Raw genomic sequence first — 61,866 nt, forward strand, 5'->3', positions numbered from 1 at the left:
GCTGAACTCTCTACAAGTTAACTTCTTCTAGCTGATCTCTCTACAGGGTGATTTGTTTGTAGCTGAACTATCTACAAGATAACTTCTTCTAGCTGATCTCTCTACATGGTGATTTGTTTGTAGCTGAATTCTGTATAGGTGATTTGTTTGCAGCTGAGCTCATTAAATAATGGTTTCTTTGTAGCTGAACTCTCTCAAGGTAACTTCTTCTAGCTAATGTCTTTACAGGGTCAGTAGTTTGTAGCTGAATTCTCTACATGATGGTTTCTTTGTAACTGAACTCTCTACAAGGTAACTTTTTCTAGCTCATCTTTCTACAGGGTGATTTATTTGTAGCTGAATTCTGTACAAGGAGATTTGTTTGTAGCTGAACTCTCTATGATGGTTTCTTTGTAGCTGAACTCTCTGCAAGGTAACTTCTTCTATTGATCTCTCCACAGGACGATTTGTTTGTAGCTGAACTCTCTACATGGTGGTTTCTTTGTAGCTGAACTCTACAAGGTGATTTCTTCTAGCTGAACTATCTCTTTCCATAGTTGCATGAACTCCCTAAAAGGTAACTTCTTCTAGCTGATCTCTCTACAGGGTGACTTGTGTGTAGCTGATCTCTATACAGGTTTCTTATTTCTAGCTGATCTCTTGAATTCTCTTCAGGATGACTGCTCTATTAGGATGACTGCTCTATTAGAGTATCTCGATCTCGCACTTGCTACACCAAGTTGGATTTCGTGTTATAATTCCGTGGCTTTAAGTCTGATTCTTCTACACCATTGATGAGCCTTTCTAAGATGATTACTCCATCTGTACAACGATTTTCAAAGCATTACTCCAAGCGGTTTATCTGATAGGCGTGGCAAGCAGTCGTTTTTTTATTAGCTAATCTCAATTGCGTAATTGTTACACACTGTTGGTTTTTTCGTTGTATCTTCCTGTTTTTTAGCTCGATTTCTTTCATACCACAAAAGGTTTGAGGTTCAATAGTTAACCTAATTACCCACCGATTTTTAGCTTCTTCCCATGCGCGGTTTACCCTGTAGGCGTGACAACATATTGGTGTTATTTTTCGTGAATAATCGCTCATAACTCTTTGCCTGTTTATCGTATTCCAGCCAACGTTGGTACCGAGATGCGCCCTTATATCCCCCTTTTGCGTGCCAAATTTTAAGGCTATCGGATATGGCGTTCGAGTTTTATAGCAGTTTTTGTAAGTGTGCAACAAGAAAAAGAAAAATAAGAAGAAAAAACGAAGAAACTGAGCCAATTTTTGAAGTCGCATATCTCGGGAACGCGCGAAGAGATTTCGCTCAAATTTGGAATGTAGAGTGCTGCAGTTGGAGGGCATGTCCACAGCAAAAATCGTCTTGTTTCATCAAGGAAGCACAGAGCTACGGAGGTGCGAAAATTGCGTTTTCTTTCTTCCTGTCAATATACTCACGGGTGTTACGCGCCGGCTTCTTGGGCCGCACGACACACTACCGTGTGTCTTGATTTAGTACATGCATTAAAGGTATAAATCTTTTACCTAGTATATGGCAGGATGTTTGGTACAATGATGAGGGTAGCAGTGCATAGGTCTAGAAGAATAGGTTTAATTTCAGCTTACACTCTGGTAACTTCTTGTAAATTATAATTCTAATGCTGGATGTTCTATTAGAGTGGTTGACTGTTCTATTAGAGTATTTCGATTTTAGCAACTTCTAAGGTAAGACTTACTCCAAAAGTATAATCTTGAACCCCTCTTAGTAATTCTCGGATAAGGTTAGTTATTCCCCTTGCTCTTTCCATCTTTTCATTACCATACATGTGTATAAAATGCATCTGCACCTGTACTACAGCTTCTGGAAGCTTCCTCATTGTAATATTTTGTAGGGGGGTGCTTCAGCCCCCCAAACACCCCCCTAAATCCGCCCTTGTAACATCCTTTAACATGTTATGTGATGAACAACAAGGTTTCCGTCACAAAAGGAGTTGTGAAACACAATTAATTTCCATGGTAAATAACTTTGCCAAGTGTTTGAATCAAAAGGGCCAATGTGATGTACTTTTACTTGACTTCAGTAAGGCCTTTGATAACGTTCCACATTCCCGACTCTACCTCAAGCTTCAACATTATGGGATTGATGGATGTATCCTATTGTGGATTAAGTCCTTTTTAACTTGCAGATCCCAGTATGTAGTGCTAGAAGGGAAAAATAGCTACTCTAAACAAGTTCTCTCTGGTGTAGCCCAAGGTACTGTACTCGTACCACTTCTGTTTTACTGTATATAAATGATCTCCCTGCTTGTGTCAATAATAAGATTAAATTGTATGCAGATGATGTCCTACTGTACTCCTACATACATTCCGAATCTGATTGTATAGCCCTACAACAGGATCTTGACAAACTTATTGAATGGACTCATACTTGGCTGATGGAATTTAACATTAAGAAATGTGAACACTTGAGAATTACCATTAAAAGAAATCCCATTATTCATAGCTATCATCTGGAGAATTCTACCATCTCTGAGGTTCCTCACACAAAATATCTTGGGGTCACCACTGACCAGAAACTATCATGGAATGAACACATTCATAGAGTCACTAGCAAAGCAAACCAGGTTAATGGATTCTTGCGTCGTAACCTTCACCAATTCCCTGTTTCTGTTAAGAACAATTGTTATAAGATGATGGTCCGCCCCATTCTGGAATATGCATCCTCTGTTTGGGCCCCCCACACCCACACAAACATAAACCAACTTGAGTCCATCCAAAGGAGAGCAGCCAGATTTTGCTACAACAACGTTTCTAGATTTAGTAGTGTAACAAGAATGATGTTATCATTAAATTTACCTACTCTTGAAGAAAGAAGAAACAAGTCTAAGATAGCTACAATGTATAAGATAATAAACGGCAATCTAAGTATACCCACAAATGATTTTATTCCTAATCATCGTCCATCAAAGGAAGGATATTATAAACAGCTTGACACTATGATTGATTCTTATAAATTTTCCTTTTTCCCTTCTACAATCAGACTCAGGAACACACTTCCCCCTTTTGTAATTCACTCCCCTACCTTAGATGAGTTTTGTACTACCCTGAACCTTCATTATGATTACACCTGTGCACAACAATCTTTTTGATTTCTGCACAGTAACAAATATAATAATAATAATAATAACAATGAACTAGATGAATGCTCTATTAGGGTGACTGTTCTATTAGAGTATCTCGATCTCGAATTTGCTACACGGAGTTGGCTTTGGAATCATAACTCAGTGGTTTGTAAATCGATTGTTCTGTACTACTGCAAGGTCTTTCTACGATGACTATTCCAGCTACATACCAATTGTCAGCTCACTGCTCTAAGCGGTGTGCCTGGTAGGCGTGAAAATTATTGGTATTTTTATTCACGAATCTCGATCGTGCAATTGTTACACACCTTCAGTTTCATGTCATGTCTCCATGATCTTAACTTCGATTGTTTTCAAACCACCAAAAGGCACTCGTACATGGTTGATCTATCCACAATCCGATTTTCAACTCATTCCATTAAGCGGTTTACCCTGTAGGCGTGACAACAAATCGATCTTATTTTACGCGAATAATCGATCATAACTCCTGAACCATTCATTGAATTAGCACCAAACGTTATGCTAGGATTCGTTGTTGGACTCCCTTTATGTGTGCCAAATTTCAAGGCGATTGGAATACGCGTTTGTGTTTTACAGCAATTTTTTAAAGTGTGCGAAAAGACGAAGAATAAGAAAAAATAACGAAGAAATGAAAACGAAATTTTGGGCATTCATATCTCGAAAATGGCTGAGGCGATTTTCTTCAAATTTGGTATGTGGGTGGCCTACCTGGCGGGCACCTCTGCAGCAAAAAAACTGGTTCCAATCGGATGAAGGATCACGGAGCTACAAAGGTGTGAAAATCGAGTTTTCTTTCTTCCTGCCAATATACTCACGGTGTGGCGCGCCGGCTTCTTGGGCCGCACGACACATTACCGTGTGTCTTGATGTAACAGTTAGTAACTAACTGGTATTGGGTGTTCCAAGGCTGTCCATAATTTGTATATGACAATTCTGCTGTTTCCGCCAATTCCACCATTCGACTAAATATACCATCCATGCATAAACAACCAGCGTAACAAATCAACCAATCCAATGCAGCAGAATACATGCAGGAACAATAAGAAACATCATGATTGATAGTCATGTGTACAGCTGACAATGTGCATTGCTGATTTAATTTATTTCACTTATTCATTAATTTCTATGTTGTCCTATAATCACCTTGAACAAAGCCTGGGAGGTAGAAACTGGACAAAACAACTACTTACATGCACAAGTATGGTGGCAACTTGATCAAGAAGGCTTCATTTGTAAACCCAAATGCTTTATCTTGGTTATGACTACTATGAATAGTAGTTATAGCACTTTATCAATGACTAAAAGATAAGCTGAAACAGCTTAGATTTCAAAATGCTATATACAGTACCTCATAGATAATAAAAGTATATTTTATTAAAATTTCAGTGCTACTAAATCACCATGATTATGTTTTTTCTTTAGTTTCTATACCATATTCATTGAGTCCAAATAGAGATCTCTGTGTTCAACATGCAAGCTTATATCACTCTTGTTTCTTTACCTTTTTCAATGATCTCTATTCCCATGTTTTAATTATTAAAATTATTTTCTACACTATTATTGTATAAAGTCAATCATACTCAGGTATATTTCCATGTCCATGTAGGAACTCACATCTCTCAAACTATTCACATTAGCTCCACTTGATAATAATAGTTCTGCTACTTGTGTGTGACCATTCTCTGCTGCTAGGTGTAATGGAGTGTCACCTGACCACTATACAATAATAATGACACAATCAGAATTAAGACAAAATTGCATACATGTACAATGAAGCATACATTCTTTTATGTACGGAAGGCCTACACTTTCTATACTGCACTTGTACAAATGTCCACCTGTCTATCCATCACTGCACCATAAGGTAACTGCATGTCCACAAAAGTCTTACTGTGACAAGTCTATACAGTTGAAGTACTTTAATAAGTATCTAAAGGTCTTAAAATGTAAAACATGTGGTACAACTACTATACATTCCTATGTACTATCTACCCATTAAAATACCATTAAAGACTGTGACTAATTATCTTACTAAATGTTCAACAGAGAAGGAAAGATTATGTGTCTGAAAATGTTCAGGTGAAATTACTGATATGCATTGATGCAATGTATCTATATAAGTATAAAGCTTCACGTTGCTCATACAGACTTCTTTCCTTCTGATTACAGGATTAGAATGGTTGTTAATACCCTTAATTTGGTGAATAGCCACTAGGGCTGAAACGATCATGGTTTTTTAGTATTCGAGTGCTCTCTAGAGTTAACAATCGAGTACTCACGAATATTAGTTACATATAGTAATACCTATTTGACATGTTTTGTACCAACCTTTAATAGTTTACAGCTTTTCAAGTAACAATAATGATACACACTGTATTAAAGTACTGATGTTAGTGTCCCTGACAAAGAAATTATGCCAATCAAACCTATAGCCTTCTTTGTGTCACAGCCTGATGACAAATACATCATGCGAGCTGGGTCACATGATCTTAATGAGTACTCGAGTACCAATTTTACTATTTGAGTACCAAATCCTTAACGAGTACTCGTCGAGTATTAGTATTTATTTCAGCCCCAATTCCCACTATCAAATTGTTGTAGTGGAGTTACATACACTACATCAAGGCTAATGAAAGCCTGGTAGGTAGAAACTGGACAAAACAACTACTTACATACACAAGTATGGTGGCAACTTGATCAAGAAGACTTCATTTTTAAACCCAAATGGTTAATCTTGGTTATGACTACTATGAATAGTAGTTATAGTATTTTGTCAATGACTAAAAGATAAGCTGAAACAGCTTAGATTTCCAAATGCTATATACTGGGGAAGTATATTTTATTAATAGTCAGTGCTACTAAATCACCATGATTATGTTTTTGTACTGTTGTATGTGTATATTGTTACACAAAAGTATACATATCTTTAGCATTTGAATGGTCTTACAGGCTTGATAATGGGTAAAGTGATACAATTACACAAACATAATTGTGTATTTCAACTAACAAATCTCATATTAACATCCACTCCATCGCTGAGACATTCCTTCACATCCTCCAGTCCACCATTAGAAACAGCAAACGAAAAATCCCAAATGCTATGCTACATTGAGTACATGAAATAACATCATAACCAGAATGTATAGCTGTGCAGATAAGTTGTAGGTAGCATTTATAATTATTACAACTAAAAGGAAAAATTAAGAATTTTTAAGTTGGATTAGGGATCAAAGGTAAAAAAGTAGTGAGGTTGTCTACACTTGTGGACAATACTAATGGACATTTAATCCCTATGACTGAATGAGGAATTAAATGTCCATTACATCTACAGGTAGAGTCAACCCAATCTTGTTTCACTATACTTTTTAGCTACTCCCTTGTTTCACTATTAATTGTGTTTTCCTTTGATCCCTAATCCAACAAAAAATTCCTTACGACTAATGAACCTGCTCAGAAGGGCAAACTGATCCTAAACAACAAATTAAACAGTAGGAATGCTCTATTTTAGTCTGCTTTATTATCACATGAGTTACAACTCTGTGAATTTAATTGTGGGATATAAAGTGACTTGAGGCTCCTCCAGTCATGCAGCAATTACAGGACTTGAAATCCTCTACATTGAAGAATGGCAGAACCACAGAAGGTAACGAATTACAAAGCTGGCAATTATATAATGTGAAAGTTTGGACTTTGCTATAGTCAAGAAGACTGATTGGCCACTGGTTTTGCAGAAAATGTGCGAGCTGCTCATTTACATTAGATACTCCACGACTTTATACTAAGGAAAAGCCCAGGCTTTAAAGAACAGTGAAACTACATGCTTGTGAAGTGATCCTGTGCTCTGATGTTTTAAAAGCCAACCAACAGCTGATACAAGTAGCTCCATACTAGCACAACAAAATATAAGTGTACTAAGACATGTACAATGAGATCATTATTGTCAGCATTACAGTGATTAAATACAAATATTACACAGAAGTTTTTCAAATTGCAAATATTTTTTGCCAGGACAATATTGAAATACATCTATACGCATAATGTCATTATTTTTGTCATTACTGTAACAACTGTTATTAAATTGTAAGGCAACATGCTAGCTGTATGCATGTACAGTGTATGTGTATTGAACACTACTGATTGCGACTAATAAATATCAGATCTTCTATCATTAGCCTGCATCTCTCAGATCTAAATATTTTCTGTGCAATGCTAAAAGTCTTTCGATGGATGCATACAAAGCCAGCACTCACAAAATTAGAGTGCCACTTTAGCCAATGGGAAATACGTAGTTTCCAGAACTAACCTCCTCTTGTGGTAAGAATGGTTACAATAGCTAAACGTGAGTTGAAAAGGATGCAATACAGTTCCTTGACCATGTTATCAATGCAGAAGGAGTTTCAGCAGATCCTCAAAAGATCACAACTATATCACAAAGGTGAAAACCCAATCATCAGTTTCAGAACTCAGACACGAACAACCAATTAGAAAAATACTCGCCCTATATTGCTGAAATGATCAAACTCCTCAGAGAACAAGAAATCTGGGGTGCAGACCATGAAAATGCTTTTCAACAGATCAAGCAAGAAATGGTTTCCAACAGAATCCCTATTTGGTATGACCCACAGCTGAGACCAAGATTTCAGCCAATGTTTCTGCATACGGCGCTGGAGCTGTCTTGTTCCACAAAAGTGATGATTATTGGAAACCAGTGATCTATGCTTCAAGGTCCTTAACTGGCACTGAGTCGAGGTAAGCACAAATAAAGAAGGACCTAGCTGCTACTTGGGAATGTGAACACTTTTCTGACTGCATACTTGGTAAGCACATAGAAATTGAAACAGATCACAACCATTTGTTCCTTTACTAGATACAAAAATCTGGACACCCTACTAAGAGTACATTTCAGACTGAGGCTAAGGAGAATTAACTTCACTATCCACCATGAAGCTGGAAAGCTGCTGATGCTTTTCACAGGCCTTTACACCTGACAACATAGCAGACTCTACAATGGTGGATCACAAACCATTGCTCAACTTTCAGCCAAAGAAACAGTGCAGCCAAGCCCAATCAGGTGACCAAATATGTGCACAGTTAATGTTGTATTGCCAACACGGCTGGCCAGAAAGACGTTAGAGGTGATTTATTTTATTACTGGTCTGTACGTAGTGATCTGTGATGGACTACTTTTGTATAGATCACGTATTGCTGTTCCCAAGTCACTTAAACATGAGGCCTTGAGTAAGATCCATCAAAGACAATAAGGAGTTGCCATCATTCAGTGTGGTGGCCAGGAGTAACCAACCAAATTCAAAAGTTTTCAAACCAATGTCCAGTTTGTATGAAGCAAAAGCCTCCACCAAAGGAGACACCGATATCATCACCACTACCTAAACACACCCATGCGTATAAATTGCATTGTGTTTGTACACACTATTATTCTGTTAATCGTATTGCTAGTTATAGTGTAACTGTATCATTGGCTTATATGAGACTTAATGCTTAGCTGTAGTCAGTAATTATTACAGCCGCTAGCCCAAGTGCGAATGTGTATTGCATATATTTCAGGCAAATGACAAGTGCCCATGTTACAACTAGTATATTCCACTTGGGTGACTCACCTGTAAGTGTGGGAAACTATACAGGAATGTTTTGTGAGTGCATATAATATATGGGACCATATGAATTTTGATTGTGGATAACATATGTAAGAACAACAACAAGGCATTGCTGAGGCCAAACATAGGTGTATCGACACGAGCATGCAGATAGCTTTGATTGTAGGTATGCAATTTTAAGCCAAACACAAGATCATGATGATGTTTTTAAGTACACTAAAGTAGTTACTTTACTAACTAAGGTAGTGAATATGTTTACAGCGCTAATGGCCAAATCAATCAAGTGCCACACCCAGTACTATATGTGAGTGATATTGTGCCTGGTGTCTACAAAACAACAATTGAAAGATGAAAATGCAACCTGTACTAAAGTACTTACTTTATTTATTAGCTGAAAGTAGTAAAACAACTCTAATGGCCAAATCAATTAATGCCACGCCCAGTACTATGTGTGACATCGCACCAGGTGTCTACAAAACACAAACCTGTGACCTTCATCAGTAAAGTAACGAACTATCTTCCTCTCCAAGTCTACAGGCTCAGCATTACAGAACTATAACCCACAATTGATCCTGTGTAGTGTCACTATATTATAGCAGAGGAGATACCAGTTTTATTAAGAATTCCTGGAATGCATTAATGAGAAATGCTATTAATATCAGATGTAATTATACTTGTTCCTATGAGGGATATATGTTTGATATACTACCTTCATTTCTCGCTAATGCATTCCTGAGCATTGATAGCAGGAAACACCTACTTTCCTTTAACGTGAGGTGGACAGTTATTCCTAGTTACAAGTTACTATAGTTACTAGAGAGGTAAGTAGTTATATTACTTTATAAGTAACTAGTATTATAAAAATTTGTTAACTTAAAAATGAAGTAGGGACCTATGCAATAAAAAGTAGTGAAACAAGGGATGAATGGTGGTATTACAGCATAGCTCAGTGGAAAGTCCCTACTTTGGCACTGAACAAAATAATTGTTAGAGCTAATACGCCACTAAAGTAGGGACTTCCCCACTGACTTATGCTGTAATACCATCATTTATCTCTTGTTTCACTACTTTTTATTGCATAGTTCATTTTAAATTGATTATTTTTTAAATACTAGTTTGTTTAGTTTTTCTTAGTATAGCACAGCTAGGTACAGTGTAACTTGTGACTGTTCTACTAGAATATCATACATGACTGTTGTATTAGAGTATCTTGAGTCAGTCAAGGAGTGTGCAGCTAGCTAGACCAATAAGGGGTGAGGTCATCTTGTTTACTGTTAAGTAAATAGCTAGACTGTTAAGAGGTGTGCATGGTCTCCATACTCTATCGCTATTAGTTCACCTAGATCTTTATTTGATGGGTGTGGTTGCGAGCCTATTGCGAACGAATTGCAATCGCAAAGTTGCAGCTAGTATACCACTTATAGTAGTGCCAGGACTGAAGTGCTTCTGAAATCCAGCTCTGAAATATTTCTGTGGTGTCTAGCTAAAATTTAATATGCAGCTGAAAGAAAGTGTTAATACGGAAATTGAACGCCTTGATGTGGTTTCGTTGGATGAAGAAGACAAGCAGGCTGAATGAAGATAAAAGCAAAGACAAGGCGGAGAGGGCCTACACTCATCGGAACCCCAAAAGGCACATCCCACTGGTGAGTTTATTATTGTGGCGTAAAATGGTGGCCGTGCACTGCTTCGTTTAGCCTCTAGCCTTGCAACTGCGATCAGTCAGGCAGTCAGTCTAAAATTAGAGTTTGGGTGATTTTTTAAAATTCTATACCCAGCCACCTGTAAGTGCTTTGTTACAATAAATCCTGTATTATATATTATATGGACTAGTACTATTCCGTAAAGGTGATTTTAGTCTTGTAAGGTGTCTCTAGGATGGTTTTCAAAGGCAGAATTTTGGGTGGCATGCAAAATTTTCAAGGGGATCCCTACTTAAATGGTACTACCATACCATCTGATATATTATGAAACACATGGGTAGGCCATTCCAAATAAATTCTCTGTCCACCACCCAAATCTGTTTACTATCAGCACTAAAATGTTCCACCCATATTCTTCCATTATTTATTTGCATATTATACAGGCTCAGTACATCAATGTCACCTCACATGTCAGTGTGCTATAAAGTCAGCACTATTTTTACTTTGTGTTATTCCTGCAACTAAAGGCACACAAGCTTGAGCAAGCTTTATATGCAGTTAGCTATGACTGTGACCAAGCACATAATGGCTTGCATACCAATATTATATGTAGCGTAAACAACCAATTACCAGGTGGACTTGGTTAGCAGAAATAAATGATTTAATTATTGGACACATGTTATACTACTAAATATAGTAAGATTCCAGGGAACAAAGTGTGTATTAAGCTTGATAACAATTATAACTCTATTGAATATTATGATAAAGAATTGAACAAAGGTTAATAGTAACTTCTTTACTGTATGATTGTGGTTGTGCTGAAGCAAGTTCTGCACGCCAGCATGGCATTGGTTCGCATCACTTCGAGGCATGACAGTCAAATTTCAATTGCTGCTTTAATGTGATATTTCACAAAATGAAGGAAACAAGCCAAGCCATAACTTAGGCCAACACTTGGAGAAATTATCACAGATAAATACTGTATGGCTACTGTGGAACTTGAAACTTGAAGTGTTGCAACCCAAGACAATATGGTGACTGTTTCAAGGAAAAGGTCGGCAAGAGTATAGTTGAAAATAGTGTACCAAATATAGTGTACAATACCTAGCTAATTGCTAAGAGGCATACTGTTTGAATTACACATACCGCTATGCAACATCCCAGAAAACATCAAGATATCAAGAACCAAGCAAAGAAAAGAACTTATACTTATGGTAGTTCCACTATTAATTACTGCAGGTCTGTTAAATAAATGGCCACTCAGTCTGCATGTTGAATTATCAAGCAATTTATGTGTACATTTTTACAAAAAAAATGTAACCATTGTGTGACACAATTTATACGTGTTGAAAATGTGTGTATGTTGGTTAGGCACCCACATCTACGTATATACATAGGAACATTATCAAATTTTGATTGCTGTAGTTGTAATACACTGGCCAGTTGTTTAATAGATAATCTTTTGATACTTGAAACATGCAAGCTAACGGAATTCCGGGTGATTGAATCATGGTTCTGATAAACAATTACTTCGACTCTACACGTTTTCAGTTATTACTGGTCAAGGGAGACACCTATTGACACCAAACTAGGTACACAGGAATACAAAGTCAGGTGGAGTACCTCTGCCAAAAACCATGCTGCAGGAATGTTTGGACGAGAAAGTATATGTGACAGAAATAATCGTTCCATCAATTGGCTGCTAATGCTGTGGGATTTGTCAAATCCATGCAGCATTTTCAGGTGGCCAAAATTAAAATTTCCAAACACTAGTAGTTATAACTTTACCCTTAAAAATAACATATGTGACCAGATTTTATAAAACCAATCCCAAATCGCACATCAGGCAAAATTAAACTAGCACCACTAGTGGATAGCTACAGGAATCATACAAAATGGCCAATTTGTATGGCAATTTTGTATGACATTCATATTTCCAAATTTACAGAGTACTGAAAGCTGGTTTTAACAGAAGTCTATTCTGGGTGGTGTGGAGAGCTTGAATGGCAGTTTCCGGCCTTGTGAAGCACCTGGCTTGGCAAGAATCAGTAGTTTACTGGTGGACAGGCTGATAATGTTGGTTGAATGTTTTCTCTGTTGGTTTAGCTACATATCAGTCACTAAGGAGCCAGCACAGCCCTGTTAATCTCATGTCTGGACTCCAATCGTGGAGGCTATCTCTTGTCCACACCACCACCCCCCACCCTTCACCCCTTTGTGAGCACTCATGGTACTACATCGCTCATCCAAGTCCTCAGATTATTTATCTTATTTGGTAGGAAACTCTACAAGCAGCTACAAGTACTGGAAGTGGTATGAAAGATCTTAGATTGATGCATCTTTTGTGTTAATTTCATACGCATGCTTGGCAAGTCATGCTGACTTGGATTCTTTAAAACCATTTATCTCGAAACCTCTAATGCGTGATTTGGATCGTTTTTCCAAAATCCAGTCACATATGATTTATATCTCATCATTCCTTGCCATTCCTTTTCCAATGCAAGATGCATGCTGGTAAAATTGTTACTTGGTACTTATCATTCTGTGCAGTGAAGGATACTCCAACTGTACTAATTGTATAACAGGTTAGTTTACAGAAAATCATGCTGAAAAATGTGTTTTTACATGCACTCTGAACATTACATTTTGCGATACAAAATTCCTTTCTGGCTCTCCCTTAATCGCTACACAAATTATACTTACACATCAATCAAATCGCCTTTTGAGGAATCTCATACCTCACGTCCGTTAACCAATGTATGCAGAAATTACAGTGCCTTGTTTGAAAACAGCAAGGAAGACCATGTTATTGATATGAAATGAGCAAAAATCAAGAATACTTTACAAACATTTTGATATGGAAAAACTGCCAATGTTACAATGGAATAGTAGAAATTGTCCACATGCAAAGAAAACAATAACACCACTATAAGGCCAGGCAAAGTTGATTTATAGTTTCTCATCACCCACCCACATCATCATCCACCCTGCCACCTCTAAATTCATTACTGCTATAATTGATCACATGTGCCAGCATTTCATTTAGACAAACTATCCATTATTTTTAGCTACAGAAAAAAGTTTTTCCTGCTTCAGCAGAAAGGTGTTAAAGTGTAAGCATATAAGCTTTAAGAAGGCTTTTGATCCTTGTAGTACCAGATACTTCCTGATGCTGTGATTTTAGGTGGAGTCCTTCACAACTAATAATGACCACCCACCCCATCAAAATTCAGGAAGTGGCTGATGAAAACTACCAATCTACTTTGCCTGGCCTAATATGCACTACAGAAAGCTCCATGCATATAAGGCCACTCAAAAGAAATTCTGCTTGCTATCTTTCCCCCTTGCAGTTTCTGATTTAGCTATTAGTAATGTTTCCATCTTATGTCATCAAGTGCACAGTACAAGGAGCTACAACCTTAATGAGTGTGTATAACCATAAAAAAACAAACGCAACATAAGCTATCAGGTGAGCTGGCATAGATATAGTCAAGTTTAGCCACTATTTCTTTGTGCGATGCTAGAAGAGAAAGATTGCTACGCAACTGAGACTGGCTTAGGCCAAGCAAACTTGATTAATTGTTGCTCACATTCCTTTTTACCCAACTGCCTCTAATTTCATTATTGTTGTTATCAATCACATACACACATATTTTGATACTAAGAAGGCTGGCTATCATTTTACAGTACAGCAAATGTCACTTGCACCTAGGAAATGGTGGTAAAATGTAAGCACTAGTTCTTAAGTCTTTAGCTAACCTTTATAGCAATAGACAGCTTTATTTGGAGTATTTTCTTTTTAATGAATAATGAAAAATGACCTCCCACCCACATGGAAATTCAAATTTGGAAATTCAAATTTTTGTGGATGAGAAACAAGTAATAAAGTTATTTTATTCGTTATGCTGTAAACTGAACATCTTATCGATTATTTATCACATGAATGTGTAGCAGTTGCACTGTAATGAAAATTTTGGTCCAAGGGAAGAATCGGTCCGGCCGGAACATTTTCAGTTGACCAAATTTAGTCCACACGGACCATTTTTAGCATCCAAAAATGGTCTGATCTGACCAAAATTGGTACGGCCCAATGTCGAACAGTGAAAAAATCAAGCTCGTATGTAGCCTTAGCCGTTATAGAGTTACGCTTGTCTGAAGGAATCAGTCAGTCAGTTACTCAGTCAGTAGAAAATTCCATTAAATAAACTATTTTTAAAATTCCGTAGCAACTTGTTGAAAGTGTTTTGGGTCAATCTGAAACTTTGCTCGGGCTTAATTTTACTTAACCAATACTGCTTCATCGTCGTCTGGGAAAATTGAGGCTGTTTTTTGGGTGATGTTATTTTTGTGGGCCACGTCTACCCCTTTGTGGTCCCTACATACACACTACTATCATAGTGTATGATAATTTCAGTAAACTCCAATGCATGGCTTCACCATGAAAGACTTGTTGATAGGCATTGATATATCAAAGCGAAGACCTGAAAGCACTTCAGGCCCTTATAGCTTTTGCAGCAAGTTAACGCCTTTGGTGATGGTGACTACTGCATAACATTACTACACAGTGCATTTTGAAGGGCAATACAGTGTTGGATACTCTCCTAAATATACTGTATGTATTATGAATTCTTGATACTAGTTCATATGATACATAAAATATAACAAAACACTAACAGGTGGCCGGATATAGATTTTTTTTTAAATTGCCAAAACTCGAATTTTAGACTCACTGCCTCACTGCCTGACCTCAGTCGCAAAGATAGAGGCTAAACAAAGCAGCAAACAGTTACCATTTTATGCCACAATAACAACCTTACCAGTGGGATGTGCCTTTCGGGGCTCCAAGGAGTGTAGGTCCTCTGTGCCTTGTCTTTTCTGTTATCTTCAATCAGGCTGCTTGTATTCTTCATCATATGAAACCATATCAAGGCATTAATTTCCGTATCAACACTTTCTTTCAGTAGCACATTTAAATGCCACAGAATTATTTCAGAGCTGGATTTTTGAAGTGCTTCAGTCCTGGCACTACTATAAGAGGTACACTAGCTAGATATCTGCAACTTTGCTATTGGGATATACGCCTACAAAAGAGGGGGCACTGCCAGACTAATTCATGATAGGTTTGTGACTACACCCATATAGGTTGACTAATCGCAATAGAGTATGGAGACCACACCTCTTCACAATCTAGCTATTTGCTAAGCAGAGAATAAGGCCTTATTGATGTAGCTAGCTGTACACCCCCTTGTCTGACTCGAGTTACTCTAATACAACAGTCACTCTAATACAGCAGTCATGCATTTATGATATTCTAATGGAACAGTCCCTGAGCTACAACAAAAGGCTGTAACAATTATTTCATTCAGTGCCAAAGTAGGGACTTTCCCACCAAGTTATGCTGTAGTACTATCATTCATCTCTTGTTTCATTACTTTATATTGCATAGATCCCTAGTTCATTTTTTAAAAATTGAATCATGTCACTATAGTTGTTTGTCAACACTACAGGCAAATGGTCTGGATGAAGATTCAACCAAACACCACAGAGCATGCTTGTGAAGTTTGTTGAGCATATAAAAATATATTTGGGAAGACTATTTTGATACCTGTGTTTTTGCATGCAACACTGCACACCATAAGTCAACTCAGTATTCACCATTTGAGTTGATGTTTGGAAGAAAACCTCTACTTACCACTTGGGTATTGACATACGTATGCAGGACTTGTAACATCCCACACTGCTTTAAATTAAAACAGTATTAATTTTGTGACTGTATTCACCTCTGCATATTTATAGCATTATAGCTATGACATGGAATTTAGTTTCTATAGCTACTAATATGCATTTTCCATAAACCAGCTCGGGAAACAAAACTATGCTACTCGTAATAATACAGTCAATTTCAGAATTCTTGAATAAAATATGCCATACCGTGAGTGCTTCATAAATTTTGTAGTCCTTGCCACAGATGATCAACAGTAATTGAACCACACTAATGTTTTCCTCATTGCAGTCCGGCTGGTCCAGCATCACTGCACTAATTTTCCAGCCACAGAATGTTTATAGTACAGGAAGAAATTTTCAACAATTCTGCAATCGACTGTAGTTTCCAGGCTAAGTCAGCTGCAGTGATCCGTCACAAACAACTTAGCTATGCACCATTGGCTGCATGCATGCATTACTTGGTGGTCCACCCGGACCGATGTTGGTTGACCAAAATTGGACCGAGTGGTCAGGATTGTAGGTTGCCAACCAAGTTTAGGCCGAACCAATTTTGGATGCTAAAAATGGTCCAGCCGGACTATACTTGGTCAACCAAAATCGGTCCGGCCAGACCAGTTTTGGCATCCAAAATCAGTCCGGCCGGATTGTTTTTCCGTGACAGTGCATAGGTACTAAATCTAGCAATAACCTTATTCAGAGTCATAACTCATGGAGCTTTTACTGTATTTGATCATAGATTTATAACCCCAGGTACAGGATGGCGCACAGAGTGGCTCACCCAATATGAAGAAACAGTCCTCGTCTGGTGAATCTTAAGAATTTGGCAAATTTGCCAGCCTTGCTCAAGCATTCTGGGTGTTCACTGGCAAATTTTATCGACCTCTACTGCCTCACTGGATTAGTCTAAAAGGAGTACATTTCGCTTAAACTGTACTTTAAAACCTGTAGTTTAGCATGAGGATGTAGTCAGTGCACTATCGTGAGTTCTTGTCTTATTCAAGGTGATAACGTACGCGATTTTAGTGAAATGATACTGCCTTGTGAAAGACAAAAACAGAGTAGAGACGCACTGACTAAATCCTCATGCAAAACTACAGGTCTTACACCACTGTTTAAGCAAAACCCGTACTCCTCGTAGACTAATTCAGTGAAGCAGTAGAAGGCAACAAAATTTGCCACTCACCTTAGTATATGGCCATTTCTTATTTTGGCCCATTTGAAAAGTCTCGCAATCCAGAGTACTACTGCGTAGTGACGGTGTATTCAAGATCAGCAAATAACAAGAACTGGGTTTATAATCTTCCTCAGAACACCCAGAACACTTGAGCACGATTTCTAAAGGCTGGCAAAGGTGCCAAATTCTTAAGATTCATCAGACAAGAAGTGTTTCTACAGAAGCATTGGGCACGCCACTCCGTGTGCCATCCCGTACTTGGGGGTTACAAATTGGCTATGATTTTATGCCCTTAGATAGGGTTGGCGATGAAAAAATCGACCCCCTTTTGATTAACTTGTTACTTACGGGATGGAGCCTACCAATGATCTAGTTTTAAATGGTGGGTGCAGTTGCGACCAAATACCTTCTGTTTGGGATATAGCCATGTCAGAAATTTTGATGGATTTTGGCTCATATTCATTAAAATGGGCAGGAATACCTAGAATGTTGTCCAGTACTTTTTGGGTTATTGGGTGACATGCTCTACAAAATACACTCACTCGAAAGGTGATTCGCTGTAGTTCAATTTTTGCTACAATGGTGCTTGACGGGTCTGCAATGAAGAATCAACCCACTGTGATGTATAGTGGTTTGATAGGGTAGAACGACCGATTCTGGCCCCAGATAGAGGAGACGAAACTACAAGCTACAACACGTGTTCGCGCCTAATACCAACCTAATATATTAGAGTCACACATGTGCAGTAATTACAATAGCTAATAATAGTAACAGTATTAAGTGTCAGTCAATCTAAGACATCCTCCGGGGGGACACAAAGAGCACCAGTCCATTGCTGCACCCTCTGGCGTCCCTTCACTGCTGCTCAATGAACTGGTCTTGACATCTCTTCCACAGTGGGCTGTTTGTTTTGAACATTATCCTGACGTGTTGATCGTGGCAACTCTGCTGCTGTGACCTCAAGAGGATAGAGCTTAGTTATTGGTCGATTTGTCTGACCAGTGGATGTCCTGACATTTGCAGAACGAGCAAATCCATCATTGCCCTTGTTAAGATATTCAACAACACCTAGTCTCCACTGAATCCGGGGAGCATCATCGTGGATGAGGACAACATCACCAACTCCTATCGTCTGTGTGTTATTGCCTGTTGAGCGATGGAATTCTCGAAGCGAGGTCAGATATTCCTTCTGCCATCTGGTCCAAAAATGCTTGAAGAGCAGTGCTTGAGCCTTAGTCCTCTTCCTAATGTCTACATCATCACCGTATGTTGGGTCATCTATCTCATCATCTTCTACTCTCTGATAAGACAGGGAGATAATGGGTCGGCCATATAGGAGGTGGGATGGTGTTATGGGGTCTATGTCATTGACATCAGCAGAAACATGGGTTAGCGGACGGTTGTTCAGCACAGCTTCTACCTCCACCACTATGGTCTGGAGACTGTCCAATGTGACATGACTGCGGCCCAATATCTTCTTCAGAACTGACTTCGTGACCCCAACGAGTCTTTCCCAAAATCCCCCAAACCAGGGGGCACGTTTGGGGATAAAACGCCAATCAACACCTCTCCTTGAAAGACTCTCAGCTAGTTCCTCAGATGATAATAGGCTCTTGAGCTCCTCGGCTGCCGCCAAGTATGTGGAAGCATTGTCAGAGAGCATTAATTTTGGCAGGGATCTTCTGCTGGCGAAGCGACGGAATGCCTGTAAGAAACACGCAACAGTTAGATCAACAACTATTTCCAGATGGATTGCTCTGGAAACAGCGCAGGTGAAGAGGCAAATGTAGGCCATGCATTCACCTTCACTCCTCCGGACGTACAGCGCACCAGTGAAATCCACTTCGGTGACTTCGAACGGATTAGACATATTGACTCGGCATTTCACAAGTGGTGGAAGGTCTGGCGCTGAATATGGTCTGCATGAAACCTTTCTGCAGATTACACACTTCCGGAACAGTGAGCGGATGCGCTGTCTTCCTGATGGTATGCAGTACTGCTGCCAGATAACCGTCAGGGTGGAGTTCACGCCACCGTGACGTTGTGTTATGTGTGGTTGCATGATCACAAGGTTTGTGTAATGGTGTTTAGATGGCAGCAAGTAGGGAAACCTTGTGAGCTCTGAAAGTGGGGCATTGTGGATGCGCCTACCACATCTAATCAGCTGGTTCTGATCCAAGAATAGCCTGAGCTGTCTTACCAGTGGGAGCCGTCGAGATTTTGAAGTCAAGTTAGAGATCTCTCTGGGAAATTCTGCATGTTGAACAGCTTCAAGGACCTTCAGGTTTGCCGTAGACATCTCTGCTGGGGTTAGATACCTTGTGCTGACAGTTAGGAGATGTCTTGTATTGTTGACAAAGCGCAACACATAGGCAGTTACTGCAAGCAATCTCTTTAAGCTACTGTACCTCTTGATGTCTATGATATTCAGGAGGGTAACTGATGGGTCGCTTTCATCTTGTTCGGTGTGCGAGCTTTGATCTGCTTCTTCTAAGTCAATTTCTGATTGTGATAGGAGCATTCCTGTAGAGTCCCAGACTGGCCAACGTTGTTGAGATGACAACCATGGTGGTCCCTGTAGCCACATGGTGGATGAGCTGAGCTGTTGAAAGGTTATCCCTCTGGTCAGGAGATCTGCTGGATTTTCTGCAGACGGACAGTACTTCCACCTATTGGAAACAGAGTGAATCTCAGCAACCCTATGACTTACATATGGCTTCAATGTTTTCTGGCTATTAATCCAATACAGAACTATCTGACTATTAATAGCTACCATTCCGAGTACCATTCTTAACATGCCAGTTAGTAACTCTAATAAATTCCTCCATGTGCCGTTACACCTGTGGTACTGCTTATACGTGGCAGCTAAATGAGAGGCTAGATGTCGGAGAAAATGTAGGGGGTACCTGGGTGGGAGGGTTGACACATAACTTCTTGACACTAGCTATGATCGCACTAGCTAAGGTAGGGGTGGCCGTTTCCGGACAAAGTTTGTACATGTATTAGAAAACTGTTTATTTCTCCTTGAGAGAAGAATGGATTCTAACATGCTTGGTGCCGAATTGTAGCCAATGAAATAGGCTATCAGTGGTATAAATTGTGAGTGGTAAAGTGTAGGGTGCTAAGAGAAAGAACGGTCTAAATTTGCAATTTGAGAATGCAAAAAAAATTTATGTGGCTGGGGTTTCCGGATACCAGTAAAAGTAGGCATACCTGTGAATTGCTGCACTCCACTGAGTACCATGGCCCAGCAGAGACTGATAGCATTCAGTTTGGCTGGTTAGTTTGTTTGTGGCAGTGATTTTTTAGCAACAGAAGTTATCAGCACTGCTCCGAACCTTGCAGTTGACTTGCAACGCTTTCAAAGATGCGGCGTTTGATCTACTGCCTGGAAATCTGTACCAGCCCTTACCTGAACACAGAAACAGCATACTTCAGCAATGTGGCCCGGTGGATCTTTGCTGCAGGCTTCTCCGGGCTGCTGGTTGTGTTGATTGTGCATTCAAGTTGACACGACGCAGGTAATGGGCTTGAAATCCAGTTGTACTATCTCTAAACCATATATCCGTTCACTGTATAGTGTGATTGACAATTTGTGGTGCATATGATCGCTTAGAATTACGAACAATGCCCTCAATCTACTGTTAACATGCGTATAGAAAGTTTTTTAAAACAAAAATATTCTACATGCGCAAGCAAATCGTGACAAATCTCAATCCTTGAAGCAATTGAGATAAAACTTTGGTATTTTATAGTGCACGAGTGGGGTACTTAGGTACTCAAACCATAGCCTGATTGGTTTCCATTCCATCCTTCAGTAGCGGATTATAAACGAAGTGTCCAGAATGCACAGCTGTCCGGAAACCCCCTTACTTACTGTAGAGACGTATAACTGAAACATTATACAGTGGAACCTGTCTATAATGGTCACCTTGGGACCAAATATATCTGGCCTTTATATACAGGTGGCTGTTATAGAGAAAACCTGTATAAGGTGGTCAGCAGCATTTGAGTGGCTATGGCCGTTATAAATGAGTGATTATTATTAAGAGGCTCGCGCCAACCGCAATGCAGTAATATTTTTAGTACAGAAAGGACAAAGTGAGCTTGTTATGAATGTTGGTTATAGCTATTGAATACGTTTAAGCAATGAAGCCTGATAGATTATATAGTATTCATTGAAAGGCGATAATTGTGCATTAATTGAAGCGGTGCCGTGGTGCCAGACAGTTGGCTTAACAAGCCACCATAAAAGGTAGCGACCGCTATATGAAGGAGAAAGTTATGTATACAGTGATTCATAGGCGAATTCTTGGTTGGCCGGTATACGCGTTAGACAGGTGACCGCTTAATGCAGACAACAATGCATACATTTGTATGGGAAAATATTTGGGACCTCCTGTCCATGGCCGTTATGCAGAGGTGACCGCTTAATCCAGGTGACCGTAACACAGGTTCCACTGTATAGGTATTGTATGTTAGGCACTAGATTGAATACATATGGTTGTAAGATCACGTGAGTATAGTATTGTTAGTACGCGTGACGTGAAGTTGTATCCTTCTCCCCTGCGCCAATCGCTTGTCGCAGCGGACGAGACTCATCAGTCAACTCCCCCCATCCGTATACTTACCTTAACATTATTACATATCCCTAGGAAAACTACGATAATTTCTTAACTACGATGATGACAGTTAATAGTGTGCACACTTACATGTTTCCGTGGTGCTGCCATACAGTTGAAATGGCTGCGCTAGAGACTGTCCTACTTCCAATGCACGTGACAGGAAACGCAACTAACCCACGCGATTATATTGTACAGTTTAGTCGATTCCAATTATGCACCTATCAATGTATTGCCCCACTACCGGCCCCCTCGGGCATATATGGGGCTATAGTGGGGATTTGACACAGCCGAATGTCAAATGCCCCATAGTAGGACAAACTTATCGTGTCAAATCCCCACCGCTGGCCCCAGTTGCAACGCGGGATTTGACATAGCGAAGGAAGTTACAACAAAAAAATATTTGGGTGCTTTATTTATTTATTTATTTGTACTGAGCAGTCAGCCCTGCTGGTATGCTCAGGAAAAAAAAAAAACAGTTCTAACTTAACATACAGTAAACCAATTGTTCGACTAATTACAAGCTAGTACTAGTGTGGTAATATGATTGTAAAAGTGATGTGAACGAATCTGGATCAGACGTTTCAATGATGTTAACAGGCAAGGTGTTCCATTCTTTGACAGTTCTTGAGAAGTAGCTGCTCTGATATGATCTGGTGGATGATGATGGAATTATGAGATGCAATGGATGGTATGATCTAGTTTCTCTCGTTGGTGGTAGGTAATATGATGGCATGCAGATGGCAAGCTGGTGATGGAGTGCCTTGTGCAGGACTTGTAATCTAGATATCTTGCGACGAGTCTCAAGAGATGGCAGGGATAATTCATTTAACATTGCTGAAACTGAGCTAAATCTACTATAGTCATTATAAATCCATCTGGCTGCACGACGTTGTACCTTCTCTAATTGCTGAATTTGTGAATTGTAGTATGGATCCCACACAGCTGATGCATATTCCATTTGTGGCCTCACCATTGTGATGTATGCAGATTTCTTAACTCTTTGTGAGCAACTACTAAGGTTACGTTTCAAAAAGTTAAGGGTCTTTGTCGCCTTTGCTGCTATGGTAGATATGTGTGAAGACCAGGATAATGACTTGTTAATTAAGATGCCCAGATAAGAGTGTTGCTCAGATGTTTCTAATATATGGCCGTTCAGTATGTAATTATGTGTGATGGGTGAAGTATTCCTTGTGCATTGCACTACAGCACATTTGATGACATTAAAGTTCAGTTGCCAGGTGTTAGCCCATTCAGATAACTTGATCAGATCTTGTTGGAGCTGGATGGTGTCTTCTCTGCTATTGATTATTCTGTAAAGTAGACAATCATCTGCGAACATCCGAAGAGGAGAATCAATATCATTTGCTATGTCGTTTATATACAGTAAAAACATCAGGGGACCCAGGACAGTTCCTTGAGCGACTCCTGACAAAACAGGTACAGGGTTTGAGGTTTCACCATCCAAAACTACACATTGTGAACGTCTAGTGAGCCAGGATTCAATCCATGCTTACTGAACGATCGTCAAATGCCCCATAGTGGGGCAGCAGTTTCGTGTCAATTCCCCTTGTAAAGCCCCACTTACGCCCGAGGGGGGGTGGTGGGGCAATACATTGATAGATGCATTAATTGTAAGGCGCTCCCCGTGACTGCCACCACCTGCTGCGCGTACCAACAATGACTTAATTGAATGGCTTAATATAACTTAAAATACAGTAATCTATTGAACATAGAGACTAAGTTCAGTTTGAAGCTGCCACTCTCACGAGTCTTCTCTAAGACCGCCCATGCATGCCCTTCACGTGATCCACACTTGCGGATATTCTTGGATACCGACGTCCGGACTCCACACTTCCCTCCTCCTTTTTTGGCTGATCCATTGAGAGAGGCCACTTCATTAAATTGTGCTGGTGGGTGTTGTGTATCTACTGAACTTATAGTTATAATTGTAATTGTGATTTCTACTTGATTTGTAATTATCAATATGGTATTTATATCTGATTGTAATCGATGATCATGAGTGTGTGTACGCATGCGTGTTGTTGTATCATGGAACTTGTACATGTATGGCGTGCTTTGTTTGTTGATTTAAGATCCTTCCTGATCGTGTCTAGAAACATAATACTGGCGACGAGGACGGGATATAACAAAGATTAATGGCTTCTTTTGGGAAAATTGACATATTCCAGCCGGAATCTGAGGAGTTCTCGGCGTATCTAGAACGAGTAGAACTTTATTTCGAAGCAAACGGGATCAAAGAAGATAAACAAGTACCAGTTTTTCTTAGTCTGTTGGGAGCGAAGACGTACAGTCTTTTAAGGACGCTTGTTGCACCGGAGTCTCCAAGGAGCAAATCGTTTAAGACGCTAGCAGACTTGTTAAAAGATCATTACGAACCCAAGCCCTTGGTGATCGCCGAGAGATTTACGTTTCACAGAAGAAACCAACGTCGCGAAGAATCTGTCATGCAATACTTAGCGGAGCTTAGAAGATTGGCCACTCATTGCAAATTTAAGGATCATCTTGACGAAGCGTTGCGTGACCGCTTCGTCTGTGGTTTGATCAGCGAGACCATTCAGAAACGACTATTGACGGAAGATAACCTTGATCTCAAACGTGCACTGGAGCTAGCACAAGGAATGGAAGCAGCTCACAGAAATGCACAAGTGCTTCAGGACAACAGCGAAACTACTGAATTAACAGTAGCACACAGTGGTAGCAGGGGACCCAATACAGTTGCTCAGATGCAAGGAGAGGAGGAAATTGATCGGGTCAGCAGGTACCCCAGGACACAAGGAGCCAGTAACACGGAGGAGTTGCTATAGATGTGGTAGAAGTGATCACCTGGCACACAATTGTGTCCACAAAGACTCAGTTTGTCATCACTGTAAGAAAGTTGGACATTTAGCAAGAGTATGTCGAAGCCAACCACAAAGTAAAGTGCCAGTAACCAAGAACCATTGGGTGGAACAAACTACAAGTAAACCGGAAGAAGATGTCACAGACCTTGAAGAAGATGTGATATTTAACCTAACCTCAAGGACGACACCACCCTACCAAGTAGTAGTGGAAATCAATGGGCAACTGATCCCCATGGAGATTGATACTGGAGCAGCGGTGTCAGTGATGTCTCAAGAAAGTTGGGAGGCCAGATTTGCAGAGTTAACCCTGGAGCAACCTTCACTGTGTCTCCGTACCTATACGGCAGAGAAAATGGCAGTTTTGGGAGAGACGTCGGTAGTGGTGAGGTATGGTAAATATAAGGGTACACATAAATTGTATGTTGTAGAGGGCACGGGTCCTACCTTACTAGGCCGAGACTGCTTGCGTTCCATACCTCTAGATTGGGCTAATATCAAGTCAGTATCGGGAATTGATTCCAATGTAGATAGGTTAATGGGAAAGTACCCTGAGGTTTTTCAAGAGGGGTTGGGCACATTGAAACACTTCAAGGCCACACTTCACTTGCTACCAGGTACCACTCCCCGCTTTTGTCGCCCTCGTCCCCTTCCTTTTGCAATTAGAGAGCAGGTAGAGGGGGAACTGGACCGTCTAGTTGAGCAAGGAATCCTGCAGAAGGTCGATTATAGTGATTGGGCAGCCCCAATTGTGCCAGTGCCAAAGAGTGATGGGGCAGTACGCATTTGTGGCGACTATAAAGTAACCATCAACCCCTCGCTGCAGGTGGACAAGTATCCCTTGCCCAGGCCTAATGACTTGTTTACATGCCTAACGGGGGGTAAGGTGTTTACCAAGCTTGACTTGACAGCCGCTTATCAACAAATGTTGTTGGATGAAACATCTAGTAAATTAGTAACCATCAATACCACTAAGGGTCTTTTTAGATACACGCGGCTTCCTTTTGGTGTAGCCTCGGCACCGGCAGTATTCCAAAAGACAATGGAAACCATCTTACAGGGTATGCCACAAGTTATTTGTTATTTAGATGACATTTTAGTTACTGGTCGTACAGAATCCGAGCACACTAAGAACTTAGAAGAGGTGTTGTGCCGATTGCAAGAGCATGGAGTCCGACTAAAGAGAGAGAAATGTTGTTTTTACAAAACTTCTGTGGAGTATTTAGGACATAGCATTGATGCTAAGGGGGTGCACACTACCAAGAGTAAGGTTAAGGCTATTCAAGAAGCACCTATACCTAGAAATGTACAAGAACTTCGCTCTTTTCTAGGGTTGTTGAATTACTATGCTAAATTTATTCCGAACCTGGCATCACTGTTGCGACCGCTGCATGTTCTTCTACAGGCAAAACAACCGTGGAGATGGACTAAGGATTGTACCACTACATTTAACAAGGCCAAGAACCGTCTGGTAGTGGCACCAGTGTTAGTGCATTACGACCCTGACCTGCCGCTGTGCCTAGCTGGGGATGCTTCTGCTTATGGTGTTGGAGCTGTATTGTCCCATGTCTTCCCAGATGGCTCAGAGCATCCCATTGCTTTTGCGTCACGCACCCTCACTTCCAGTGAGCGTAATTACGCTCAAGTAGAGAAGGAAGCCCTCTCCCTTATATTTGGGGTAAAGAAGTTCCATCAATATGTTTATGGCAGGGAGTTTACTCTGGTGACTGACCACAAGCCGCTTACCACCATACTGGGGCCCAAAGACTCTATTCCATCTCTGGCTGCTGCTCGGTTGCAACGCTGGGCATTATTACTAGCCGGGTACTCTTACAAACTCAAATTTAAGCCTACCAGTACACATGGCAATGCTGATGGCCTTTCAAGGCTACCGCTCAACGATTCTACTGCCGTGGGCTACTTACCAGATGCTGCAAACTTTAATATTGCACAAATTGATGCGTTGCCAGTGACATCCGCAGAGTTGGAAGTTGCTACACGAAAGGATGTTGTTCTCAGCAAAGTCTTGTATTACACTAGGACGAGGTGGCCAAATACCATTAAGGAGCCTTTCAAACCTTACTGGAATCGACGCTTGGAGTTGTCTATTGAAGGTAACACACTCTTGTGTGGGGTACGTGTAGTTGTACCACTAGCGCTTCGTCAGCGGATTATGGAGGATCTTCATCAAGGCCACCAAGGTGTAGTGCGCATGAAGGCACTGGCTCGAAGCCACTTTTGGTGGCCAGGAGTAGATAAGGACTTTGAGGAGCTAGTGAAGAGTTGCTCTGCTTGTCAGTCAGTGAAGCATGCGCCTGTTAAGGCACCATTGCATCCTTGGGCTTGGCCCACAGTTCCATGGGATAGGGTACATGTAGATTTTGCTGGCCCTTTTGCCGGTAAGATGTTTTTATTAGTAGTGGATGCGCATTCTAAGTGGCCAGAAGTGTGCATTATGTCCACTACTACCGCTACCAAAACTGTTAATGTCCTTCGAGAAATCTTTGCTAGATATGGCTTACCGCAACAACTTGTTTCAGACAATGGCCCCCAATTTGTAGCCGAAGAATTTTCCTTGTTTTTGAAGTTAAATGGTGTCAAACATATCCGGTGTGCTCCATACCACCCTGCCTCCAATGGTGCTGTTGAGAGAATGGTCCAAACCATGAAACAATCTCTCAAGGCAGGGTTGAGTCAGGGAGTTCCAGTTGAGCAAGGTTTGATGAAGTTTTTGTTACAGTATCGTATTACCCCACATGCTGTTACTGGTGCATCGCCTAGTTCCTTATTTTTGGGCCGTACTATACGCACGCGTCTTGATCTTCTCCACCCTAATATAGGCTCAAGGGTGCAAGCTAAGCAACTACACCGGAAAGCTACTGTAGATACTCACCGGCGGTTACGCCAGTTTGCTGCTGGGCAGCATATTATGACACGAGATTTCTACAATGGGGCAAGGTGGATACCGGGTACCGTAGTAGACCAGACAGGGCCAGTATCCTATAGAGTTCGGGTCCAAGGGGGGAGGGTATGGCGTAGGCATGTAGACCACTTGTTAGAAGCCAGTGGTGAAGGTGTTCACCGAAACCACTTACAACAGAATGCTGACAGTGAATTGGATGTCATGCCTGACAGTGAATTGGATGTCATGCCTGGGAATAACTCTGCCTTACGGCCTCCCACTACTGGACAATCTGACACTGCAGCTCAAGCTGATGAACAGTCTGAACCTGTTGCTGATGCAGACTCGCAAGGTCACGAGGTCACAGATGCTGGAACTGAGTCAACAGAGTCTCCCAGATATCCCACAAGACAGAGAAGACCTCCACCATGCTTCAAAGATTATGTTGACAGTCAAGGGGTGCATCAGATTTAGTGGGGGGGAGATGTTGTGTATCTACTGAACTTATAGTTATAATTGTAATTGTGATTTCTACTTGATTTGTAATTATCAATATGGTATTTATATCTGATTGTAATCGATGATCATGAGTGTGTGTACGCATGCGTGTTGTTGTATCATGGAACTTGTACATGTATGGCGTGCTTTGTTTGTTGATTTAAGATCCTTCCTGATCGTGTCTAGAAACATAATAGTGGGCGGATCACTCGTCCTCTTCTGGTGACTACGACATTTGTAGACTGTTGCTCTGTAAAGTTAGGTCTAGCTGTCTTCCTGATTTGTCTCCTCCTGGATCTACCATGACCCATCCATGGTACTTCTTCAGATAACTGTCTGTCACACTTGGACAACCTCTGTAAAGAGACATTCAGTTTCTCAGAATCAGGATCATTAACCTTTTGTATGATGGCATTAGTAGAGGTGACATCTAACACTCGATAAGGTCCTTTGTAAGTGCAGTCCAAACGGAACTTGGGTTCAACCTTCATCATTACTAGATCTGCACACACTATAGGAGATTCCTTACTAGTCTTGTCATAGTGATACTTTTGGTTCTGTTGAGTGAATTCCTCCCAAGAGAAGGCGTCATAAGATATAGCCAGAATGATTGGGAACACTAGCTACCAGTTCCACAAAAAAGGGCACGAGCATCAGTACAAATTCAACTGGGGCATAGAAGAAGCAATCAGCTCCGCCTGTACAGAATTGGCAGAAATGAAGTTGTCTGCACTGGAGGAAAGGGAATCGCTGAAGAAAAAGCCTAGAAGAAAGTTTGAAGCAATTGGCTACTAGGCAGAAGCATATAAGATCGCTGGTCGATCTAATTTTGGCTGGGGCACTGTGGCCCATTATCAGGAGGATCCATTAGCGTCTGGCCCTGAAGATGAAAGAAGATTGATCTGGCCAAATCTCGTGCTGAGAAGGATGCTAAGAAAGACACAGAAAAAGGAGCCAGCAAACGATCCAGAGGTGGAGGTGGGAATAATAACAAGAGAAGACGCCTCCAGTACCAGGATCCTTCCTGGTACGATTTCCCAGGGCCAAGTGGTGGCTACTGTGGTGACAGGCAAGACCAATAGGGGCCTCCCCCACCGGCTGTGATGCCTCAGAGGCCATAAAAGCCGAAGGTGTTTGGGCCTGTTTCCAGTGTGGTGGATATGGCCATATAGTGAAGTTTTGCTCTGTACCAAGAAAACCATTTCCTTTTTCCTAGCCTGTGGTAAGCAGTGCTGAGGTATGTCAGCTTGACCCATGGTCAGCCGAATTGTCAGTGTTGTGAAAACTGCTGAGTGTGCATCTGATAAGGTCATTTCATGTAGAGCATGTGTTAATGAGGTAGAAGCTGTTGAGCAGACTGTGTCAAAGGAATGTGTTAATTATAATGGTAAACTTCATGAGCATGCAAAGGCTGGTAAGAGCATGCCTGCATGACAATGTAGAAACAGCACAATTTTGGGAACTAGAGAGCCAAGGGCCAATGCAAATAATAGATGTACAGGGCCGCCTTAAAGAAAGTTTACCTTTTTGGAGGAATGTATTACATGCACCATACCATATACTTGAATGTATTAAAAGTGGCTATCGCTTGCCCTTAAAGTTTTTACCCCCTCCTCACACCCAGCATAATCATCACTCGGTGCAGTCCCACCAGAGTTTTGTGGATGAAGCAATAGGCAGTTTAAAAAAGAACCGTTGTGTAATCAGGGTAGATGAGCAGCTACATGTTTGTAGCCCTCTCTCTGTTGTATCCAATGCCACAGGAAAGTTGCGTCTGGTATTGAACTTGAGATATCTTTAAAAATCTGACCTTTAAATATGAAGATTTGCGGGTAGCCGCCCTTATGTTTGACAAGAATGAATGTTTGTTTAAATTTGACCTCAAATCCGGTTACCACCATGCAGACATCTGTAGGAACTATGTAATTAGAACATGAACAATGATAATCATAGATGCACACACAGTTGTACACATGTCCATATTGTATGTACTGTCACGTTTTTTAATGATATGCCTCGTGTCAATCTTACATGGCGCCGCGAGCAGCTACGACTCTATTGTAACCAGCTGATTGATTCCCTGGTGCCGGTTAGAGGCACCCGCTAAGGTGAACCCATTGTATTAGACTGTGTTTCGGGAATTTCCTCTCCGCAGCATTCCACTGAGATGCCATACACCTTCAGACTTAGCGATCTCCCGAAGCTCGACCTCCAAGTGGACAGAGGCGCCGACTTCGTTGCTTGGAAGACCCAATGGAGCTCATATGTTAGTCTATCCGGACTAGGTGAGGAGTCAGCTGAAACACAAGTGCACGCATTAATACTGTGCTTCTCACGTGAGACACTTAGTATCGTCGATAATCTCGGGCTAACTACAGACCAGCGTAAAGACACGCAAGCTATTATCGCCGCTATTAAACGATACGTTGACGCCCACATCAACGAATCAGTCGAGCGTCGCAACTTTCGGAAACGGATCCAACAGCGTGGTGAAACCTTCGATGACTACCTAGTGGCTCTTCGTGAATTAGTTAAGACTTGCAGCTTTTGCTCACCCGCATGCACAGCAAAGAATATCCGGGACCAGATCATCGGAGGTATCCTAGAGGGTGACACGGTTGAACACTTGCTCCAGCGACAAGATCTTACATTAGATACTGCCATCACGACATGTAGAGCAGAAGAAGCTGCAAAGAAGCAACGCTCTGCAATTTCTCAGCCACAATCAGACACCATCCTTACCTTACGAAAACAAGGACCATACCACAAGAGAGCTGGCCTTCAGCCCACCAGTCCCGATGGTCCAGGATGTGGAGGCAAGCCGCACCAAGGAGGCCGCAGTCGCTGCCCAGCTTACTCTTCCACGTGCCACAACTGTCAGAAGGTTGGCCACTATGCACGTCTCAGTGTTTGCCACTCTAAACAAGTTCAGCCACCATCTCACCCTAGCCTCCCGCCATCAACAAGGCAAATTCAGGTATGCACAAACACAGGCTTTGAGACGCAACCGTCTACGTTATCCACCATCAAACAGGTAGCCACCAATGACCCAGCTCCGACCATTCCTATTCACCTCACTTCACTGAATGGTTCTTGCTCGACAAACGTTCTGCCAGACTCAGGAGCAGATATCTCAGCTGCTGGCCCACCACTGTTAACTCTTCTTAACGATCATGTTCATAACCTCATCCCCTCGGATGTCGTCCCCCACACTGCAAATGGCCATAAGATGTATCCCCTTGGATACTTACCTGTCACTTTCACACTCGGCAAGAGACAATGCACTAGCAATGTGCACGTCTATCTAAATATCACTGGTACTATACTTTTATGGAGAGCTTCCAAGGACTTAGGGATACTACCAGACTGTTACCCACGCCCTAGTAATGTAGAGCTTCGCCCACAGCTGAATGTACATGCTACAACCTTCCTTCCACAGTCAAGTCAACCACAGTCGCAAACACTAATCACAGAATTCCCATCCATCTTTGATGACCAGATAAGAACCATGGATGGTGAGCAATTTCACATTAGCCTCATGCAAGATGCAAAACCCTTTTGCATTAAGACACCACGTTCAATCCCATTCGCTTACCGCGACAAATTGAAAGATGAGTTGGACTTACTGTTGTCACAAAAGGTCATTGCTCCAGTCACTACGGTCACAGAGTGGTGTGCACCAATCGTGGTCACCCCTAAGAAGAACAGCGATCGCATCAGGATGTGTGTAGACTTATCTCACCTCAACAAGTTCGTGCGTAGAGAACGCTATCAATCGTCCACACCTGCTCAAGCTGTGGCCGATATAGCAGCAACAGATGCAAAAATATTCACTGTACTAGATGCACTGAAAGGATACCACCAGTGTCCACTAGATGAGTCCAGTCAACTCTTAACCACGTTCATAACCCCTCAAGGTCGTTTCAAATATCTCAGGGCCCCGTATGGCTTATCATCGATTTCTGAACATTATGACCGCAGAATGGCAGAAGCTTTTGCTGGTTTACAAGGCTTTCGTCGCATAGTTGATGACATTGTTATTTATGACAATAATACTTCAGACCATGCTGCTCATGTGCGACAGTTTTTACAGCGGTGCGTAGAGAAGAATATTGCCCTTAACCTGGATAAATGTCAGTTCTTTCAACCAGCAGTCACTTTTGCTGGCTTTCGGTTATCTTCTGATGGATATCAAGTGGACACAACGATTACTACGGCTATTTTGCAATATCCAAAGCCAAACACCAGAACTGACCTTCGCTCCTTTTTTGGCTTAGTAAACCAATTGTCCTCAAGCACTGACGCCATAGCCGCACTCCTGACACCACTAAGACCACTTTTGAGTACTAAAAACGATTTTCTCTGGTCTAGCGATCATGATGAAGCCTTCACAAAAGCCAAGGCGTCACTCACCAAGCCACCGGTCTTGTCATTCTTCAATCTCAATCATCCCACCCGTCTCAGCACTGATGCCAGTAGACAGGGTCTTGGATTCATCCTCCAACAGCAATCCAATAACAAGTGGACCCTCATACAGGCTGGGTCCCGATTCCTCACCGACACAGAATCTAGATATGCTGTTATTGAACTGGAGATGCTAGCTGTCGCATGGGCCATCCAAAAGTGCAAACTATTCCTTTCCGGCCTCCAGCATTTTTGCCTCTTGACTGATCACAACCCTCTTGTCCCTATTCTGAACAGCCGCCGCTTAGATGAAATTGAGAACCCACGCCTTCAACGATTGAAGTCTCGCCTGATGTCTTATAACTTTACGGCAAAGTGGATTAAGGGAAGTGTTAATGATGGCCCTGATGCTCTATCCCGCAATCCTGTATCTAATCCTCACAATAGTGATGCCCTTGCAGAGCATGACTCGCCTAATGAACCAGCCTTATCTATTACAGAGTTGAGAGCTATCACCACTGACGCCCACGAAAGCTTGAAATTGTAAGACGTCCGCTACCATGCTTCTCAGGATCCAGAATACCAACAGCTGTACAATATAATACTCAACGGCTTCCCAGATCACTGCGGCCAGCTTCCACAGTCATGTAGACCCTACTGGAATGCACGTGAGCACCTTTCCATTGATGACAATTTGATAGTTTACGGATGCCGTCTACTGATACCACCTTCTATGCGTCACACCACACTGTCGCATCTTCATGAATCGCACCAGGGCACTGTACGCACTAAACAACGGGCGCGCCTTACGGTTTATTGGCCAGGAATGGACAATGACATCGACAACATGCTCACTTCATGTAAAAAGTGTCAAGATCTCCTTCCCTCCAATCCTCGAGAACCTCTTGTGTGCAAAGACAAGCCAAGTAGACCATTCCAAGAGATCTGTGCAGACTTTTGTTGCTATGGTGGTCAGGACTACCTCATCGTTGCTGATTGCTTTACAGATTGGCCTGACATAATCCCAATGGGCCACAACACTACCAGCTCCCACCTTGTTAGAGTACTGAGACAATGCTTTTGTTGCACTGCTGTGCCAGATATACTGTGGTCAGATGGCGGGCCACAATTCACTTCAAAATGCTTTCACGACTTCTCCAGACAGTGGGGCTTTATCCATAAAGTGTCGTCACCATATTACCCACAAAGCAACGGCAAAGTCGAAGCCATGGTAAAATCTATGAAAAAACTCATTGCCACTTCCTGGAATAAACGTTCTCTCAATGAAGATGCGCTTTGCCGTGCACTCTTACAGTACCGAAACACCCCATCTCACAAGGATGGATTATCACCTGCTCAAAAACTATTTGGTACACCAGTGCAAGACTCACTCCCAGCTCATCACCGCTCTTTTCTACCATGTTGGCAAAAAGCAGTCATGGAAGCAGAAACACAGGCTACAAATTCATTGGAGCAAACACAAGCATATTACAATCTCCATGCCCACACACTACCAGACATTGGAATAGGCTCACGCGTTGCACTGCAACATCCACAAACGAAAATGTGGGACATTTACGGAACTGTTGTTGACATTGGTCCTCACCGCCGCTATTTTATCAAGACTCAAATGGCAGAATCCTGACAAGAAACCGCCGGTTCCTACGATGCAGAACTGCAACATCCTTGCTCCCATCAACAACACCAGCACCCCCTGAACAACCACAGCAAACCTTTCCACAGCAAAGTACCTCAGCAGAAGTCTGTTCAAGTCCACGACATTCAACTCGCACCCACCAGGCACCCAAAAGACTTATAGAAGATCCAAACTGGCCTTAATTATCGTCAGCATTGTGCCCCTCACAAATGCTTGGGGGGAGGTGTAGGAACTATGTAATTAGAACATGAACAATGATAATCATAGATGCACACACAGTTGTACACATGTCCATATTGTATGTACTGTCACGTTTTTTAATGATATGCCTCGTGTCAATCTAAAATCCTAAGTGTTACAATTTCCTAGGCTTTCAGTGGAGGGGAAGCTTCTGCATGTTTACAGTACTGCTTTTTGGGCTTTCCAGTGCTTGCTACTTATTTACTAAGTTACTGAGGCCACTTATTAGTTTATGGAGAGGTAGAGGACTGAAGGTCATTATTTACCTTGATGATGGTATTGTGGCTGTATGTGGTAAAGATAGAGCTATAAGTGAAAGTGTCTTAGTTAAAAGCGATTTGGAGAATGCTGGCTTTGTTATCAATGTAGAAAAAAGTCAATTGGACCCCTCCCACAGTATTGAATGGCTTGGATTTGTTATTGACTTGTCTAAGGGTGAGTTCTCAGTTCCAGATAGCAAATTAAGTAAACTAAAGTATAAACTACAAGAGATAAAAAATTCCAAGTTGGTCAGTGAAAGGCAAATAGCCAGTGTTGCAGGCACAATAATATCTATGCCACTATCCCTGGGCTCGGTTTCCAGAATAATGACCCGCGGCTTATATGCTGTGCTCAATAATAGAACCTCATGGTACCAAATGCTTAGTCTGACTAAGGAGGCCCTGAAAGAGATAGATTTTTGGGTTGAAAGAATTCCTCAGTTTAATGGTCAAAATATATGGCCCAAACCATCAGCACTCCGGTTGGTTTATTCAGATGCTAGTTTTACAGGCTTTGGAGGATATGCAGTGGAGCATTGTAGTCTAGTTGCCAATGGGCAGTGGTCTGCTGAAGAAGCAGCCCAGAGTTCCACATGGCGAGAGCTGTGTGCAGTAAATCTAGTTTTAAAGTCATTCCAAAAGAAACTTGCAAATGAGCGAGTCCGGTGGTTTACAGAAAACCAGAACGTAGTTCGAATTGTCCAACATGGCAGTCCCAAACATGCTTTGCAAGCTGAAGCTTTGGACATATTTTCTCTGTGTGTCAGTAATAAAATCACACTGGAGCCTGAATGGATTCTCAGAAGGCAGAATGAATTGGCTGATTATTTCAGCCGTATTGTAGACTTATGATGATTACATGCTTAACCCATCCATGTTTGCATGGCTATATGAGATTTGGTGTCCACACAGTGTCGATAGATTTGCTAGCCCAAAAAATGCTCAACTGCATGGAGAGATTTAACATGAACTTTTTGGCCCCAGGTTCTGAAGCTGTAGATGCATTTACTTGCAACTGGAGTACGCACAACAACTGGTTGTTTCCACCTGTCAATTTGATCCCTATGGTAATTGGACATACTCAAGCATCAGGAGCTAAAGGCATCCTCATTGTCCCCCAGTGGCTCTCTTCCCCGCTCTGGCCCATATTGTTTCCCAATGGCACCGAGCCAGCAGATTTTATTTTAGAATGCCTTGAATTACCCTGTGGTGATGGGCTAATTTTACCTGGAAGTTCGGGTGCAAGCCTATTCCATGGTTTGTCCAACACACCAGTCCTAGCTATCCAGTTCCAATGTGACATTGAGTAGATAAAATCTTTAGTAAAAGTTTTAAAAAAGAAATAGTGAATTAAAAAGTTTTTTAAAAAAAACAAAAAAAAAGTAATAATAAGCAGAAAGTCGTAAAATAAAAAATAAAATAAAAAAGTGGGCGATGACAATTTTGATTGTAAATCAGAGTTACAATGCCATGTTGGTCATAATCAATGTGTAGCTTGTGTTTCATGGTCACAGCTGAGAGGTGTAGTGCTGTGTTTGTCACAGTTCAGATGTACAGTGCTGTGTCAGTCACAGTTCAGAGTTGCAACACTGTGTTGGTCACAGTCCAGAAATACAACACTGTGTTGGTACTTCTGGACTGTGACTGACACAGCACAGTTCAGGGGTGCAATACTGTGTTGGTCACAGTTCATTTGCAATACTGTATTAGTCACAGTTCAATGGATTACTATGATGTGTTTGTCATAAATCAGAGGTACAATGCTGTGTTGGTCACAGTTCATTGGTTTATTTGCAGTGCTGTGTTGGTCACGGTTCATAGCTACAGTGTTGTGTTGGTCACAGCTTAAACTCAAATCAGTGTTGAGATCTGGGGAAAGGCAAAGGTTCGCAGGGGTGTGGCAGACTAGATAACTGTTTTCTTCTCAAGACAATGTGTGCATGACATTTTGTTCTGTAGGTATATTAACACACGGGTGCTTTAAGTTGATCAATGAAATAGAAGACCCAGAGTTAAAATACCTTGCTACAGTAGCAGGTTGCCAGATACAGTGTTGCATAGTCGGGCTGATAGCACTGTTAAAAAATGCATTGGTGCATTCAAAAGATGGAAGAGATGGGTACAGGCTCACAAGTTGCAACCAATCCCAGCTAGGCCACATGAGTTTTTATCTTGTACTTGCAATACATTAGATAGCAGTCAGCTTCCAAATCAGCTGCCTAAGAAGCCTGCAATGCAATGGCCTGGATCCACTCTACTTCTGGATTAGCCTCACCATCAGCCCATCCGTTGGTGAAAGCAATATTGGGTGGCTTGCAACGTACCCTAGCAAAGCCAGTGGTGAAGAAGGAGCCACTCACAATTGAAATGGTTGAGGCAATGTTAGCAGATGCAGATCAGCCGGGGTCACTTTCTGATATGAGGCTTGGGACCGCATGTTTACTGGGCTATGCTGCATTTCTACGGTTCAGTGAACTAGTGGAGCTACGGCCTTGTGATTTTTCAATCGTTGGAGATGTGATGACCATCCATATCCTCCGAAGTAAGAATGACCAATTGAGACAAGAGGATGAAGCGGTGCTTTCCAGAACCAGGTCAAAAACATGCCCAGTATCTAGGCTTGAAAGCTATACCTGCACAGAGTAGAGATGACATTGGGAGATGAGAGGTTTCTATTCCGGGCAATCCTAAAAACGAAGAATGGTGAAAGGCTTCAAAATTTAGAGAAAATAAGCTACAGTTGTTTACGCAGTCTGTTTCTCATAAAGGTAGTAGCTTTGAGTTTCCCAGCCCAGGAGCTTGGCCTGCACAGTATGAGGTCAGAGGGTGCCACTGCTGCGGCGAATGCTCAAGTCCCAGATCGGATTTTTAAGAGGCATGGGTGATGGAAAAGTGCAAATGCCAAGATGGTTACATGAAAGACAGCCTGGAAAGTCGCCTAGAAATGTCAAGGAATATTGGATTGTATCTTAAAAACTATCACAGCCTTCTTTGTGCCTCTATGTTAGCCAACCATTGTGGTGGCAATTGTGGTGGCACAGCCCCACAGAGAAATATGGCTGGGGAAGGGTAGTGGTGTATAAGGGGGTATGGTATGTGGTATGGGTATGATGTGGGAGGGAAATTCGGTTACTTAATTAACAGCGAGATTAGCTAGTCTCGTACCCAGACCGCTTTTTTTTTGTGTGTGTGTGTGGGGGCGGAGAAAAAAAGGTCGCCAATACCTTTTTTGTGCAGCCGGATCTACAACTTTTGGGGATCGTTGATTAGTGGTGATGAATAGTAAAGGCCTGTTAACGAAGCAACAATAGGAAATAAGGCGCGCGTTTGCTTGGCAAGGCTGCATCCTTGGGCACACGCGCCGTATTTCCTATTGTCGCTTCGTTAACAAGCCTTTGCTACTCATCACCACTAATCAACGATCCCCAAAAGTTGTAGATCCGGCTGCACAAAAAAGGTATTGGAGATCCACCAGACCCTTTTTTCTCCGCCCCCACACAAAAAGAAAAAAAAGCGGTATGGGCACGAGACTATCGATTAACAGTGTTCCATCGATAAAAGTGAGTTAAAGTGTATAGAAATATATCATAGATTAGCATTAGTCTTACCGTTTTCGAAGTGTTTGTGAAATTTGTAAACAGAGTGTACAAGCCATTGCTAAGTTATTCGAGACGATGAATAATACTGTGCACCACTGGCCAGCAAAATCGTTGCTACGATGCTCTGAGGAGTCTGGGATGGAAGCTAGTTGGCAGTTAAACATTCGTATCAGCTTTAAACAAGCCAATATAACACTAAGCGGAATAACAGAACTGTGATATCGCCTACAGAAGGTTAGTACAATTGCTAGACTAATTTTAATCTCAGGTTTATTGCTATGAAGCTATCATGTGCCAAAAGCAAAACCAGTCAGGATTCTGCTAGCTCTAATAATGTCTCCTTTTCTAAAAGTTATATTTTCTAGCATTTTTATTCTGTTCTGAAAGCGTTGTCTTAGCCATTTATTGCACGGAACGACAACAGAACGGAAATTTTTTTTTGTCCACTACTGTATGTCAAAAATATTGCTGTATTCTAACCAAATGATGGTAAGTGCTGTTAACAAAATAGTCCTTACACTGAGGTTTATAGGTAAGGGAGCGACCAGGCTTGGGTCAAGTACGTTTCAAAATACTTAAGTACAAGTATGAGTACTTTGAAACCTTCACAAGTACAAGTACGTACAGCATCTTATCTACAAGAAGTACTTAAGTACAATACAAGTACTTAAGTACAAGTATAAGTACATTTGACAGTTGAAGCTATGTTGTATATACGTACTATTACGTAGTAAAACCTTCATTGTGATGTGTGTGCATGATTGCATCTGATAAACATTAACTGTTCAAATCTTTTATCAGTGAGCCAACATCTCTCTGGAGTAAATGGCAGCAATGCTAAATAACCACTCTACAGGAGCTGAGGATGATGGTACTCCAAGAACATCTTTGGCTAGCATTGCTAAAAATGGATACTTCTTCTGATTTTCCCTCCAATGCTTAGCTGGATTATAGACCCTGCTGGAGCAGTAATTTGTTGTGACCCCAGTAGACCCTGTTATTTCTTTACCACAGTACTTGCATTTTGGCTTGAAATCGCCATCTGGTAATACTTCTGGAACTTCATCATAATGCTGAAGTACAGCGGGAGTCTTCCATTTCTTTACTTTCTTGGCTGCAATTCCTGCCATAGCTCATTAAAAACTAAACCACTCTGACTGCTGAGAGACTGAGGCTGAACATTTATAGGGATGCAAACTACTGAGTCAGTTTCACAAAATGCAATGATGGCAATATACACATTCTCTATACTAATTAAGCTGCTACCAAGAGTTCATAATATTATAATATTATGAACTCTTACTGCTACATTTTATATGGTGACCTGTTGAAAACCTGCATGTGTCAAGTCATGTGTGTACTTCAAGTTAGAGTTAAAGCACCGCCACACGTGTGTACGGAAAATACAGTACGAGGGGTTGTGTCGAGAGGCTAATACAGCACGAGGCGAAGCCGAGTGCTGTATTTGCCTCGAGACACCCCCCGAGTACTGTATTTTTCGTACACACAAGCAAGGCGGTGCTTTAAGTATTATATTGTACTTCCTGTTCTGGTCTGGCTCAGAGCGATTTTCTCTAATATTCGAGCTGAAGCAGTTAAGGGGTATGATTGATGAAGATCCTCATCTCTTCACTGCTGAGATCATCTTAAACCTGTTGTTGTCTTATAGAGACATCCAGGTATAGTGTATGTGTGCTTGTGCACGTGTGCGTGTGGCTGGGTGGGTTGGTGTGTTTGTGTAGTAATCATTGTGTAAGCATGCTATGCCTAACAGTACACATGTGCTGGACCTGTTTCATGCCTCGCTAAAATTTAAAGGAGAAAGTGTAACATTGTAATCTTAAGGCATCAGAGCAATTATTATAGCATTTCGTTACCAAAATCTGATTATCGTCACCATCATCTGATTATACTGATATTACCAATAGTGTATGGTTCCATTATATCATGTAGAGACTATTTGATCATCATCATATGTACTTGTGTATTATGTACAGGACTATGAGTCAATGATAGAGTTAGTGGATAAGTTACCAAATCATGAACAGATGCAGAAACCTCCCATACAAATGTGGTATGCCTTCGCCCTCAACAGTTATGTAGATATTGTAGCACAACAGAAATGAGAACCTAAGGAGGTAACTTTGTCATAGGAGAGAGGAAGGAAATTTTGCATCTTTGTCTTCTTTTCCTTCACTCAAAATATAAATAATTATTTCGGGATGTAGCACTTGAAAAGCCACTGAACAATTTGGTATACTTGTGTGCTCTATTGGAATGATGTAATACTAGACTCTTATAGTACAGTCACAATGTTTTATAATAACATGTTTGTAAAGATGGTTTATCTATAGCCATCGGATGTGATTGTACCTCTCTATGTACCACATCTTACTGTCCTTCTCTCTCAACACCAACTGTACATAACTCCATTAATGTAGTTATGTAAATGTGTACTATATGTGTTATGATACAGAAATATATTACCAAATAAACTTGTTGTTGAAATGGTCATTGTCTTCTGTGTACACCATGAAAATCCATTACCCACAACTACAAGTGTATCATGCACACTCTCACTGTTGTAGATGTAACAATCCGGGAGACAAGGACCATGCCCTATCTGTGATGGAGGAACAGTTAAAACATCAGGAGAATCATGTATCAGACGTCTTGTGTTTGTGTGGTAGAATTTACAAGGACAAGTTTGTGGAGTCTGACTATATTGACAATGAGTGTAGGGACAAGGCTATACACTGGTAAGTATGTGAGTGTAGTACTAACCTTGTAGTGTACATGTGTACCTCAATACTGACCTCATATGAACATTAAGGTCAGTTATAGACTAAGGTTTAAAAGCTGGGTATAAAATATAAATCTCATTCTTATACGTATTTGACTGGGTCTGGGAAAACCAGTCTTATCACCCATGTCAGTAGTTTCGATTTTTCACCAAGAACACAAAGCTACATGAACAAACTATCTAATTTCACTACCAAAATCAACTAGACTTGAGTGGTCTGCTTTTGCTGGCTGCTTTTCCCAAGCCCAGTAGCAATCCGTACATGCAGTGTGGGGCCTTAATGGAGCTTTGGTTGTGGCTGTACAGCTCCGTGGTATTGAATAACGACGCTGCGGAGAATTTTCTTTCTTTTTAGCCAGTTTTGATACCTGAATGGTCCATAACTTGGTCTATTTCATCCCTACTCTTTCCTTATCAATTTTTAAACAGCCTCAATCTTCTCCTCCTCCAGGGCCCCCACCTGGAGCTTGCCTGTTACAATCAACCACGGTTTTAAAACTATCTAAAATGGCAGGAAACTTAGTTGGCTACACTCTGAAAGGTACAGTGTAAGAAATTGGTGTAAAACATGTGAAATTTTGGTACACACAACTTAAACAATTGGTGAGCTACAACACACTGAATGTTGAAAACCAGCATTTCTTGATACTTTTAAATAGGCGATAAGACCGATTTTCCCAGACTGGGTCTGAGAAAACCTGACACAATCGTGCAAGCCTAACGTTTACAGTGTAAAGCATATGTGGGTGAGGTTTTTTTTTTTATCATAAATTTTTGAACGCTTTGTTCTTAATGAAGAAAGGCGCTAACAATATAAACCTTGAGATATCATCTTATTCGCCTACTCAAAAGGAGTTCGAAAATTTTTGTTTCGTTGCAAGGATGCAGAAGTTATGGGAGGTTGTTTACGACACATCGAAGACTCAAAATGATAGTACACATTCAATCTTTCTTCACTAATTTTGCCTTTGTATGTAGTGAAGAAAGGTGATACAAGCATAAGCTTACCCATTAATCGATTCCCCTACTCATGACGAACACAATGGTACAAATTTCAACATGTGTCATTCTGCTAGTAAGTTACAATCATTGTAATGAGCACCTGTAATTTATTTTTCATATATGTACTTGCTGTACAAATCTGTAGTTGCTACTTTGTGAGGCTGTAACTCCCAAAGTCATTGCTATGTCAAGCTGAAACTTTACCATAGCATATAACACCAGTGGCCTCAGAGGTGGTGTTTGTAATGCCTCAGGATTAAACTATAACACCTTATCTGATTACATAAAAGGCTTTCCCTTTAGTTCTCTAATACTTCCTGTCATATTATTATACTATAATACATACACTTGTTGTTCACCTCACAGGAATGACCCTGAACACTCTGATTGGTCGTAAAGGAGACCTGGAGTCCCAACAAGACTACTGGATAGTAGCCACATTCTTTGAGATCAGTGTACTAGCTGAGAACTATACTAAGACCAACCAAGCTGCTCTGTGTATGTTCAAGTTGAAACTCCAGAATGGTCAGTGTAAATAATGTACAGGGAGTGTGTGACTGTCTTGCACAGAATATTTTCTTATAGAGCGTTTTCATTTCCATGGTAACGAATGATGACGTATAGGGCACACCCACGGTCGCCATATTGTTGAACCAGAACTGGATCGTGATTACGGATATGGCGGCTGATGAATTGCCATTAAGTGACTGCTCGGGAGTTGTCTATCAGTAATAAGAGGAGGTACCTCAAGGAGCTATCTGGAATTCAAGACCCGAATTTGATTCCACTCTCTGAATTGATGAAAGGCATTTTTCCACCGGTCACGAACACAGATATCTTCAACTACTTGGTCCTGGGACCCAGCTTTTGTACTTCACAACGGTTTAAAGCTCATAAAAGTCTTGATGTGTACAAGTACTTATTCGTGAACTACCTGGGTTCAAAACGATTTGACAAAAAGTTTGCTGCAGTAGCAAAGGTAAATTTTAGCTACACGTGCAATCACTTCACTTATATGTACTATAGTTAAGACACTCCCAGCGTGCTAATGATCCACCAGTGAACACTTGGGTGACATGTGAGCATGATGGCACAGTTGAGGCAGGTCACTGCACCTGTATGGCAGGCCTTGGTGAAGTTTGTTCCCATGTTGCAGCTATTTTATTTTATCTTGAATCGGCATCACGGGTTTCCACAACTTGTACACAGATAGGTTGTGTGTGGAAGGAGCTGCGCTTAGTGGAAATGATACCTTATACTCGAATAATGGACATAACATTTACGAAGCCTAAAGGTTCTATTAGCTGCAACAGGAAAAGGGGAGCACATTTATACAATGACTCATTGCCTGATTTGACGAATTTGTTATCCAGAGATAAATAATTTCTCCTCTAAGGCTACTAAGTGGGGGTGTGAACACAAGACCTCAGCAAGGTCAGCATATGTAGACATCATGAAAGATGTTCACTCTGGCTTTGTTTACAAGGAAAGTGGGCTTATTATTAGCATCACATATCCCTTCATTGGGGTTATTCCGGATGGTAATATCCAGTGTGAATGCTGCACTGGAATAAGAGTACTGGAAGTCAAGTGCCCTTATTGCGTTCGTGATGTTGAACCATCATCAGCTCCCTACATTCAAGATGATGGTAACCTTTTGAAAACACACATGTACTACTATCAAGTACAGACTCAGCTCTTTGTGTGTTCTGCTGATTTTGTAGTTGCAACTTTTCGTGATGGTAATGCAAGCATCTCAATCCAGAGAATATTTCAAGATGAACACCTGATCAAAGACATAGTTGACAAAAGTTCTCATTTTTTTGAATTATGTATTCTTCCAGAACTGCTGGCAAAATGGAATTCTCAAGAACAAGTTATACCAGCACAGACTGCAGCAGCTTCAGCTGTTAGTGATACTTACACTTACTGCAAGGAAGACAAGGGTGGTGAGATGGTTGGATGTGACCATGATGATTGTGAGAATAGTCAATGGTTCCACCTCTCATGCCTTAATCTTGAAGAATCCTCCACGTGCCAACAAGTGGTATTGTGCAAACTGTCGTAAGTTGCTTCAATTTACACAGAAGAAGCAAAAGAAATAATGTTATTATATTAATGTACAGTTACAGTATTTGTCATGTAATGAAATTAATTATTAGGAACTACAGATTTACTACATAAATTATTTAATGCCGAACAAATAATTATAATTTTGTCTGTAGTAGCTTTTTCTCCATCTGCCTTAGGTTTCACAAAGTCTATGGAGATACAACTCATCAAAATAGAGTATCTCTGCCTCGTAGCACCTATCACTCTCTCAATGTGTATACAGACATTTGCCAGTTGGTGAGTTTTCTCAAGATCTTGTGGAGGCAACTGCACACATCTACGTGTGAATGCGGGTATTTGTAAAGTTGCCTGCATTCTGGCAACATCCTCATCAATGTCAAAACTGCGGTCAGCAAGGCCAATGTCTCCCAGCAATAATTTTGAAAGAAAGCCACAGTTGACAGTCAAGTGTTTATCACTTAACTCTTCCTCCCCAGGTACATGAAACAAAGGTAGTTACTCCTTGTGGACACATTGAGATGAACACTTTAGCAGTGTTAGCATATTTATATTGCTACCATGTTGCTGACTAAGCTACTAAATGAGATGGTGTTTCAATCTTTATCTCATAACAGTCCACAATTGCCACTACCTTAGTTCCACAGCAGGCACGAAAGCAGTTTGGCATAGTTTTCCACAGCTGCTCCTTCTCTGGCCATTTTATAAGCCACTGCAAACGTACCATCATAACCTCTAGTGTTGCATGGAATGAACGTGACACAGTAGCTAGTGATACATTCAATCTATATGCTAGGTCTTGCAGTCCCAGATTAAGCCTCAACTTTAAAAGAACTATGAGGAATGAACGCCAGTAGAATGCTCGTTTCTCTCCATTACAAAAGGGCTTCATCACAAACTCAAATGTTGACAGCAGCAGTGCGCACTTGGTCAGCCCAGTGTAGTAATGTACCTTGGAATCATCTGACAAAAAAACCTTCTCATTGAAAAAATTCTAGTCATCTGTCTGAACCCCAACATCACAAGTCTGAGGTGGAGTTGTTTGCACCATTTTACTGTGACATAACACTCCTTGATCAGTTTGAGTACCATGATGGCATCATTAACAAACACACAGCCAGTATCTTCCTCTGATACTTGTGCACATTTGTAGCACTTACCGCTTTCAAAATGATTACTGCAAACATAAACATTTTCTAAACATGGCAAATCGTCTCTAGAGATGACTGATAACCAAACTCTTCTCCTTTCCGTCGTTATTTCCACCATTTGAGGTCCTTGGTGCTTGATTATGGTTGGTAGCTTGTGAAACGAGCAATTGTTCCTTCCATGCTTGCTACTGTCACTAGAACAGCCAACAATAGCACAGTTAACCATTGTATTCACAATACAAACGCTGTAAAAACAACAATCACTACCGCAACGTGGTTCAACAATATGGCGACCGTAGGTGTGCCCTTTACGTCATTATTCGTTACCATGGAAATGAAAACTCTTCTACTACTAGGGCTGGAGCAAGCAATAAACTCTTGATACCTCATCACCTTAACAACACAGCTCGACATTCTTATTTCCATCGGTTACCATCTTTGTGGAATGCCATGCCAATAATGGATATAAACACATCATATTTTACTCTCAAATCTAAGCTTAAATCATTCTTATGGAATCACTTTCTAATGAATTTTGACGAGAGCAACAACTGTACCTTTCACTTCCTTTGTCCTTGCAGAACCTGTCATCAATCCAGACCTCCAGTCACAAACTTCAAACATTTATAATTAATCAACATAACATTGTATAATTGTAGATAATTTTGTACTTAGGCAGGCTGATGGTGCAAGTTACCATCAGACCTTTGGTGTCACTTTTCACCATAAAGCATTAAATAAAATAAAATAAAAAAACGCTCTATACATTGTTAATATACCCCTGTCTCTTACTCTGTACATGTTTCTAATGCTGTTAAACTCCACCTCCCCTCTACACACTTATTTCTCAGTAATATGGCTATCACCAACAAAGCAAAACATTTATTGCTGTCAAGAGACCAGGAGCTGCGTTGCTACAATACCTCTTTGGTGGCCAGTTTACCTACAAACCTATTACGTAGTTATTTATTTATTTATTTATTATTAATACTGTGCAGACCTCCATTAGGGAGTATAAAGCACAGATACATGCAAGAAAACAAAATGTACAACATTTTAGACTATATAGCTGGATTAATACAAAAATAGTCTACAATCCTTTTCTGAAAGTCATCTACATTGGTTGCTTCAATTGCAGTAGCTGGGAGGCTGTTCCATATTTTGATAGTGGCAGGGGAAAAAGAGTGCAAATAAATGTTTAAGTGGGCTGATACCTGTCTGAATCTGTAAGAGTGCCCTCTTGTACATGTGGTTATTGGCATAGGAAGGTGGTAACTGGAAATGGATGTTTCATTATGTAATATTTTAAAAAGCATGATAACCCGTGAGATTTCTCGCCTACACTCCAAAGATGTCCATCCAAGTGAGTTTAACATCCCTGTGACACTAGACATAAAACCATAATCACCAGTCACAAATCTTGCGGCTCTACGCTGCACCGACTCAACTAAGTTTATGTTTTTATTTGTAAAAGGTGACCACACAACACTAGAATATTCAACAACTGGTCTCACCATAGATATATAACAGGCTTCTTTCACCCTAGCTGGGCAAGAACTAATGTTTCTTTGTAAAAAACCCCTAACTTGGTTTGCTTTATTAACAATTTTCTTAATATGTTCATTAAATGTTAAATGCTCATCCAGAATAACTCCCAAATACTTTGCATTAGGCACTGATCTCACCTCCTCACCATCCATATGATAACAATACCTTGAGGGGTTTTGTTTGTTTGTAATGCGCAGTAGCTCACATTTGGATAAATTAAACGTCATTTGCCATGTTTTTGCCCATTGTGTTAGTGAATGCAGGTCTTGTTGTAAAATATCATGATCTGCAGCAGAATGTATTGCTCGATAGAGTAACACGTCATCAGCATAAAGCCTAACAGATGATTTAACATTACCGGGTAGATCGTTGATATAGCAGAGGAATAATAATGGCCCTAAGACCGTCCCCTGAGGGACTCCAGACATCACATTACTAGGGCTACTGCTATATCCATTTATAATCACTTGTTGAGTTCTATTTGTCAGAAAATTCTGAATCCAATTGAGGGTATTGTTACGAATCCCATAATGTGATAACTTATGACACAGACGTTGGTGTGGAACTTTATCGAACGCTTTCTTAAAATCTAGGAACAGCACATCAGTTTGCAAGCCTGAATTCAGATTCTGTAGAAAGTCATCCACAGTTGATAGAAGTTGGGTTTCACAAGAGTGACCCTTTCTAAAACCACTCTGATTATTGCATAAGATATTATTATCCTCCAGGTGTTTATAAATGTTAGAACTAATAATATGCTCGAACACTTTACAGCATATGCATGTTAGGGAAACCGGCCGATAATTCAATGGGCAAGACCTATCGTCTTTCTTATATATTGGAACCACATTTGCATTCTTCCAATCATGAGGTAATTGACCTTGTTCCAATGATGCCTTGTAAATCACAGATAAGATGGGTCCAAACTCAAAAGCAAGTTCCTTTAGAAGTCTAGTTGGAACCTTATCAGGGCCAGGAGCTTTAGATGTATCAAGATTCTCTAAAAGATGAATAATGCCCTCTGTACTGATGTCTATGGGAGGCATTTCTGGGTATGGTGTGCCATCTAGAACAGGCACCGTTGATGTGTCCTCACTTGTGAAGACCGTGGTAAAAACCTCATTGATTAAATCTGCCTTGCCTTGTGGGTCACTAAAAACAATTCCATCATCCTGTAGAGTTGCCACACCACAGTGATCATTCCTTTGTGATTTGATAAACGACCACAATTTCTTTGAAACTGATCTTCCTTGTCCGGCCAGATTATAAATATAATTATTATATGCTCTTCGACATTGCTGTTGTGACTCCTTTTTAATTAGGTTATACTGTAACCAATCTAATGACAAACCAGATTGGCGAGCACGCTTGTACAATCGATGTTTACGACGAGATAAAGATCTGATATGACGATTAATCCACGGTTTCTTGGCACTAGATGTTATTTGTTTAGTTGGAATTGTGCTAAGGCACTTATGACATACATTCTTAAACTCTTCCCATAAACTATTGATTGGAGTAGATGGAGAATAATAATCAGTAAGAAAAATGGAGCATAAATTCTCTGTCATCTGATGGAGTTGTGACATGTCCACTCTTGACCACTGATATATGTTACGTTTAACTGGAGGACCTGTCTGAGCAGAGGTCAAGGATTGTTTTCCTTATGGGCAAACAATTGTATTTTGTTGTACTCTGCTGTGGACGTTTTCCAACTCACTAAATCTCTGGGAAGTAGGGAGCTAAATTCCAACTCATGCAGTGGTGGTTTGATGTCTAGCTACTTTATAAAGGGCCTACTTTATTCCACGAACTGGACTGGACTGTGCTAGACTGGACTTGCGGACTGAGCTGGAAACAGCTTTTAAACAATAGTTCAGGAATTATCCATCTCTTGCAACAATGGAGACACCACTATCGAGCTACAACTGTGCTGCTGCTGGCTCTTCTTTGCAAGTCATGACACTAGCTCATGCACTAATTAATTAGAATACACTTACGATACATGTGTACTAGCAGTGATACAGCATGATAGAGGCTATTCTTGTAATGTAGATGTTTTCCTTTGTTGCTTTAGCACTAGTGTTACAGTTCTAGAGATGAGCCAGTAATTACTCTTAGCGGGTAGCTAGGTGGCACCACCAGGCAAGGTGATGGGGCTATGCAAATAATCTGGCTCATCATTACAACCCTAACGCTAGTGTTAAGTACTAAAGCAACAAAGGAAAATATGTACGCTACAACGATAGCCTCTGTCACGCTTTATCACTGCGAATACACGTCTTTCGTAAGTGTATTCTAATTGATTAGTGCACGCGCTAGTGTCATGACTTGTAAGGAAGAGCCAGTAGCAGCACAGTTGTAGTTCGATAGTGGTGTCTCCAGTGTTGCAAGAGATGGATAATTCCTGGATTATTGTTTAAAAGCTGTTTCCAGCTAGCTCAGTCCGCGAGTCCAGTCCAGTCCGTGGAATAAAGTGGGCCTTTATAAAGAGTACCTACAGTATACAGGTTTGTACTGTTCTAAACATGTACTTTACAGGTACTTGAAGTCAACAGTTAACAACATTCAGTTGATCAGTAAGTTCCGTGTTACTAGTGAAGAAGAAGTGGTTAGTATGGAGAAGAGATTGTTTGGCTTCTGGATGGAGTTCTTCATTGAAGCCATCAAACAGGAGTCATCTGGAACACAGTTCCCTGTATGTGTGTCTGTCCATATGTCTGCTTGTATTGTGTGTCTGTATGTGTGTTTGTCCACATTGTTTGTATGCATTTCCGTGGTGTGCATGTGTGGCTGTTACGTATGTCAGTTGCCATCTGCATTTAATAGCTACTTCTGATTCACCCTCAGTGCATCACTTCATAAGTGACAAGTTTGAAGCTTGTACATGTCCTTCTGGAAGGGTCTTCTCCTTATCCTTAAACCATGACCATGTATTGTGTTTTTGCTGTACTGTATTCATCTATAATATTCAGTGTTGACTATCTTCACACTACACATTCTTCAGGTGTTGCTATTGGAGCCAGATAAACAATATCAACCATCCTACATCAGTATCCATAGTGCTGACTACTTCACTGATGCTGTAAGTAACCCAGTATGATACGTACATACATCACTGGTACAGCTCCTTCATATCAAAGTGTTTTTTGTGGCTTTGTAACTTCACTTGTGGCACTATGCCAGCTAGTATGACCACAAACAGATTAAATTATAGTTTAGAATGTGCTGTAGACGAGATGTGTATGTTTAGGGATAACACTACTAGTTATGCTACTGGTTTGTTCACATGTATGTCAATTACTCTAATAGTACAATCACATATAACTCAGTTATTCATTGTACTACTTGTAGAGAATAGATTTGTGGCACTATGCTCCACCTGAAGATAATAAGTCTGGTGCGATCCATGAGTGGAAGTTTCCCTTCAATAACCTGCAGAATATCAGGTCTGTCTGTCCGTCAGTGTGAGTGTACCTACTAGAAGTGTGCCAATAATCAGATCAGTTATAGGAGCATGGGTTCCCATAAATGTATATCAGTAGCTGCTGCTTGTTTTACACAAGTTGCTGATTCAGTACCAATATGCAATAACATGGCTGATATAGCCTTTATTGTAGCAACACTTGTTTGTTGATTAAAGTCCTCTACTGTCTGAATTTAGAGTGCAAATTGTTAGAGAAAACTTCTATGCTACCATATTGCATCAGCTTTGTTTATTGGCTTGGTAATATTATTTTATAAGTGTATCAGCTAACAGTCAGTCACATGTGACCGGATTTGCGAAAACCCGACAATCACGCAAGCCTAAATTTACAGTATAAAACATTGGAAACAATAAGTGAAATATTTGCGTGTTATTGAAAAAAAATGCATAAATTATTTTGAACACCTCTTTTTCTTAAGTGAAGGAAGGTACTAACAATAAAAACCTAGATATCATCTTATTTGCCTACTCAAGAGGAGTTGGAAACTGCTTGTTTCATTGCAGTAGACCCAAGGATAGGCAAGTTATGAGCATTTGTTTACATCACATCGAAATGATTGTATGTGATCGATTTTTCTTCACAAATTTCTTTGTATGTAGTGAAGAAAGGAGATAATAGAACAAACTTACCCAGTAATCGATTCCCCTATCCGTGGCAAACATGATGGTGAAAATTTCAGCCTAGTACTTTAATCCGTTCGTAGGTTACAACCATTTTAGTAAGCATCTGTAATTTACTTTCCCTATACTTGCTGTACAAATAGATTTTTCTGTTGTTGCTACTTTGTAGGGCTGTAACTCCGAAAGTTATTGGCATATAAGGCTGAATCTTTGCCAGAGGGACACTTGGCTAAGTAGATCATAAATATTTAATAAACAGGAATTCGAAAAATGCACTATTGTGTCGGGGTTTTTGCAGATCCAGTCACATATCGGTACACCTTTGATACCTACACATGTAGTCTGGCTGTTGAAGGGTTGGACCTTGAAGTAATTGGTATAGAAGAAAATTTGGTATCAAAAGAAGCAGAGTTTTTTTCAGAATGACATATTCAAAGTCCACCAAAAACCACTTTGGGGAAATTTTTTTATTCCTTATTAAAATTTTTACCACCAAAATTTTCAAGGACAATGTTATTCTGTATATTTCACAAACTGTAAAATGAATTACCATAAAACTATATATAATATTGTTTGCTATTGTCTAAGGAATTTGATTATGCAGTTTCTGTTTACACAACGGTAACCACAAGAGTCTTATAAAGCTATAACTAGTAAAAATCGGACTGTCAGTTTTGTGAGGACATTCTAACACTAGCAGACGGTGTCGTAATGTTCCTTACAATACAATAAACACTGCTAGTCTTCTTATAATTGAAGCAAAATACATTAAGGCTGGTTTTTAGGTGCTTTACAACTACGCATGCGCAAACACACACATGGCCTAAAAGCCTGCCTTATAGAAAAGTTGCACTACAATCTCATAACTTACCTCCTGCCTTTTGCTATCCTTCTCTTGTGTAGACTACATGGTTATCGTTTCAAAAATCTTTTTAGTATGCTAGAAACACACCATAGATGAACAGGTGATTACGTAATGTTATGCGAAATAGTGCGCGAAGGAATCATTTACCCATGTTCCCGTGCTTGTAGGGGCATACACTTTTCAGGATAGGTGCATTGGCTGGTTTAACATATGAAGAAAGTTATAGCATGTTTAAATCGGGTTTATAGCATCAGGGCAGAACGATCAAGCCGGCAAGATCTTGCTTGTATTAGCTATTTCAACTGCTTTGAGTCACAATGGCTGATTAAATGTTACACATGGTGTTGGGATATTCAGTTGTTCAGCTTGACTTTGGATGTACATCAATGTGGAATATAATGCAGTTATCATCAAGATGGGTTCAAATCAATAATGGGCAGTCAGATTTTCAAAAAGATCCCAGCATGGCAGTTAGAAAAGGCTGTCTGTCTACATAAAACCTGAACAATTTGTTCCAAGTATGACTGAATGTCCATCCACAGTGTGATATCTAAGAGTTGTTTAGGGAGCTCAGGGATTCTGGGGTGTTCGTCATCAGCAAGCTTATTTTGATGTTCATGTTTTTAATCCATTGGCCAACACAAATCGCTGCAATTCTCTTGCCAGTTGCTTTCGGTCTCATGATCGAGAAAAGCATAGGACTTACGAACAACATGTGCGTGAAATTGAAAGGGCATCATTCACACCTCTTGTGTTTTCAGCTTTGGGAGGAATGAGCAAGCCTGCAGAAACCACCTACAAAAGATTAGCCTCATTCCTTGCTACAAAGAAGAATCAACAATATAATTGATCACCTTTATTCGCTGCAGATTATCTTTTTCCCTTCTACGTTCGGCTATCATTTGTCTTCGTGGAAGTCGTTCTGCTGCTGGTCAGCCTCATAAAGATCTCACTGACTTTTCTCTTGCTGTGAGTGAGGGAAAGCTTCCTCTTTCTGACTGATGAACTATATGCTTTTTTGTGTGTGTGTGTGTGTGTTTGAATAATTTTAAATTTTAATCTCCCTGGAAAAAAAATATCTAAGAGTTGTTTTGTGAATATATATCTACATGTATGTAAACAGCTTTGTTGTACAATGAAGAGTACTAACGAATGAGCTTGCTAAGAGATGTTTGTCTGTGTCTGTGTCGTACACATGTGTGTGAAAGCCACAGTAGTACCTCTCAGTCATCAAAGGGTTGATTAATAACAGCAAATTACGTATAAGCACCGAATGCTACAGTACGTATTCAACAATTGTGACCTAATTTTAGAAAACCGTCGATATACGCACAAGAGTACTTTTGTAATAAAATGCATTCAAAAACAATGGGTAAAAAATGTTAGCTACAGAAAAAAAATATGCAAGTTTTATCACCTTGCTGGTTGGTGAACTGACACTCCAGTAAATAAATCCTGAGCATCATCGTGTTCCCCTATTCATAGGGAGTTCAAAAATCCTTGTTTCATCTTCATATACAGGTGGGTTTCTGAGTTACGGACATTTGTTTACATTGCAGTGACGAAAGAATTTACGACGATTTTTCTTCAATGAATTTGCCATCCTTCCGGATCACAGAAGAATATATTTGACAAAACCTATACCTTGGAGGATGCACAAATTCATGGCTAATACAATGAGCAAAGATTCAACTCCATACGCCTTTTATGTATGTGCCTGTAGATTATTTCTCAATGTCTTCTGTACATATTGATTCATTCACTCGTCCGGATGTCTACTGCTGTATTTCCCACACTGCTTATCTTATGAAGCTGAAACATAGCCAATCCATTCCTCTATCTCTGTAGACAACAAAGAACCAATAAAACGAATTTTGATAAATGTGCATATATCGACGGTTTTCTAAAATTAGGTCACAACTGACTATTATGCACACATAAGTGGTTGCACTGATGGTGAAAATTCAGTTTGAGACTTGCAATTTCCCTGTAGTACTGTTACTAAGAAATGTCCCAATTACAAAAAGGCTCATAGTTGCCATAATGCCAACTTGATTGGTGCTGTTCACATACGTATGTGCAAGGTGGCCTGCAGAAACTTTGACAGTTTCATTGAATTGATGTTTAGAAATTGTTTATACTTTCCCTTCTCTGTTGGTTTTGTACACACATGACTATCATGTAAATACATAACTCATATCATCTCCCCATACAGCATATATCAGAAAGATACTCGTAGTGTGTTCCTCTATGTGTTACATCATTTTGCTGAAGACTTTCAAGTGTTCTTCTCCTCCACCTTCTCAAGTCCAGAGGTGAGCTGTAAATCATGTAGTGGATTGTGGAAAGTTGTTAACAAATAAGTACATAATACTGTGTGAGAATTTTGTGTACAAAACAGAACACTCCCTCTTTAAAAGCCCTCAATATGTGGTGAGAAAACTGATCATAATCACGCTTCAGTAAATGGTTTCAAAGTTTTAACCTGAAATCAAAGGCAGCTACGTACAGTGAATGCTCTAACTAATTGATGCATCTTTGATGTACGTAAATCTCATACATGCTGGAAAAGCATCCCAATTCCCTGCATGTTACATGAAACATGACTAGTACAATAGACTAATAACATGCATGTTTAGGAGGTCATGCAAGTCATTGTAAATTGCATGTACCATATTTCAAGTAGGGTAATTCTGTGTCCCTAATTCTGTCATTACACATTTGATGATATCACAGGTTCTATGATCTGGTGTCCACTATGATGAGTGAAGGAGGGAAAGCCCCTATTGACTCAGTCACTCACCAGGAAGACTTACAAGTGAGACCCTTATGGGGGACTATAAGCACATCAACTTAAATTGTTGTATGCTTGTGAGTATTCATCCCATTTCGTTTGGGTTGAATACTCGCGAGTGAAATGGGTGTCACGCCCTTTAATTAGTAAGTTTTTTTTAATCCCTCCCACTAAAATGCTTACTAAAATGATAGCAGAAAAAATGTTTTCCCACAAAATGACATCAGTATAACTGATACCTCTACAGGGTGACTTGTTTCCAGCTGATCTCTCTACAGGGTGACTTGTTTCTAGCTGATCACTGGATGACTTGTTTCTAGCTGATCTCTCTACACGGTGACTTGTTTCTAGCTGAACTCTCTATAGGGATTTCTGTTTGTGATTGAACTCTCTACAGGATGGTTTCTTTGTAGCTGATCTCTGGATGAGTTGTTTCTAGCTGATCTCTCTACACGGTGACTTGTTTCTAGCTGAACTCTCTATAGGGTTATCTGTTTGTAATTGAACTCTCTACAGGACTTTCTCTATAGAGTTACAACATGTTTGTATAGCTGAACTCTTTACAGAGTGGTTTGTTTGATTGGTTGCTGAACTCTCCAGCTACATGGTGACTTGTTTGTACTACAGAGTGACTTGTTTGTAGCTGAACTCTCTGCAGAGTGACTTACTTGTAGCTGAACATTGCATAAAGTAACTTGTTTGTAGCTGATCTAGACGAACTCTCTACTGGGTAGCTTTTTTTGTAGCTGAACCCTTTACGCAGTGACTTGTTTGTAGCTGAATTCTCTACAAGGTGACTTGTTTATAGCTGAATTCTCTTCAGTACGACTTACAATGTGCTGAATCTCTACAGCAGCGTATTTGTAGCTGAACTCTCTACAGGGTGACTTGTTTGTAGCTGAATTGTCTATAAGATTAACTATTTGTGGCTGAACTCCCTACAGAATAACTTGCAATGTCATATAATTCTGTAATGGAGTAAGTTATAAACGTAGCTGAATGCTCTATTACGGTGACTGTTCTATTACAGTATCTCAATCTCGCATAAGCTACACGTAGTTGGCTTTGGAATCATAACTCAGTGGTTTGTAATCCGTTTCTTCTGTACTACTGCAAGGACGTTCTATGTTAATTATTCCAGCTACACACCGATTTTCAGCTCACTGCTCTAAGCGGTTTGCCTGGTAGGCATGAAAACTAATAGTTTTTATTCATAAAAATCAATCGTGTAATTGTGACACAGGTTGGGTTTTGTGTCATGTCTCGATGGCCTTTAACTGGATTCCTTTCAAACCACAAAAAGGCACTCCTACGATAGTTATTCCATCTACATAGCAATTTTCAGCTCATTCCTTCAAGCGGTTTACTCTGTGGGCGTGACAGACCTTCGGCCTTATTTTATGCGAATAATTGGTCATAACTCCATGAATGTGCATCAGATTCCTACCAAACTTGGTACTGAGATTTGCCTTAATGAGCCCTTTAAGTGTGCCAAATTTCAGCCCGATTGGAGCATGCAGTCGTTTTTTTACAGCAGATTTTGTAAAGTGTGCGAAAAGAAGTAGATCAAGAAAAAACAAAGAACAAAACTCTAACTTTGGCCGCTCATATCTCGGAAATGGATGGAGCGATTTTCTTCAAATTTGGAATGTAGACTCCCCTACCTAGCCGGCACTTCTGTAGCAACTTTGGTTTCAATCGGATAAGGAATCACAGAGCTACAAAGGTATGAAAATCGCGTTTACTTTCTTCCTGTTAATATACTCATGGTGTGGCGCGCCGGCTTCTTGGGCCGCACGACACACTACCATGTGTCTTGATCCCTTTAGATCAGCAGCACAGTATACCCTTTCATTAAGATTGGCAGGATAATCTCTTTGTATGCTAAACTTCAGCCCCAGTTTGTTAGGACTGTCAGAATAAACTGCTGGGATCTGGTCATACCAGCTACAGCGTCATATAACTTTGCTATTGGGAGTGGGCCTTTTGAAATAGCAAGGACTTGGCTACACTTATCACTGATAATAATATATTATAGCCTTGGTAAGTTGGTCGGTGTTGTGAGCTTTCTTTGTAGCTACCCATTCCTTGATTGGATTTTAGATTTTTTCATCTGACCTCATTTGATAATACTACAATATGTGCAGCTATATAGTACGTAGTATACAGTCATCTGGTGATAATGTCAGTATCTTTGATGAACTTTGAAACTATTATAGGGCTAGGACTTTGACGATAAAGAGACCAGAGGAGCAGAATGGTTGAAGATGACAAAGGTAGGTTTTACAGGTTTTTACTAAATTTGTTGGTACACTGGAATTGTATGCAGGATTTAGGAAATGCTTTTATTGTATGCTAGGCCAGGAGTGTTCTTCCATTTCCAGTTTGGAATGTAGTTGGGACTGTTGTGATAATTTTTGTTTCAATCCACAAAATTAATGTAGCTACAGTATCTTCGCATAATTTTTGTAGTTGTTAAATTGCTATACCTTGTTACTGCAGTTTTCCAAGTTCTAGCAATGCAAAGCATCATGTGCTAATATTGTGTCAGTATGCACAGTTCTTTAAATGTACATAACTACACCTGTAATGTATGCATAGGCATGCCTAAAGTCCTGTGAATCAGTAGTCATCACTGAAAATCCGCTGTTGAACAACTGCACACGCACATGCAGTGCTCCCAATAATGGTCGGACAAATTAGCCAATGTCTGACCATAATTGTATTTGGCAGGACATAATGTCATATCAAAGGAGCCCCAAAAGCCCAGGGTGTGCATATTTGGTTTACTTTTTACTTTACTACTAATAGCTGTCTCTTGGTTGCTAGGAGATTAAACATTCAAGCCACCCAAGAGAGTGACCACTAATGTACCAATGCCAGCCCTTCTGCTGTACAGAAACCTCACAAAATCACTTGTAATAGTGTCTCAGCACATAAAAGCATGTCTATCCTCAGCACAACAAAGGGAATGCCTACAGCCAGAGTACCTTACATTAGAGAATGCTTACTACAGGCTGCAGTGTTATAGGTCACTTGTGTCCATGCAAAGTATAAATTTGTCTGGAAAAGTTTGGAACATTTTGTCCTGGTGCTTAAGAATTCTTATCGGGAGCACTGCACATGCTTGTACAATGCATGACACTTTACATTGCAAGAACTTGGAAAACCGTGATAATTGTAAATTGTTGGATCACTGTTGTTTCCACAAAGGACATGGAACTTTGAAGTTTCACCTCCAGCTAACTCGGAGGGGGGTTTAACCGGACCGGACTAGTCTGGCGTAGCCGACCCGCGCGCGTAGCGCGAGGGTCTGGTGACAGCCGCATTCAGTACCTGTGCCAGCCTTACGGAAAATTGGTGCGTCCAATCAGATCGCTTAGCGACCAATTAACAACATTCTATGACGTGATTTCCAATTTAGGCCACTATGACTTCCGTTTGTACAGATCGGCTACTGCTGAATCTGCAGCATTATCACTAGGGTATTCTTCCTGAAACCAGAACAAAGAGACGTTATAATGGAATTCGTTTTGGGGAGTGATGTATTCGCTATTCTTCCCACAGGCTACGGGAAAAGTTTGTACTATGCTTGTCTTCCCCGAGTGTATAACTGCTTGTTAGATGCGACTTCTTTTTTAGTTGTTGTTGCAACTCCACTGACAATGAAAGATCGGGTTAATTAATTAAAAAGAATATTGTACACGTGATTCGCGAGCATTTTCAAATTATAATTGCATTCCATCTGCACAGGTATTGAATGCGGCTGTCACCAGACTAGGACCAGACCGGACCGGGGCCAATCTTACAGCAGTGTTGTGTCATGGGTTAACTGCTGACCTGGGCCAATCTTACAGCAGTGTTGTGTCATGGATTAGATGTTCCACCAGCTTTTCTTTGCTCAGGTCAGCAGTGACCTGCTTGCGTGGAGCAAGGTCACACCGTGGCAGCCCTGTGACCATTGGAGCACTTGACCTTGCTATTTCGGAAGGCCAAGTGTTGCCATCTCATTGATTTTTTTGAGTTTACAGTCTTTTTGTCCAGCACTTTTACCATCTGGTGCTGGGGGTGGTGGCAAGGGGTGCAGGCACCCCGGGAAAAAAAAAAACAAAAAAAAACCAGACCGGACCGGACCAGGTCAACTTCTTCAAGTAAGCCAATTCACACAATAGCTGTAACATACAATTCACGCAATAGCTAGCTAGCTATAAAATACACTCTTCACCTTGTAGCCACTCTGCCCAAGAACATAATTAGCTAGCTACGATGGCTCAGACTGCAACAGCGATCGCGCACGAAACTTCATCCACGATAAAACAACCTAACTAAGCTATTAAAATACTTTCTACTACATTTCACTACACAATCGCTACAAAGTTACACTGAAGCCCTTTCTCTTGTACTCAACTGTTATGGTTATACACACTAGTGACCGCCTGGATTTATTAGAATCGTGATATACAAAGTGAAAGGAACTAAGATAACAGCAAACCTCTGAATTTAGTTCGGTAGTGATGAATGAGTAATGGAGTATTTGCTGCATGTCAAGGTAAGCTTTAAATAGAACAAAACCTTACTACTCCAGAAATCTCTATAAAGCTACCCTGCATGGGCACTAGCTTACCTTTCTTAGTTTAACCAGTCATCCATGACCATTCCTTTACATCATAAATTCGAAGGTTTGCTGTTATCTTAGTTCCTTTCACTTTGTATATCACGATTCTAATAAATTCGGGCGGTCACTAGTGTGTGTAACAGTTGAGTACAGCAAAAAGAGCTTTGTAGCGATTGTGTAGTGAAATGTAGTAGAAAGTAGCTTAGTTAGGTTGTTTTATCGTGGATGAAGTTTCGTGCGCGATCGCTGTTGCAGTCTGAGCCATCGTAGCTAGCTAATTATTTTCTTGGCAGAGTGGCTACAAGGTGAAGAGTGTATGTTATAGCTAGCTATTGTGTGAATTGTATGTTATAGCTATTGTGTGAATTGGCTTACTTGAAGAAGTTGACCCGGTCCGGTCCGGGTTTTCTAAACCCCTAACTCGGAGTAGTGGCAGCAATATTCTGGTACAAGGAGTCCCTACCTAATGACTGGTTTTGATTTAAAATGTGTTAAAATACTATTGTGAACAATTACTGTATATGTGAACAGCAACCAGAGTGCACAACATTTTAAAGCAAAATTATCAAGTTTAGGCTTTTGTCTAGCTAATTAAATTAATTAGTGAAAAACTACTATGGCTAAAAACAAATTTGTACCACACGTCAAAACCACCTTGCTATTATTCACCATGTCTGTTCAATGCTTTGTAACTCGTTGCCAACTTATTGCAGCTGCCAGATTAGGTTACTGAATGCAAAAAAGTGTTGTGTCTGGAAGTTGTAAGCGCTTGTAGTGAGATGGTGTTTTACCCGAAGAAGCACTGGTGTCTTTGCGGAAAAAGTAGCCGTGCAACTAAATACGTGTAAACGGTTGTGTTTCAACTGGTATTGTGTAGTTGGTTTTGCCCATTTTGTAAAATGTAGTCAGACACGATATAAGGCCATGTGGGTTTTATTGGGATAACCAGTGGTGACTATTATATTAGAGTAATTTACATTAGCTGCTTTTATTATGCAATGTGATGTCATACAGGTTTTATGATTTGGTGTCCACCGTGATGGAGGGAAAACCCTATTGACTCAATCACTCACCAGGAAGACTTACAAGTGAGACCCTCTTGTCTGACTAAGAGGGATTTAACCATTGATGGAGGAGGGACAACATTGTCTACTTATTTCCATTTGCCTTCATACAGTTGTAGTGACAAGTTGGTGCTGTGCTACTTTTATAAACCAGGTGCCATGCAGCTAGCTGTGTATAGCTGGAATTGATCAATGTATAAACATTATCAACTATGATATTTAACAATAGATTTTTGTTTTGTAATGATGCATACAAAATTGTCTAAATTAATCAAGATTTCATAACTAGTAAATTATCTTGTAATTCTCTAATTATATCACAGACCTAGCCCCCCTTCAATTTGAAGAGATACACTTTTCCTGGTAGCTTACAACACCTGCTACAATTTTTTGCTATACCTGAGGAGCCGAATAGGAAGAGCTCATGAGTTGCAACACCCATATTTCAAACTAGTGGAAAGAAACACAAAAGCATATACAATACTTACAGGTGTATGCTGAAGTTTAATACCTGCTTCGTTTAATTCTCGTATGCTGGTTGCTTATACAATTCCTGTAAATGGATTTTCCACCTAAGTAAGTGTGAACAAACATAGGTAGATAGATACGTACACACACGTGTTTTTATGAAAAACAAACCAGGCGTACAGCCAGCCGCAGTGTGCCATGTCAGTGATTAAAGGTTTAAGGTAGCACAAGTCTTCCTGTAGAGCTCAGTACATCAATACTTACCCACTTTATATTTATTTATAATTATACATCACCTATACAGTAGAAAAAACATTTTCCCACAAAATGATGTCAATTTGAACATGTTATCACGGCTACTGAGGGCATTCTGTATTGTGTAGTGGAGTTGAAAGTTATACACTACCACTACCGGTGCTAGTGAGCCAAACACCCCCAGGATATGCCAGAGCACACTTCTGAATGCCAATCTCGGCTTCTCCTATTAAATTGGAACATTTGAAAAGGCAGTAGGCTTGAGCCTATTATGTCTGCTTAATATGCTTTTGAACAAAAATCACCTCTAGTATGTTTGTGACTGCTCTATGAGAGTTTTTGTGGTCATACAGGTGGTTTGGAGGTTGACTGTTCTATCAATGCAAATGTCAGTATGTAAAGGCACCACAGATTTGTTGTTCCACAATTCTGTTGTGCATAAAACTGCCTGCTATGTTGCAGTTAACATTGTGTTCAATACTTTAGACAATATAGACAGCCTGTAATTATACAGGTACATTGTGAAGTCTGAAATTTATAAGCCTGAGGCTGTAGTTCATGAGCACAGTGTGGGAATACTAAGGGCCTGAAGGTTTATAAATTCCACAGACTCGGAATTTTCCCTAAAAACTCAATTAGTTATATGTAACTCTTTCATTCATGGCTGTTTCCTGCAGTAGCATGTCTAAACTCCAAGATAGCATGAGGTGGGAAAGTTTGTGTGTGTATGATCTGCATGGGTTCAAGTCCCATATTGGTCATAGTTTTTTTTTCCTTTACGGAAGA

At 40.5% G+C, this 61,866-nt stretch overlaps 5 protein-coding genes across 5 annotated transcripts in view; 4 read left to right on the forward strand and 1 right to left on the reverse strand.

Annotated features, from left to right (window-relative positions):
* LOC136259455 (ankyrin repeat domain-containing protein 65-like) overlaps positions 1-16,823 on the reverse strand; it is an 86,066-nt gene extending 69,243 nt beyond the window's left edge. Inside the window, exons 1-5 of the mRNA XM_066052939.1 lie at positions 16,704-16,823; positions 9,239-9,306; positions 6,956-7,025; positions 6,146-6,241; positions 4,753-4,854 (exon numbers count right to left, since the gene is read on the reverse strand). Of these exons, the coding sequence (XP_065909011.1) occupies positions 4,753-4,854; positions 6,146-6,241; positions 6,956-7,025; positions 9,239-9,306; positions 16,704-16,823 (456 nt within the window). The remainder of the gene's footprint in view (positions 1-4,752; positions 4,855-6,145; positions 6,242-6,955; positions 7,026-9,238; positions 9,307-16,703) is intronic.
* A 7,252-nt stretch (positions 16,824-24,075) lies between these two features.
* Positions 24,076-24,744, forward strand: LOC136259456 (uncharacterized). The gene has a single exon (XM_066052940.1). The coding sequence runs from the start codon at positions 24,076-24,078 to the stop codon at positions 24,742-24,744; it is 669 nt and encodes a 222-aa protein (XP_065909012.1).
* A 5,444-nt stretch (positions 24,745-30,188) lies between these two features.
* On the forward strand, positions 30,189-33,128 carry LOC136259457 (uncharacterized). The gene is made up of 2 exons (XM_066052941.1): positions 30,189-30,266; positions 30,333-33,128. Exons 1-2 carry the CDS (start codon positions 30,189-30,191, stop codon positions 33,126-33,128), a joined length of 2,874 nt encoding a protein of 957 aa, XP_065909013.1.
* A 3,848-nt stretch (positions 33,129-36,976) lies between these two features.
* Positions 36,977-42,539, forward strand: LOC136259458 (mitogen-activated protein kinase kinase kinase 5-like). The gene is made up of 5 exons (XM_066052942.1): positions 36,977-37,280; positions 39,901-40,016; positions 40,335-40,430; positions 40,924-41,096; positions 42,509-42,539. The coding sequence occupies exons 1-5, from the start codon at positions 36,977-36,979 to the stop codon at positions 42,537-42,539; spliced, it is 720 nt and encodes a 239-aa protein (XP_065909014.1).
* An 81-nt stretch (positions 42,540-42,620) lies between these two features.
* LOC136257641 (mitogen-activated protein kinase kinase kinase 5-like) lies at positions 42,621-60,650 on the forward strand. Its single transcript, XM_066050892.1, has 9 exons — positions 42,621-42,640; positions 49,453-49,609; positions 49,919-49,996; positions 50,266-50,360; positions 54,100-54,199; positions 54,621-54,702; positions 56,508-56,721; positions 56,898-56,954; positions 60,308-60,650. Exons 2-6 carry the CDS (start codon positions 49,529-49,531, stop codon positions 54,627-54,629), a joined length of 363 nt encoding a protein of 120 aa, XP_065906964.1. The 5' UTR covers positions 42,621-42,640; positions 49,453-49,528; the 3' UTR covers positions 54,630-54,702; positions 56,508-56,721; positions 56,898-56,954; positions 60,308-60,650.
* Positions 60,651-61,866: the final 1,216 nt, after the last annotated feature.

The sequence above is a fragment of the Dysidea avara genome, chromosome 6 (assembly GCF_963678975.1).
Source record: "Dysidea avara chromosome 6, odDysAvar1.4, whole genome shotgun sequence".
NCBI classification, from domain to species: Eukaryota; Metazoa; Porifera; class Demospongiae; order Dictyoceratida; family Dysideidae; genus Dysidea; species Dysidea avara.

What these genes read in the sequence shown, in the direction of transcription:
- LOC136259456 (XM_066052940.1), top strand. Translation starts at nt 24,076, where the DNA reads ATGGCTTCTTTTGGGAAAATTGACATATTCCAGCCGGAATCTGAGGAG.
- LOC136259457 (XM_066052941.1), top strand. Translation starts at nt 30,189, where the DNA reads ATGCCTCGTGTCAATCTTACATGGCGCCGCGAGCAGCTACGACTCTAT. An exon ending in TGATTGATTCCCTGGTGCCG is followed by an intron (nt 30,267 to 30,332) that starts GTTAGAGGCACC and finishes TCCTCTCCGCAG; the next exon opens with CATTCCACTGAGATGCCATA.
- LOC136259458 (XM_066052942.1), top strand. Translation starts at nt 36,977, where the DNA reads ATGGCCTGGATCCACTCTACTTCTGGATTAGCCTCACCATCAGCCCAT. An exon ending in TGTCTTATAGAGACATCCAG is followed by an intron (nt 40,017 to 40,334) that starts GTATAGTGTATG and finishes TATTATGTACAG; the next exon opens with GACTATGAGTCAATGATAGA. An exon ending in AGGGACAAGGCTATACACTG is followed by an intron (nt 41,097 to 42,508) that starts GTAAGTATGTGA and finishes TTCACCTCACAG; the next exon opens with GAATGACCCTGAACACTCTG.
- LOC136257641 (XM_066050892.1), top strand. Translation starts at nt 49,529, where the DNA reads ATGGAGAAGAGATTGTTTGGCTTCTGGATGGAGTTCTTCATTGAAGCC. An exon ending in CTGACTACTTCACTGATGCT is followed by an intron (nt 49,997 to 50,265) that starts GTAAGTAACCCA and finishes TACTACTTGTAG; the next exon opens with AGAATAGATTTGTGGCACTA. An exon ending in AATAACCTGCAGAATATCAG is followed by an intron (nt 50,361 to 54,099) that starts GTCTGTCTGTCC and finishes CTCCCCATACAG; the next exon opens with CATATATCAGAAAGATACTC.